Source organism: Nicotiana tomentosiformis, chromosome 3 (assembly GCF_000390325.3).
Source record: "Nicotiana tomentosiformis chromosome 3, ASM39032v3, whole genome shotgun sequence".
Classification (NCBI taxonomy): Eukaryota; Viridiplantae; Streptophyta; class Magnoliopsida; order Solanales; family Solanaceae; genus Nicotiana; species Nicotiana tomentosiformis.
The window spans coordinates 143,704,149-143,764,972 of NC_090814.1; the positions used below are offsets into that span (position 1 = coordinate 143,704,149).

A 60,824-nucleotide genomic window follows, 5' to 3' on the forward strand; every position below is an offset into this window, starting at 1 on the left:
TTAAAAATTAACATAGAAAGTATTGTAATCTACTAGATGCTCATACACTTGTGACACCAGGTCTTGGCACACACATCGGTAGAGTTTGGGTTTTATTATTTCTCTTGATTTTAAATTTTGTCAATGAATGCTTGATTTATTAAGTTGGCTTGCCTAGCCGTAGTATTGGGCGTCATCACGACCTATAGGTGAAATTGGGTCGTGACATTGGGCTTCGATCTTGGGCTCGATCACAGCCCAGAATTTCCAGCAGTAGAGAAAAATTGCAGCAGCTGTTTTAAGTCTAACTTTTGATCCGTTAACCATCCGAAACTCACCCGAGGCCCTCGGGACCTCAACCAATATACCAACAAGTCTTAAAACATCATACGAACTTATTTGAAATCTCAAATCATATAAAATGACGTTAAAACCACGAATTATGCTCCAATTCAAGCTTAATGAAACTTAAATTTTCCAACTTCTACATTTGATATCGAAACCTATCAAATCAAGTCCGATTGACCTCAAATTTTGCACACAAGTCATAAATGACATAACGGAGCTATGAAAATTTTCGGAACCGGATTCCAACCCCGATATCAAAAAGTCAACTCCCCGGTCAAACTTCCAAACTTTAAATTCCTATTTTAGTCATTTCAAGCCTAATTTCACTATGGACTTCCAAATAAAATTTCGATCATGCTCCTAAGTCCAAAATCACCATACGGAGCTGTTGGAATCATCAAAATTTTATTCCGGGATCATTTTCACATAATTTGACATCCAGTCACTATTTTAATTTTTCATCAAAATTTCATAACTCGGGCTAGGGATCTCGGAATTTGATTCCGGGCATACGCCCAAGTTCCATATCACGATACGGACCTACCGAAACTGTCAAAATACTGATCCGAGTCCGTTTGCTCAAAATATTGACCAAAGTCAACTCAGTTGAGTTTTAAAGCTCTAATTCACATTTTAATCCATTTTTCACATAAAGACTTTCCGAAAAATTTTACGGACTGTGTACGCAAGTCGAGGAATGATAAATAGTACTTTTCGAGATTTTAGAACACATAATTAATTATTAAATTTAAAGATGACATTTTGGGTCAACACATTCTCCACCTCTAAAACAAACATTCGTCCTCGAACGGAGTTAGAAAAAGTACCTGAGCTGGTGAATAAGTGTGGATAACGGCTGCGCATATCATGCTCGGTCTCCCAAGTCGCTTCCTCGACTGGATGACCCCTCCACTGAACCTTCACGGAAGCAATGTTCTTTGACCTCAGCTTTCGAACCTGCCTATCTAAAATAGCCATTGGTTCCTCAACATAAGATAGATACTTGTCCAACTGAACCGAACTGAAGTCTAACACATGAGACGGATCGCCGTGATATTTCTGAAGTATAGAAACATGGAATACCAGATGAACCGCAGAAAGACTAGGTGGTAGTGCAAGTCTGTAAGCTACCTCTCCAACTCTCTCAAGAATCTCAAAAGGCCCAATATACCTAGGGCTCAACTTGCCCTTCTTCTCGAACCTCATCACACCCTTCATAGGCGAAACCCGGAGCAATACCCGCTTACCAACCATGAATACAACATCACGAACCTTTCGATCCGCATAACTCTTCTGTCTAGATTGGGCTGTACGAAGTCAATCCTGAATCAACTTAACATTTTCCAAGGCGTCCTGAACCAAGTCTGTACCCAATAGTCTAGCCCCACCCGATTCGAACCAACCTACTGGAGACCGGCACCGCCTACCATACAAGGCCTCATACAGAGCCATCTGAATGCTCGACTGATAACTGTTGTTGTAAGAAAACTCCATAAGTGGTAAGAACTGATCCCAAGCACCCCCAAAATCTATCACACACGCACGAAGCATATCTTCCAGTATCTGAATAGTGCGTTCGGATTGCCCGTCCGTCTGAGGGTGAAATGTTGTACTCAACTCTACCCGAGTACCCAACTCATGTTGTACTGCAGTCCAGAACCATGACGTAAACTGCGTACCCCGGTCAGAGATGATAGATACCGGTACGCCATGGAGTCTGACAATCTCGCGAATATAGACCTGAGCCAGCTGCTCCGAAGAGTAAGTAGTAACCACATGAATGAAATGAGCTGACTTGGTCAATCTATCCACAATCACCCAAGCTGCATCGAACTTCCTCTGAGTCTGTGGGAACCCAACAACGAAATCCATAGTGATCCTTTCCCATTTCCATTCAGGAATCTCTAGCTTCTGAAGCAATCCACTCGGTCGTTGATGCTCATATTTAACCTGTTGACAAATTAGACACCGAGCTACATACTCCACTATGTCTTTCTTCATCCGCCTCTACCAATAGTGTTGTCTCAAGTCCTGATACATCTTTGCAGCACCCGGATGAATGGAGTACCGTGAACTATGAGCCTCCTAGAGAATCAACTCACGCAATCCATCTACATTAGGCACACATAGCCTGCCATGTATCTGTAATACATCGTCATCTCTAATAGTAACTTCCTTGGCATCACCATGCTGAACTGTATCCTTAAGGACAAGCAGATGGGGGTCATCATACTGACGTTCCCTGATACGATCATAAAGAGAAGACTAAGAAACCACGCAAGCCAAAACTTGGCTAGGCTCGAAAATATCCAACCCGACAAACTGGTTGGCTAAGGCCTGAACATCCAAGGCTAAAGGCCTCTCTGCTACCAGTAAAAATGCTAAGCTGCCCAAACTCTCCGCCTTACGACTCAAGGCATCGGCCACTATATTGGCCTTCCCGGGATAATAGAGAATGGTGATATCATAATCCTTAAGCAACTCCAACCATCTCCACTGCCGCAAATTAAGATCCTTCTGTTTAAACAGATGTTGTAGACTCCGGTGATCAGTGTAGACCTCACAATGGATACCGTACAAATAATGCTGCCAAATCTTCAAGGCATGAACAATAGCCGCTAACTCAAGGTCGTGTACAGGATAATTCTTCTCATGTACCTTTAACTGTCTGGACATGTAGGCAATCACCCTACCGTCTTGCATCAACACTGCGCCAAGACCAATATGCGATGCATCACAATACACAGTATAAGACCCTGAACCTGTAGGTAATACCAATATTGAGGCTGTAGTCAAAGCTATTTTGAGCTTTTGGAAGCTCTCCTCACATTCTTGGGTCCACCTGAACGGAGCACCCTTCTGGGTCAATTTGGTCATAGATGCAGCAATAGAAGAGAAACCATTTACAAATCGACGATAATACCCTGCCAAACCAAGGAAACTCCGGATTTTCGTAACTGCGGACAGTCTGGACCAACTCTGCACTGCTTCAATCGTCTTCAGATCTACCTTAATTCCCTCGCACGAAACTATATGACCCAAAAATCCCACTGAATCAAGCCAGAATTCACACTTTGAAAATTTTGCATATAACTTCTTTTCTCTAAAAATCTGAAGCACAGTCCTCAGGTGTTGTTCATGATCTTCCTGATGTTTGGCATATTTCGATATGTGTTAATGTTACTTTACCCATGCTTTAACCACTTTTTGATGTTATTTAATCTTTAAAACACCCAACATGGTGTAATTATTGGTTTGATGACTAATTAAGTTATGTGTGACGATTTAAGGTGTTCGGAGTGCAAAATATGAAGAAAAGGTGGTTTAGCTAGAGGAAGAAGGGTTGGATGCGTCGCATCCAACCTAGGAAAACATCATCCTGCATGCAACCTTAGCAGTGAAGTTGTGCCATCGCGTCCGCCATCGCGTGCGAAACTGGGAAGTAGAAGTGAAGCTGGATGCGTCGCGTCCACCATCGCATGCGAAGCTGAGAAATAGAGGACAAGGTGGATGCGTCGCATCCGCCTTAGCATCAATCCCTGAAGCCGAATTGGACTAGGAATGGGAGAGCTTTGGCCCACGACTTTTGTACGCAATATATAAGCTAAAAACGCCTCTTTTAGGTTATCGAACATATTGGGAAGAGAAAAAAACCAGGAAAAAGCTGTGAAGGCCGGAATTCATCAAGTTTCATCTTTCTCCCACCAAACTTAGTAATTTTTATGTTTCTTTGTATGATTTGTTGTTTGGCTACCATGTCTATGTGGAGCTAAACTTCACGTTCTAGGGTTGTGGTTCTTTCATGACTATTGTTATTCGGATATTGATTTTGACTTCTTGATTTATCATATTAGTTTATTTATTCAATCTTACACTTAATTATTTAATTGCTTGATCACCAATTGAATATTATCTACGAATCTAGAATTGAACTCGAAAGTGGGAATTCTATATTGCATATAGGATTGAGTAGGGCAAGTTCTTGAACTCGGGCATCGGGGAACGGATTCGTGGTTAGGATAGACATATACCTAATTACCTTGCTTGGTTGATTTACAGGAATTATAAATGCGTTCTTGTTGATTCTAACTCCATAGACATATAGGCGTTAGGTTAGCTTGAATAGGCGAGTAAGAACTCGACAGATTCTTATGAGCAATATTAACCCTGTCAACCAATAAGCTAGATAAATTAGTCGGTCAATTCAATTGAAGAATACAATAGGATTGTTAGATAGACCATAACCCTAGATCGTTTTCATTACATTGATATCATTAAAATCTGCTCTTCCTCTGTTCAAAGTTTATTATTTATATTTTTCTTATTTAATTAGTTAGAATAAAATATTTTTAGATTTAATTCTTATTTAGATAATTAAGATAGGCTAATTTAGTTAATAGCTAATCATAAGTCCTCGTGGGTTCGACATCCGACTTTGAGTCACTTTATTACTTGACGACCGCGTATACTTGCGTGAGTGTGTTTGGTCGCAACAAGTTTTTGGCGCCGTTGCCGGGGACTTAGAAATTTGCTATTTTTCTAGATTAGACATTTTTTTTTCTATTCATGTTTTTTTTATTATTTTATTTTAGTTAGTATTTTTTATTTATTTTAGCATGGCATCTTGGAATAAAAATTGTTCGAATGATGGTTATTCTTATTTTGATGATCCTTGTCCATATTGTGGAGGACCCCACTGGTGGAAAAATTGTCAGAATGTTCCCAGGAGCGAGTTGTGCGCACAATCTCAATCCTTTGAGTGGAATATTTGTAATATGTGTGGTGGTCAAGATGGTCATTGGGATGGTTGTCCTAATTTTGTTCATCCTTCTCTGAGCCTTTATTATGATCTTTCTAATGATATTTCTGAGTTTGATAGGGGCAATGAAGTGCAGGATATGGAGCCTGATGCATATATTAGGGATATTCTGAGGCAAGTAGCAGAGCAACATGATGAACTCAAAAAAGATATGAAAAGAATGAGGGCAGCAATCACAAGAATGAAGGCCAATATGGAAGAATTGAATGAAGAGAGCGAGTACCAGCAAGAGAAAATTTTTGAAAAAGAGGAGATTTTGAGCCAAACTTGGCTAGTGGAACAAGCTGAAAAGTTAGAAATATATGAGGCTCAACGTGAGAAAATTACTGATAGGACGAGACACTTTATAGAAGGAAGAGCTGAACTGGGACAGGAGATTAAAAATTTTGGCACTGATATTCACGACTTGGGAGCTAAATTAATTGCAAGGGTTGATGCGTCTAACGCCCAACAAAATAGTTCTGAGTTGTGTGAAGCTGAAAAGGAGCTTATACGCCAAATTGAGGAGCTAAAAGGGGAGAGTAAATCATTCGTCCATACTTGTATTGATGATGTCCATGTCGAGGAAAGCACTCTAGAGTCATGTGAGGAAGTAGATAATATTATATATGAAGACTCTAGTGTGTGTACATATGAGGATGTAAAGAGTAATACAATTCTAAAGTTAGGGTGTATTGGTCCTCATTCCATACATTTTTCAAAATTGTGCTTGGATGATGACATGGAAATCGAGTCATCTGAGCCTTTGGAGGAGCCAATGGATGAGGAACGGGGTGCTTACATTCTTGAATTCGTCGTGCCAGAGAGACAAAATTACATACCTCATCCGAAGGCCAAGAAGTGTAAAATGCGATATTGGTTGCTTGGCCCAATTAAATGTGTCTCACCGCCTCGGGAGCATAATAGAAAACTGGAAGCCATGTTAGGGGCTCAATTCATAAGTTCGAGGTGGAGGCAAAAAGTGGTTCACGTCGTGCCGCTACGTTAAATCAGGCGCTTGTTGGGAGGCAACCCAGCGTTACTGCTTTCTTTTATTTTTGTTCACTTTTTATTTTATTTTATTTTTATTATTTTGTAGTATTTATTTTTGTTTTGTAGGATTATGAGCATAGGAAGCAAAGCCATTAGAAGAGTGCAAAAGCGAGCTAGATGGTGAGGACTAAGTGTGGGGTGCCCACACAAAGGACGATGCCTGGGGGAAGTCTGAGTACCTCGTGAGCCGCTATTGCTTCGGCCTTTGGCCTACCAGGGAGTCTCGTTTACCCTCTTATTATTTATAATGTGCATTGAGGACATTGCAAAATTTTAAGTGTGGGGTGAGGAGATCGTTTGGATAAGTTTCTGTGCTATTTTAGCTTAGTTGTAGTACTCATTCTTAAGTGTAGTAGCTTTTGTGAAGAAAAAAAAAAAAAAACGAAAAAGTAGAAAAATTGGACTTTTCCCGACGATTGATCTCCTAGACAGTTTTCTTGAGGGATTAAAGTCTAAACAAAAATTCAAAATATATCTTTTAGCTTTCTTTAGGTAGTAATAATCCCCTGTGGTTTTTCTTTGTGCCTCGGTTCTTTTCCATGGGATGTAGTTTGAACCGGGTAATTTTGTTTTCTTTTTAGAGTAGAGTAGGAATGTAGGGAATAAAAGGAGGAAGAATGATGAACCTAGGTGACCTTGACTTGGTTGATACTGGCATATTTAAGCGTTTACATATGTAATATCTTCCCTTCTCACTCTGAAATTATTGATGATGCCTTGTTAAAACGGATAGCATGTTTTGTTGCAGCCTATTTCTCATTTTTCTTGACTTGTGTTCACTTTGCGTTTAATGCTTAATATCTCGTTGCTCCGTGAATACTTGCATTGTTTGAGAGTCGGAATGTGACCGTCCTTAGCGAGTCATGTGCCATGTGTGGTGAGGTTTTTGTGTAGTCCATGTAATGTACTTGTGTCTAGAACTTGCCCGGTATGTGAGTTGAAGCGAAATTTTAGGTGATGCTCGGTTTGAAAAATGATTTTAGGCTTTCTTTGATCTTTTTGAGCTTATTGCTTATCACAAATAAAATCTATCCCTAGTTAACCCTTTTGAGCCTGTAGACCTTTTATTTGGTACCCACATTACAAGCCTATACCCTCTTTATTCTTAATTGATATTATTTTGATCCTTTTACCTCTTAAAGCACTTTAATTGTTAGATGAGCGCTAAAAGAAGTAAGAAGGGACTAAGTGTGGGGTGACTTTTGAGTGGAACCAATAAAAGGAAGAAAGGTGTACTTGTTTTGTAAAATAATATACCACTAGCGAAAATTGAAAAAAAATAGTTGAAAAAAAAAAAAATTGGAAAAAATATAAATGAATAAATTGTTGTCTTATTCTTGCTAGTGGGTATGAATTAAAGTAGTGCTTAAAGAAAGAGGAAATATTGTTGGGGTGATATTATTTGTGAAATTGAAGTGGTGTTGAAGAATTTGCGCTTAAGTTATTTGATGATGTGTTAAAGTGCTTAGGAAGTTGAGTCACTATTCCTAAAATATATCCTACCCGTCCCTTAGCCCACATTACAACCATGAAAAAAGTCCTAATTGATTTTAGATCGAGCGAGCTTACATTAGTAGAGATTTACATTAAGGGCAAGCCTATGGTACCAACTGCATGCATGCGACTTCTTTTTGTGAGAGTGAGCGATTTTCTTTGTGAGCATGAGATTCGAATGTGTGGATTGATTCTACTCTCTTTGCTTTTGTTGTGAGGGCACATGGTTTCACGAGGGATAGGTAACGTTATTAGACTTCTCTATGATGTTGGTTGTTCAAGCCATGAGTGCATTGTGACATTGAGTCGGTTTTTGAGGTTAGGATTGTTGTGAGCATGTTGTCTTTGTTCGAATATGTTTAAAGAAGGGCATAAGAAAAGGGAAGTGTGTTGATGCATAGTCTAGAGCCTAATTGTAGCAAATAACCATGGTCATAGGTGCAGTGTGCTTTGAACGATAAGAGTTTAATTTTGTTTCGTCTACTATATGATGGTTTGTTCGAGGACGAACAAAGGTTTAAGTGTGGGGTAGTGATGTTTGGCATATTTCGATATGTGTTAATGTTACTTTACCCATGCTTTAACCACTTTTTGATGTTATTTAATCTTTAAAACACCCAACATGGTGTAATTATTGGTTTGATGACTAATTAAGTTATGTGTGACGATTTAAGGTGTTCGGAGTGCAAAATATGAAGAAAAGGTGGTTTAGCTAGAGGAAGAAGGGTTGGATGCGTCGCATCCAACCTAGGAAAACATCATCCTGCATGCAACCTTAGCAGTGAAGTTGTGCCATCGCGTCCGCCATCGCGTGCGAAACTGGGAAGTAGAAGTGAAGCTGGATGCGTCGCGTCCGCCATCGCATGCGAAGCTGAGAAATGGAGGACAAGCTGGATGCGTCGCATCCACCTTAGCATCAATCCCTGAAGCCGAATTGGACTAGGAATGGGAGAGCTTTGGCCCACGACTTTTGTACGCAATATATAAGCTAAAAACGCCTCTTTTAGGTTATCGAACATATTGGGAAGAGAAAAAAAACCAGGAAAAAGCTGTGAAGGCCGGAATTCATCAAGTTTCATCTTTCTCCCACCAAACTTAGTAATTTTTATGTTTCTTTGTATGATTTGTTGTTTGGCTACCATGTCTATGTGGAGCTAAACTTCACGTTCTAGGGTTGTGGTTCTTTCATGACTATTGTTATTCAGATATTGATTTTGACTTCTTGATTTATCATATTAGTTTATTTATTCAATCTTGCACTTAATTATTTAATTGCTTGATCACCAATTGAATATTATCTACGAATCTAGAATTGAACTCGAAAGTGGGAATTCTATATTGCATATAGGATTGAGTAGGGCAAGTTCTTGAACTCGGGCATCGGGGAACGGATTCGTGGTTAGGATAGACATATACCTAATTACCTTGCTTGGTTGATTTACAGGAATTATAAATGCGTTCTTGTTGATTCTAACTCCATAGACATATAGGCGTTAGGTTAGCTTGAATAGGCGAGTAAGAACTCGACAGATTCTTATGAGCAATATTAACCCTGTCAACCAATAAGCTAGATAAATTAGTCGGTCAATTCAATTGAAGAATACAATAGGATTGTTAGATAGACCATAACCCTAGATCGTTTTCATTACATTGATATCATTAAAATCTGCTCTTCCTCTGTTCAAAGTTTATTATTTATATTTTTCTTATTTAATTAGTTAGAATAAAATATTTTTAGATTTAATTCTTATTTAGATAATTAAGATAGGCTAATTTAGTTAATAGCTAATCATAAGTCCTCGTGGGTTCGACATCCGACTTTGAGTCACTTTATTACTTGACGACCGCGTATACTTGCGTGAGTGTGTTTGGTCGCAACACTTCCCGACTTTGGGAATATACCAGAATGTTGTCAATAAACACAATGATGAAAGAATCAAGATAGGGCTGAAATACACTATTTATTAAGTGCATAAATGCTGCTGGGGCATTGGTCATCCGAAAAGACATCACAAGGAACTCGTAATGACCGTATCGAGTCCTGAAAGCGGTCTTCGGGATATCTGGCTCCAGAATCTTCAACTGATGATAGCCTGAATGCAAGTCGATCTTAGAAAATACTCTGGCACCCTGAAGCTGATCAAATAGGTCATCAATACGTGGCAATAGATACTTGTTCTTCACTGTAACCTTGTTCAGCTGGCAGTAATCAATACACATCCGCATAGAATCATCTTTCTTCTTTACAAATAAGACAGGAACACCCCAAGGCGATACACTGGGCCGAATAAAACCCTTATCAAGCAACTCCTGTAACTATTCTTTTAATTCTTTCAACTCTGCTAGGGCCATACGATATGGTGGAATAGAAATGAGCTGAGTGCCCGGTAACAAATCAATGCCAAAGTCAATATCCCTGTCGGGTGGCATACTCGGAAGATCCACTGGAAATACATCAGGAAAGTCCCTTACTACAGGAACTGACTCCACAGTAGGAGTATCCATACTAACATCTCTCACATAGGCCAGATACGCATCACACCCCTTCTCAACCATTCGTTGAGCTTTAAGAAATGAAACAACCCTGCTAGGAACATGATCCGAGGTACCTCTCCACTCTAGCCATGGTAGACCTAGCATAGCCAGCGTCACCGTCTTAGCGTAACAATCAAGAATAGCGTGATAGGGTGACAACCAGTCCATGCCCAAAATAATATCGAAATCCACCATACTGAGTAATAATAAATCAGCTCTGGTCTCAAAACCACTGATAAAAATTAAACACGACCGATACACATGGTCCACAATAATAGATTCACCCACGGGTGTAGATACATAAACAGAAGAACTCAAGGAATCACGTGATACGCCCAAATACAGGGCAAAATAAGATGACACATAAGAATTAGTGGAGCCTGGATCAAATAAGACTGATGCATCCCTATGACAGACTGGAATAATACCTGTGATAACAGAATCGAATGCAATGGCCTCTGTCCTAGCAGGAAGGGCATAATATCTGGCATGGCCTCCCCCTCTAGGGCAATCTCTACCTGTCCGACCTCCACCTCTAGATGGCTGTGCAGGTGGAGTGGCAACTGGTGCATTAAACATGGCCTGAGAAGCCTGAGGACCCTGTGGAATAGGTGGGGCCTGAGAAATCCGTGGAGGTGCACCCCTCCTAAGTCTGGGCAATCCCTCATGATATGACGAGTGTCACCATACTCAAAATAAGCCCTCGGAGGACGTGGCTGCTGGGACTGGCTCGGGCCTGATCGACTAGACCGTCCGCTGAAAGAACCCCGTATAGGAGGTACAGAAGATACTGGCGGTGCATAATATGGAACCTGAGGTCAGGGAGTAGTCGGAATACCGCTGGAAGTGCTGAATGAATAGGACGGCTCACATAACCTCTACCATGACGGGCTGCAATTGAGGCACGAGAATTATTATATGTGCCAGAATCTCGGGGTCTCTTAGCTTCCCTCTCCCGAATCCGCATACCTTCCAATCTCCTAGCAATTGACACCACTTGTTGGTATGTGATGTCCATCTCTAGATCTCGGGCCATACTGTATCTGATATTAGGGTGGAGACCCTCAATAAATCTGCGAACCCGCTCTCGAATAGTAGCAACCAAGGATGGTGCATGCCTCGCCAAATCACTGAATCGGACTACATACTCTGACACGGTCATAGAACCCTAGCGCAGCTACTCAAACTCTGCGCGCCATGCATCTCTAAGACTCTGAGGAACATGCTCCCTTAAGAACATATCTGAAAATTGAGTCCAAGTGAGTGAAGATGCCTCAGCAGGACTATCCAACTCATATGCCGCCACCACTGGTAGGCTGCTCCTCTAAACTGGAATACCGTGAAAGAAACCCCACTGGTATCCACAATACCCATAGTACGAAGGATACAGTGACATTCCTCCAGAAAACCCCGAGCATCCTCTGAAGCTAAACCACTGAAAGTGGGAGGGTGATACTTCTTGTACCTCTCGAGCCTCAGCTGCTCCCCCTCTGAAACTGTTGTCCCAATCTCAGGCCGAACTGGAACAACTAGTTGCACTGGTATAACCTCTGGGGCATGGTCAACTTGGGCTCGTGGCTCTGGAGTACGGGCAGCGGGAGTCTGTGCTCCTCCCCCGGCCTGAGATGTGGGAGGAGCAAGTGGAATTAACCCTGCCTGAGCTAGAGTGCCAAGCATGCTCAAAAACTAGGCAGGAGTCTCCTGAAGTACAGGAGTAGTAACAGGCGTCTCAGGTACCTGCTCTCCAACTGGAGCTACTGGTGGCTCTGTTGCAGCAGCTCTGGCTGCACCACGTGGTCTTCCTCGGCCTCTGCCCCGACCCCGGCCTCTTGCGGCTCCAACATGAGGCACGGGTGTCTGATCATCAGATCCAGTTGTGCGTGTCCTCACCATTTGTGAGAGAATAGAAAGATAATGGTTTAAAACTTTGAAATCAACAAATGCGCACGATAAGGAATCAAAGAAGTGAATATTTCCTAACAGTTCCATAGCCTCGCGAAGATAAGTACAGACGTCTCTGTACCGATCCGCAAGACTCTACTAAACCTGCTTGTGACTCATGACACCTATGAACCTAGGGCTCTGATACCAACTTGTCACGACCCCAAATTCCCTCCGTAGGATGTCGTGATGGCACCTAGTCTCTAAAACTAGGTAAGCCTATCAATGCGGAAAAATAATAAATATCTTGAATAAATAAACTATAATTCAAACAATTTTAACTCCCAAAACCCGGTAGAAATAAGTCACAAGATTCTAAGAATTTTATCCTCAATGTCTCTATATATCAAGGTCTAAAGAAAAATAAGGAAGAAACATAAAAATGATAGAAGAGGACTCCAGAGTCTACGGACGCTGGCAGATATAACTCGAAGTCTCCGTGCACATGTAACTCACTGATGCCTGGTCTGATAAGATGTACCTAGATTTGCACAAAAAGATGTGCAGAAGCGTAGTATGAGTACACCACAGCGGTACCCGGTAAGTGCCAAGCCTAACTTCGGTAGAGTAGTGACGAGATCAGGTCAGGCCCTACTGGAAAATAATAATTTCATAGTAAAATGTTTAACAATATAGTAAAATAAAATGACAATGAAAATGAATCAAGTAGCATGTCACCATTTAATTACACAAAATAATGACAAATAATATCTCGTGGAATCAAAACAGAATTCCTTTCAACTTTATAAAAATCATAACAATTAATCGAAGGCAACTATGGCCATAAATCAATATCAACAAGGGCACTATCGAGGTACCGCCTAGTAGTCCCAAATCATAAATAAATTCACAATATCTCATTTCCTTATCTCACCGCGGGAGCCTTCACAATTTATTTTAAAGAAAATATTTTTTCCAAAATAGCATCCCGCATTTTAGCCATCCTTATCATACCGCGTGACTTCTAGTAGTTCCCCCTACTAGCCACGCGTATCAAGCCACCCTTATCTCACCGTATGCATTTTAATACCCAGACCTTATACCACCGCATGCGTATCAATATCACAATTTGCACCTCAAGTGCCCAAATATTTCAATTTGCCAAAATAAATCAACAACGATATTTTTCCACAATAAAGAGCTCACGACTTATGCCAACATAAATCATCAATAATATTTTTCCACAATAAAGAGCTCCGACTCCATCACAATGAGTACAAAAATCTTACAAAAATATTCAGGAATAAATAATTTAGCAAAATAATATTTCAAAATCTTTAATACGTTGCTTTAATACCAAATTTAAAATGTCAAATACTTAATATTAATAATATTTAATTTAAAGAAAATCAATTTCAAATAATGCACGGAATAAAAGAAACCAAGTTTCAACAAAACAGGTAAAACAATTAGCAGGAAAAGGTCAAGCAAATTTAAAGTATACAAATCAAATCAATGATGGAGAATATAACAAGATTTAATAATTTAATTAATATGCAACAGTGATCTTCATAATTTAAAAACATAATCCTTCACATTTAGTCCGTGTACACACTCGTCACCTCGTGTACACGACTTTCATCATATTACAATTAATACCAATCCTAGGGGAAATTTTTCCCACACAAGCTTAGACAAGTCACTTACATCGACTTGCTCTAATTTAACCAAGTAGTGTATTTTTTTCTCGATTTTTCAATTCCGGTCGACTCGTATCTAGTCATAATTAATTCGATACAGTCAACAAAAATTATAGAATTAATTCTATAAGAAAATACTATATTTTTTAATAAAAATCCGAAATTAACTCAAAAAGGGCCACATATCGGAATCCGGCGAAAGTTACGAAATATGAACGTCCATTCAAGCACGAGTCTAACCATACCAAAATGACTAAATTCTAATAATGATTTGACCCTCAAATCCTAAAATTTATCCAAGAGGGATTTCAAATTTTTCCAACTTAAATCACCAATTAAATGTTAAAAACAGTGATGGATTCGGGTAATCTAACCAAGATTGAGTTAAGAACACTTACCCCAATGTTTTTCCTTGAAAATATATCAAAAATCGCCTCTGCTCAAGCTCCAAGTTATTAAAAATGGCGAATGGGACGAAGCCCCCCTGTTTTTATAACTTACAGATCTGTCCAGGCTGACCTCGATCATGGAGTCCAATCCTGGACTCCATGATCATGGGAGTCCGATCATGGGGAGTCTGATCATGGGGAGTCCGATCATAGAGTCCGATCATGGGGAGTCCGATCATGGGGAGTCTGATCATGGGGGTCTGATCATTGGGAGTCCGATCATGGGGTCCGATCATGGAGTCCGATCATGGGAAGTCCGATCATGGGAAGTTCGATCATGGGGAGTCCGATCAAGGGGTCCGATCATGGAGTACCTCGATCTTGGGCTACCTCGATCTTGGGCTGCCTCGATCTTGGGCTACCTCAATCTTGGGCTGCCTCGATCTTGGGCTTCGATCTTGGGCTCGATCACAGCCCAGAATTTCCAGCAACAGAGAAAAATTGCAGTAGCTGTTTTAAGTCCAACTTTTGATCCGTTAACCATCTGAAACTCACTTGAGGCCCTCGGGACCTCAACCAAATATACCAACAAGTCCTAAAATATCATACGAACTTATTTGAAATCTCAAATCACATAAAACGACGCTAAAACCACGAATTATGCTCCAATTTAAGCTTAATGAAACTTAAAATTTCCAACTTCTACATTCGATGTCGAAACCTATCAAATCAAGTCCGATTGACCTCAAATTTTGCACACAAGTCATAAATGACATAACGGAGCTATAAAAATTTTCGAAACTGGATTCCGACCCCGATATCAAAAAGTCAACTCCCCGGTCAAACTTCCTAACTTTAAATTCTTATTTTAGCCATTTCAAACCTAATTTCACTATGGACTTCCAAATAAAATTTCGATCACGCTCCTACGTTCAAAATCATCATACGGAGCTTTTGGAATCATCAAAATTCTATTCCGGGGTCGTTTGCACATAATTCGACATCCGATCATTATTTGAACTTAAATTTTAATTTTTCATCAAAATTCCATATCTCAGGCTAGGGACCTCGGAATTTGATTCCGGGTATACGCCCAAGTTTCAAATCACGATACGGACCTACCGGAACTGTCAAAATACTGATCCGAGTCTGTTTGCTCAAAATGTTGACCAAAGTCAACTTAGTTGAGTTTTAAAGCTCTAATTCACATTTTAATCCATTTTGCACATAAAGACTTTCCGGAAAATTTTAGGATTGCGCACGCAAGTCGAGGAATGATAAATAGTACTTTTCGAGGTCTTAGAACATAGAATTAATTATTAAATTTAAAGATGACATTTTGGGTCATCACAAGTTGCAAGTTATTTAAATAAGTCTTAAATATGTTGTGTTCTATGTAAATTCCTCTTTTGATTCTTAATAATATACTAACCTTTTTACTTTATGTTCTAACGCTCTTTTTTATGGAATAAATTTATGTACCCTAAGATTTTTTTTTTAACGTGAATAATAATTTTACTCATGTGATGAATTTAAAAAATAATTGAATTGCATTCTCTTGCTAAATAATTAATTAAAAGATTTAATTATTTGGTTTTAACATAAAAATTAATTTATTCTATATTGATTCAGACCTTAATATTAGTTCATCTCTTGTTTTGAATATTTAATCATAATTATAATTTTATCCACCATAAAGTTTATTTTCAAAGAGTAAAAGATTGATATGACATTTTACTTTTAGATCTTTATGTTTGTAGAATCATTAGTGGTATTGACTCTTACCGACCATTTTTTTTTTCTCTTTCTCACACATTTATATTCTTAAATATTTTCCTAGTTATTGTTTAATAATTGGATGTTTTTCAATATTACACAAAAAATTGATAAAATAATATTATTTGAGTAGGAAAATAGTTCAAATGTAATATAAAAATATATTATCGTTGGGGTATTTTTTTTCTCTCAATTTCAACTATTTATGCAGTCCATTTAATATTACTTTTATTTTTTCTTCGTATTGGACATTATGGAGTGGTAATGTATTGCCAATACGGAGAATTCTTATAAAATTGAATTTATTAACCCTTCCTACATATTTTTAATAAGAATTTAATAGATAAAATTATATTAATTTTAAAATCTTATATATTAAAAATTAACATAGAAAGTATTGTAGTCCAAAAAATAGGTTATTGCAGTTATGTCCTTTCCCTATGAGTTATTTCGTTTAATATTTTAGGGCTATTTTGATATATTAATATTGTATTTATTCTATTATAAAAATAGAGGCTCTCATTTTTTTGAATGAGTTTGGAAAATATAATATATTTTCAAATTATATTAGTAATAGGACATTATAATTCGTTGTCAAATTAAATTAGTAATAGGAATTTTTAAGAAGTGTATCATAAAAGTAATAGGATTACATGACTAAGATATTTACTTGTTCAATTTTATATGAATTAAACAACTCGAAAGTAATTATACTAATAGGATTCCTAAGGTAATCATGTAGGATTCCTAACGTGTAGTATTATGTCCTAAAACTGATAGGATTATAAGGCTAATATTTAGAATTCCGGTTATATCTTTTTATTATGAGTTATTATGCTTAATATTATAAGGTTATTTTTGTAAACCGACATTATATTCATACTTTTATAATAATATAGATAGATAGATAGATAGATAGATAGATAGATAGATATAGATATAGATATAGATAGATATAGATATAGATGTTTCATGATCCAATTAAATGTAAATACTTTTAGCTATAATGTGTTCCATATGATAATAATTGTTATAGTAACTTTTCAAGCAAATATATGTAAATATATTAGTTAGAACAAGCATGTCAAAATCTAGTTGTAATTTTGGGATTACCTTGCAATCCAGAATCTAATTAGAAGTAATAGCGAAAATCCTATTCACAAAGTTCATTATTCATTGCTCTTTTGGTTTCAAAAGGAATATCTTTATTTGTTTATGTGATTAAAAATAAATCAAATGATAAGTTACTCGTTGCCTGCTATTTAGTGAAAGGCATGCGTATTTACATATTGACTTTTCACTTTAATTGAATAGACTGAATCACTTCATAGTTGCAGGAGTTAAATTGGTCTTATTATAATCTTTATGCTACATATAGGATTATATTATTAATATTTTCTCATTAACATAGAATTACATTTTAGTTTGATTTTATATGCTTCCGCAAGTAAAGGTAACGGCTGGAGTAGCTCAGTTGGTTAGAGCGTGTGGCTGTTAACCACAAGGTCGAAGGTTCAAACCCCTTTCTGAATTATCATTATGTTTTTCTTTTTTAATGGTCTTGTCATCTAATCCTTAAAACGTGGGGGTTCTGGTGGGCTCGGCGGCTGAAACCTACTAGTGGGCTCCAAGCCAACATTAGTGTTGGGCTGAAATGCGAAGATTCAGCAATGATAAAAGAGGAATTTTCGGCTGTATTTATGAATACAATGCATGTATTCGCGTTGCTGTATTCATGAATACAGTAGTAAAAAGCGCCTAAAATCAGGGCAGTCTAGCTGTACGCGCATGTATTCATATGTATTCGCGCCATGTATTCATGAATACAACAGCAAAAAGCGTCTTAAATAAGGGCAGTCCAACTGTACGCGCATGTATTCACATGTATTCGCGCTGTTGTATTCATGAATACATCAGTAAAAATGCCTAAAATCAGGGCAGTCCAACTGTATGCGCATGTATTCACATGTATTCGCGCCATGTATTCATGAATACAGTAACGACAATCACCTTAAAAATAGGTATGTCCAGTTGTCTAAGAGAGAAGAAAACATAAATAGCGTATTTCATGTCTTATTTTATGCCTCAATGGTAGTATATACCATAAATACTTATTTTGTTATAAAATATAAAAGGTAGCTATAGAAAATAATATTTTAAAATGATTTTGATTTATAATAAATAGGGTGTATACCTTTGATATAAGAGGTAAAATTTCCATGATAAAAGGGAAACCTATACCGTATCTCTCAAAAATAATAGTCGGCAAAAATATGTTTTTATATTAATAAATAATATTTAATATATATTTGACTAGTGAGTGTAATTATTTTTTGACGACCGGCCAAATGTGTAACTTTGTCCATGATTCAACCTACTGTGCCCAGAGTACTGATTAGCCGGATAATCAAATGAATATGACTTGTCCGGCCCACAATCACTCGGGGATGGTTTAGCAAACTTTCTCAGCTCTATCAATACGTCGAGAACAAAGTCATTTTTGAAACAAAAAATCATTAGCAAAAAAAGGTTTATTTTAATAAAAAGCTTTGATGAACAGTAAAAGGTCAGTTAGCAAAAAATTTAATTTGATATTTGTACTAGTGTTGCATGATAAAAAGCTATGAGATTTTAAAAGGCTTAAGTTGTTTGTCGGCTTAATTTAATCATTGTTTTTGTTTTTAAGCCGAGTGTCTTTCAGAAATAAACTCCCTACCTTCGCAAGGTAGGAGTGGAGTAAGGTCTACGTACACTTTATCCTATCATACCCTACGATGTGAGATTACACCGAATATGTTATTGTTATTGTATCGCCACAAGCTAAAAGAGGAGTTCTTTTTCTCTTTTTTCGTGGGGTGTGAGCTAAAGATGACCACAATCCCCAAAAGCTAATAGAGAGAACAATAGAATGACAAAAAGATAAAACTAGATAACAATGAATGGTTGTGATTTCACCAAATTCGAGCATCATCACGTAGACAACAACATTGGACCAAAGATGAATGTACCGCGGCAAACCCAAAAGCTATAAAGGGAAAGCAAACAACAAAGGATAAAGTGGAAAACAAACAAACAAAAAGAAAGAAAGAGCAAAATTAATGTTGCTTTTTTTCTTCCTTTTTATTGTACAAAATCAAACTCAAAACAATTTTTACTTAGAAATCGCTGGAGAGAGGAGCGTGCTCGTTTTGCATGAAAACGTTGCTGTAAATAAGACCAGCTAATCCACCACCAACGAGAGGCCCGGCCCAGTAAATCCAGTTGTTAGTGAAGTCACCACTGGCCACAGCGGGCCCGAATGAACGGGCCGGGTTCATTGAACCACCGGAGAATGGGCCGGCGGCTAAAATATTGGCACCAACAATGAAACCAATGGCAATGGGGGCAATGGTACCCAATGAACCCTTCTTTGGGTCAGCTGCTGTTGCATATACTGTGTATACCAAAGCAAAAGTGATAATAATTTCCATAACAACTCCTTCTAGCGCTCCCACTCCAGCTGCCACATTGTGTGTTGGAACAGCCTGAATAATAAAAGATAAAAAGAATTAACCTAAATAGCCGTCCACTGTATCGTTTAAATTTAAAATAATCGGTAGATGTATAATATATGTAAACCTCTCTTTAATCAATGTATAATCTATGTATATCGACTATAAAAAATAAATGATGAATCGACCGGCTATTTGTGTAAAGAAAGTATTCAGATTTACGACCTAAAAATGAAATATCAGTTGCACATAACATATCCAACTTTTATAAACTAATACTGTAAAATAATTTTTAGAACATCAATAATAACAGGTGTAGTCCCTCAAAAGTGATATTAAGTAACAAGACTAATAATTAAGCTAAATTACATGAATTTAATCTAATAGAGTAGAAAATATCTATTTTTATCAATTTATATAAGTTAAATACAAAACTAAACTTTATAACACAATTGAGTCGTAGAACGAACGATAGTTTTTTTTTTTTCTTTCAAAAATTTATATTTAAGAATGATCTAAGTTAATCAATTGTAGCAGATAATCTGTTATATTTTTAAGCATTTTTTAAAATGATCTGATACTATAAATACTTTTTATATCGTTAGTGTTGGAAGATAAGCTTAAAATACTACTATTAGAACTTACCAATCCACCGGTGACAACTTTGAGAAGCAAGCAAGCTACAATGGAGCCCAAAAGCTGAGCAATGGTGTAAAAGAGGCCAGTAAGAAGTGTAATTTGGCCGCCGAGAGCCAATCCGAAGGTGACAGCTGGGTTAACATGTCCACCAGAAATGTTAGCGCCAATGGCAACGGCCACAAATAGAGCAAATCCATGGCAAACTGCAACAGCTACTAGCCCAGCCGGATCAAGAGCTGCATCTGCTGTCAACTTATCTGCAATTTATACCAAAAGATTACTAATTTTAAAATCTTATTACATTTCCATTGTGAAAAAACAAATTAAATACCATGTAAAGATTGTTGCATGGGCACGAACATTTTCCATGTTTATCAAACGCATTATTAAAGTTAGTGGATTTAGAACGAGTATAGTTGTATTATGTGTATAATACATTTTGAATAGTTCGAGTTGAAAGTAATAAAATTTGTTGAAATTATAGAACTCGCCCTAATTTGTCTCTGGCGGTAACACCAGCCAGTGTATTTAACTACGAAAATGTAAGTGAAAAGTTAAAATGTAGAAAAGGATTGGAGGAGTTATTAACTGTAAGCAATGGCAGAACCAACTCCGGCGAAGACAAAGAGTAAGGTTGAGATGAATTCAGCAAGATAGGCCTTAAGAGACCCAACGCTAAATGAATCATCTATACGTCCAAAAGCTATGCAAGGCATTTTCACAATTAAAATAATTTAATTACTTCTAATTAGAAGCTAAAGGAAAAGGGACGACAAGAATAAACTAGAGAGAAAATTGCTTTTTGATGAGACTAAGAGGCCTTTATGTGTCACATATATATAGTAGGAGTATAGACATATTTTAATATGAAGTTAATTAATGAAGTTCATGAGATTTTCACTGTAGTATACATTAAGAGCCTTTTCCCTTGTTATTACTTATAAAGGGGAACGTTGGAGCAACGATAAAGTTTTTTTTTCATGTGATCTATAGTGTACGGGTTCTAACCGTGAAATTACAATATGGTATGCCGTTTATATCACAGTGTGATCTTTCCTCCAACCCTGCATAAATGCGAAATACGTCGTACACTGAACTACCCTTTTATTTTTTTTCTTCCCGTTGTTACATATAGAACAAGATAAGGCCATAAGGTGGGAATATGCGAATGTACATATGTGTCCATGCATATCCATTCATGTTTTTTTCTTTCTAGCAAATCCAAGCTGTCATTGATGTGCTTTTTGTGGAATGTCTCAAACCTCATAAATAATCCTCATCCATGTGAACCATAACTAATGGGTATGATTGGGATCTGAGGTGGAATCAAAATTTTAAATATATGTATATTCAATTTTAAAGTTTTTAATACGCATCTAAGTCATTATTATTATGTGTTATTTTCTGTGTTGATTTTTCGATTGCCATGTTATTGTGTTGTTAATTATATTCTTGTCTTCATTATTTTCAACATGGCTTTTTCACTGTTATTTTTCTTTTTCATCCTGCCGAGTATCGTATTTCTTGAGCTAAGGGTCTACGCAGAACAATCTCTCTACCTCCATAAGGTAGGGGTAGGGATAAGCCGGTAAGGTCTGTATGCACATTACTCTTTCCAGAGCTTGTGATAATATACTAGGTATGTTGTTATTGTTATATCGAAATCAATATTCAATTTGGAAACATTGAATTTCACATGAACGCATTGTCATTACATTTTGTTCATTTTTTATTAGGATTCTTTCCCCTCTATTAAAGGTCGCGGGTTTTAAATTTTCTGAGGAAAACCTTGATAAGAACGGTGGAGGGGTCCCTCTAAGGGGTACCTCCTGTGTAAGGTAAATAATGATTAAAAAAGTGAAGTAATGGTGGCATGACAGAGACAAATAGGGTTTGGTCCACAAAATGCACCGACCAACTATGAACTTAGAGAATGAGGGGGGCCTCTGTATGTTTGATTTTTTATGAAATATATGGATATAAATTGAAGTGGACTAAACTAGGTTTATTGTGAGCTAATTAATATATTGGATAATTAGGGTTTAATAATACAAATTACTTGCTGGGTGGATTAGGAATCCTTCAAAAGTTCTTGTCATGCTTGGTAGTTGCCTGCACTTTTGAATTAAATTATTCTCCATTGAGGAATATTAGGTTTTGTTCTGTAAATTTTTAATTGATCATGAGTCTGTCCAACAACTTCTGTACTATTTAATTTCATTATCTTTCTCTTTTTGTGAATTAAAAGATCGGATATACGATTAATGTTCTTTCGAAAATTTGGAGCTATTCTGATCATAAAATGACTTATTATATATAACCTCTTTTAATGATAGATAATAATGTGTTTGATAGCTACCCCTTTATTGTCTCGCTCTCCATTCTTAGCCATTTTGCTTTTGTGTTTTAAAATGGAAATATTCTTGTACAAATTAATTTTTTTTAAAAGGATGTTGAGAAATACATACAAGTCCATTGACATAATATGCGTAATAATACATATACACGGCAAGATGAGGATGCTTTGCAACGAATAAATTTGGAACACCAAAAAACTTTAGTTGATTTTTAATCATTAAAACCAAATTAAACCAAATATTATAGTACTATAAATTTATCGATTCAATTTGTCAATTTATTGATTTTGACAAGTACGATAGAAGCAAGTTCAAATAGCCATCTTTCAACATCATCAAGAAATGATGTGTTAATATATGATTAATCACAAAAGATTTGTGTATTATAATTTATCGGTTGGCTCAGACTTTTTTAAATAAAATAAAATAAAATCATATATTATCCTTCTTTTTAAACCAAACAAAACCAAAAATAAAATAAAATATCGCTTATTTAGTTTTTTTAGTTCGATTGTTGTATACCCCTTGCATCTGAATATGTACAAGCTAATGAAAAATCATGTACAAATTCTAAAAAGGAGACAAGAAGAAATTATTGCGATTACAAAAGCACAATAATGCCTTATAATTGATCACAAGTTAGTTCGGTTTTGTCGTTACATCACTATGCTTCGTCCTTGAACTTGACTAACAGCCATCTTCATCTACAATTTACCACAAGCATACATGACCTATATAAATGAATTATTGCCTCTTGAAAGGTCAAACCTAATTTGTGCGGCGGTTTCGTAACCGACCATATCCCATATTGATTCTTGGTCTGCCGAAATCATTTGGATTACTATTGACAAGTGACTCATGACAAATATGTGGTAATTGCTACATCCTTAACTTTTGAATTTCTCTTGAACCTTAATGTTAGACTCCAAAGCTTTTTACTTGCTACGTTTAAAATTACCAATTTAGTAAGAAAGGACGGTGTGGGAGGTGGACAATTAAGAACATGTGAAGGAAATAGAAATGCTTCCTACCAAGAAATTCTCAATCTAAGGCTACTAAAGACGACTTCAATACTCTTAGATCGAAAGATCGGATCATTGTGAGGAGGATTGAAAGACAAACGATTGTGAGCAAGATTTAAAACAAACTTCTATATGGTGCCTGCTTCATTTATGCCCTGGTCCTGCTTGTAACCAAAGAAACGTCACTTAAAGGCCTCCAATTAAACTTTTGATTTTACATACACCAAGGATTAACAGTTTAACAAGATGGCAGCATAGTAAATCTTGCCAAAAAAGTGAAGTTGCAAAAATTGGCAGCAGTCAATTGGCACTCAGAAGTTAAAAAATGGTGGAATATGTCCTATTTCATCGCTTCGGGGTAGAAAAAGAAGATTGATAGCTTTCATTTTAAGGTTACGAGATAGTAGCAGAAGTTAAACATGAAGTGTTCACTTATTTGTTTGTTTTATTTATCTGGTGCTACCCCATTGCAAAAGTTAAAGTAAGAGGCATTTCTTACTTGATAGCTGAGAATTCCATGAAAAAACAACTTTTCATCGAATAAATATCAAGTTTCTGGGTCCAGGTTCTTCTATAGAGCTTCACTAACTCTAAAGAAGCTATGGCAAAGGCAATGAAGAATACTACACATCTCTAACTAGCCTTCAAACACGTCAGCATAACTCTAAAAACTACCCATTAAGTCAAATTAGAAACGGCCTAATCACTAGAGCCATCCAGAATTTCCAGCAGCAGGGTGCTCAAATAACTAGCTAAATGTACCCAATGTTTAAAAATTAATGCAGGACAAAGATTTCTGGAATTCTACACATGATATTGAGAGTTAAAAAGAACTCGTCTGTGTCTTTCAGGGTACATTGGTCGCACACAGAATAATAACTCTCAGCTTCAACCAAACAGCCTAGAGTATAATGGATGATCCAAACACAATTAACTAGGAGAGTATACTACCAGTAACAGGAAAAAACAAACTATTAAACCCGGCTTCTAAAACTCAATCTAGCTGCATCTCTTCAGGAAATGGGATGGAAGCACAGCAATGGTAATAGCCATTGTCATCGAACACAAACCTTTGTGAAAGATGAGCTTCACGGATAAGATACTCTCCCCATTCTTCCGAGCCATATTGACCAAAAATTGTTCGTGCATCAAAGGAATCAGCTTTTCTTGATCTTGTTTTGCTATCAATTAGAGAACGGTAAGTCAGTGGCACCAGTAACAACAAAAAGAGTTATGCAGCCACTAGAATCATGATAGAGAATTTAAGCTGACAAATAAACAAGAGTATGCAACAAAAGAATAAAATATGGCACCTTTTTCTGTGTCGCGCATTCATTATAGTGGCATGCAACTGTATTAGAAGGGGCAGAAAAGGCTTATCAGGAACTTTTCAAATCAAGAAAACAGCAAAAATATAAAAGAATGCAAATTTAGCAATTTCCACCACGACAGTTTCATGGATCAGCTATATGTATTCAGGTAGTAAATTTGTAAAAGGAAAAGGACCACCAAGACAATAGAATATGTGAGAAGGCACGGGAGAAAATATGTTATTGATATTGAATGAACAATACAATACAAGAGGTCCTTATTTATAGCTATACTATACAAGGACATACTACTCTTCTACCAATGTGGGACAATACTACACTATATACATGCTGTAAACTAACACTCCCCCTCAAGCAGGTGCATACAAATCATATGTACCGAGCTTGTTACATATATAACCAATACGAGGACCAGTGAGGGACTTGGTGAAAATATCTGCAAGTTGATCATTCGACCTCACAAACTTTGTAACAATCTCTCCTGAAAGTATCTTTTCTCTGACGAAGTGACAATCAATCTCAATGTGTTTAGTTCTCTCATGGAACACCGGAGATGTCTGCTTACTTGCTCGATACTGAAAGAGCTCATTATATTCTTCTTTAGATAAAGAAAATCCTTGGTTACCTGGAGTCTCGGTCTGAGCAATGTAAGCATTTTTGGGTGGACGACCATGTAAGGAATAGCACATTTCACGAGTGTGTCCAAGTTTGTGACAATAAGAACACTTGGGTCTAGATTTTCCAAAACGACCTCCTCCTCGTCTATGCTCCATAGTTTGAGATGCCCGAACATCCATTGTCTGGGATGCAAGAACAGAGGAATCAAGTATCTGTGATGAGATCACTGATGGACTTGGTGCAGCAGCAAGGCGGAGTAATCTAGAGAATAATTCATCAACTGTCGGGACAGACGGACTAGCCAAAATCTGGTCGCGTACTGAATCAAGATCATTAGGAAGTCCAGCGAGGGTAAGAACAAGAAACATCTTCTGTCGCTGCTCTTGTTGTTTTTCCACACTAGCAGAAACTGGCATCAACTTCTCAAATTCCTCCATGACTGCCTGTACTTGACCCAAGTAAGTAGACATATCCAATTCCTGCTTCTTTAAGTTTGTCATCCGTGATATCACATCATAGAAGCGAGATATGTCATTAGTGTATAAGGTGCGTGCCTTTGCCCAAACCAAATAACATGTCTGGAATGGACGAAACAAGGGCATCAACTTGGAATCAATAGATCGCCACAAGATGCTACATAACTGAGCATCGATTTTTGCCCAAAGTGCTATTGCCTTTTCATCTCCATCGCTAGACTGTTTGATTATATGATCTTGAACACCTTGACCTCTACACCATAACTCGACAGATGAAGCCCAAGCTAAGTAGTTTGAACCTCCCATTAAAGGTTCCGAGGTAATAATAGCACTAGAGCTTCCAGAACTCATGTTTCTAGACCCAAAAGCATCAAATCCCAAAGACATTGTTGCAAATTATTACCAAATAGGAGAAAGAATCAACTGTAATCCACTGAAACAGTGTACGGAAACACAGAAACAGAATACTGAAAAACTGTAGCTGCCGGAATCTACTGTAGCTGTCGGAATAGTACTATAGCTGCCGGAAAAAACTCAAAGTTGTCGGAATGAAATAAAAACAGTAGGGGTAGGATCGGAATTACCAGGCGACCCAACTGTTATGAAGGAAGATTTTCAAAAAATGGCCGGAAGTGGTCGTACGCGCCGGCGCGTGAGCTTCTGGTGGCGCGTGGAGGCGCGTGAGGAGGCTGCTGCCGGAGTTTTTCACTGGGGTTTGGTCGCCGGACAGTGACGACTCTTGTGGTAGTGTTGGATTTTGCACAACACTGACAGAAATGAAGCAGATAGAAAACAGCCTTAAAAAATACTGATTTCTCTTTCCCGGAATCGCTGGAATTTATGCACAGCGATAAGTCTCTCACAATTGCTCCGATACCATGTGAGAAGGCACGGGAGAAAATATGTTATTGATATTGAATGAACAATACAATACAAGAGATCCTTATTTATAGCTATACTATACAAGGACATGCTACTCTTCTACCAATGTGGGACAATACTACACTATATACATGCTGTAAACTAACAGAATACATCTAGAAAAGTAACTTGTATCAAGTGCAAGTCTAAACAATTTTAGAGGCCCAAGCTTTTCTTGAAAGTAACCGTAAAAAAGAAAACATACTTGAATGAGCTCAAGCAGTGTTCTAGTATTTAATACTTGATACCAGAAAAAACAAACGAACACCACAAGACAACACCAGCAAGCAAAATACAACTGAAGAAACAAGTTCCACACAGATAAAGTTGGAATGCAGGAGGTGAAAATGAGTTAGGGTTCGAGAATGCTAAATTCAAAAAGGTGTCATAATTAAAATGGACGCAGCAATATTGACTCTTGGTGGCGAGTGAAACTGTTTTACTTTTGATGTATTAACAGAGTGTAACGATTCGACCGGTCGTTTTGAGAGTATTAGCCCCGATCCCCTATTTATTGCTTCCCCCGTATCTTTTTTCGGCTTATGTGACTTGTCGGGAGGTTTTGTTGTGGTTTCGGAGTGATTTGGGACACTAATCCCTAAAACGGAAACTTAAGTCTTAGGATTTTGACCGTAGCTGGAACTGTGTGAAGACGACTCCGGAATGGAGTTTCGTCGGTTCCGTTAGCTCCGTTGGGTGATTTTGGACTTAGAACGTGTCCGGATTGTGTTTTGAAGATCTGTAGCTAAATTAGGCTAGAAATGGCGAAAGTTGAATTTTTGGGAAGTTTGACCGGTAATGGACTTTTTGATATCGGGGTCGGATTCTGATTCCGGAAGTTGGAGTAGGTCTGAAATATCAAATATGACTTGTGTGCAAAATTTGAGGTCAATCGGACGTGGTTTGATAGGATTCGGCATCGGTTGTGGAAGTTTGAAACTTTGAAGTTCATTAGGCTTGAATCGATGTGTAATTCGTGTTTTTAGCGTTGTTTGATCTGATTTAAAGGCTCGACTAAGTTCGTGTGATGTTTTAGGACTGGTTGGTATATTTGGTTGAGGTCCCGGGGGTCTCGGGTGAGTTTCGGATGGTTAACGGATCATTTTTGGACTTAGAAGATTTTCTGGTGCTGGGCTGGTTCTGGTGTAATCGCACCTGCGCAAGGCTGACCGCAGGTGCGATGCCCGCAGGTGCGAGCAATATGGAGCAGGTGAGGGCTGGGGGAAATGGCCGGTGGTCGCAGGTGCGGTGTTAAGGCCGCAGAAGTGGAGTCGCTTCTGCGGGGGATCGATCGCAGAAGCGGACCAGTGCTTTGGCGCAGATGCGCACCCGCAGAAGCGAGATTTAGACCGCAGAAGTGGGGGAGGCGCAGGTGCGGGAGAGTCGATCGCAGGAGCGAAGGAACTGCATATGCGGGAATGTCGTCTCTTCTGCGACGCCGCAGATGCGGCTAAGTGACAGCATAAGCAGAAATGCTGGACAAAACACTTAAAAGCAAGGGTTCGCGATTTTTGCTCATTGTGAGCTCGGGTTTGGCGATTTCTTGAGAGCATTTTCGAGGGATTTCTTGAGGTAAGTCCCTTGTGTTTATTTTTGATCAATAATCTTGCTTTCCCATTTATTTTTCCACCTAGTTAGTGTGTATTTAAGGTGGAATTTGGGAGTTTGAGGCTAGGGATTTAGAGAGTTTGATTTGAGGATTTGAGGGTCGAGTTGATGTCGGATATTGGTAATTATGGTATGGTTGGACTCGTGAGTGAATGGGAGTTCATATTTTGTGACTTTTACCCGATTTCGAAACGTGGGCCCGGGTCGACTTTTTAGGGCGATTTTCGAAATTCTTGTTAAAGTCTTGATTTCCTTAATTAGATTAGTCTATTATAGTTGTATTTATGATATGTAATTGTTTTTTGCTAGATTTGAGCCATTCGTAGTCGGATAATCGAGGAAAAGACATTCTTACTGATTGATTGAGCTTGGTTCGAGGTAAGTGGCTTGCCTAACCTTATGTGGGGGAAATCCCCTTAGGATTTGGTACTGTTGTGATATGTGAGCCCCGTGTACGCGAGGTGACGAGTGCGTACACGGGCTATTTGTTGTAAAACCCGATTTTTACTGAGTAGTAACCTGTTTTCATTCTTAATTGAGTTATACCAATATGTGTAGTAATCTTGTTTAGTCTAATATCGCATGTCTACGTGCTTTAACTACTTATTTGAACTCTGTGCAGCATGCCTAGTTGATTTCCTGCTTTTCCTTGTTCTTTATCAGTCTTAACTGTAGAATTCCTGCGGTTAACTGTGGTATTTATCGGTTTGAGCTGTGTGTTTACTTTTGAGACTACGAGGCGGTTCCTCGGGAGTTCTCTCTGCACATTTACTTTTGAGACTACGAGGCGGTTCCTCGGGAGTTCTCCCTGCACATTTACTTTTGAGACTACGAGGCGGTTCCTCGGGAGTTCTCCTTGCACATTTACTTTTGAGACTACGAGGCGGTACCTCGGGAATTCTCCCTGTATTTACTTTTGAGACTACGAGGCGATACTTCGGGAGTTCTCCCTGCCTATTTATTTTGGGACTACGAGACGGTATCTCGGGAGATCCCCTGTTGTTTATACCTGTGTGTTGTACTGTTATTTCGCTATGTTTTCCTTTTGTTAAATTCCAGTCTCTTATTATACTGTCATATTCTCCTGCTTTATTTATTATATACCTGTGGGTCTGACCTGACCTCGTCACTACTCTACCGAGGTTAGGCTTGGCACTTACTGGGTATCGTTGTGGTGTACTCATGCTACTCTTCTGCACATGTTTTGTGTGCAGATCCAGGTGCTTCTTTTCAGCCACGTCATCAGTGAGCAGTGACAGTTTGGAGGCTTCAAGGTATATCTGCCGCGTCCGCAGACCTCGGAACCCCCCTCTATTCTCCCCTATGTCAATTACCTTATGTACTTCTTTTATTAGACTCTGGTGGTATAGAGATACTAGTTGTTCTTCTGTAGCTTGTGACTTACGATGTTTCGGGTTTTGGGAATACATTGTATACTCGAGTGTCGGTTATTGAATATGCCGGACGGCATTTTTATCAGTTGTTTAATTATCTGCTGCAGTTGGCTGTTAAAGTTTTCCTTTCATTTTCTTTATTCCGCAAGTATTAGGCTTACCTAGTAGTAGAGACTAGGAGAGAGAATTGGGTCGTGACCCAGAGTCACTACCAGGTGCTGCTTTTAGGCCTTTGCTTGCGATGAATAAATTGCTTTTCTGAGAAAAGAAAGTGGAGAGATCGGTGGGGGAAGGAAAAGCAAGGAAGAAGAAGGAGCAGTGCAGCACTAGATTGAATGGTCAAAGTATTTGAACGCAGCATCAAGAGAAATAGAGAGTCCTATCGGACAAACAATAGAGAAATTGCCAACATTAACTAGAAGAAAGAATTAACACCTTGAAAGCTATACCTTTAACTTCTGGTTTGCATCTTTTTCAAGAACAAGACCAGCTTCAGTGAACGCATTAGTGATCACCTCTAGAAAGGCTTAGGATAACAAATGCAGGTACTAAATACCCTTATAAATAGCAGAGAAAATAAAAAAGTACGTAGGGCAAGGGAAGAAGATGCCAGAAACTATGGATACGACAGGCACGTAAAAGTCGGTCTTCACCACCAATTACTTCCACAGGAGCATATACAACACGAGCTTTTGCTGGAGAACCTCTCATGCTTTCCTGCAGGATAAGAACAAATTTGAGTTCCAGCCAAGAAAAGTTGTGACCTTGTGAAATCTCATTAAAGCAACAGTCCAGAAGTATCCAGCATCTAAAAATCTACATGGTATGTAGTCTCTCTCTCTCCCCCTCCCTCCCTCTCCTTCTCCTTCTCCTTCTCCTCCCTCTCTCTCACACACACACTCACATACATACATACATACATACAAAGACCAACCAATTGAAGACGCATCCACCAAAAGAGATTGGTGTCACATGAAACAGAACTTATCATTTTGTTCATTTGCTTTCGCCTAATTCCAAGTGGGTCAACATTGCTATCAGTGGCATATTTGAAAACTTTAATACAAATTTACCCGTTCCTTGTTTCTGAGTTAAAAAATATAGAAGTCTATTTGCTATTTAATGTTTCCACTTTCTTTCACGTGTTGACAAGAGTGGGTTGCTCTAGTGGTGAGTACCCTCCACTTCCAACCAAGAGGTTGTGAGTTCGAGTCACCCCAAGAGCAAGGTGGGGAGTTCTTGGAGGGAGGGAGCCGAGGGTCTATCGGAAACAGCCTCTCTACCTTAGGGTAGGGGTAAGGTTTGCGTACAAACTACCCTCCACATACCCCAATAGTGGGATTATACTGGGTTGTTGTTGTTGTTGTACTTTCTTTCACGTGTTGTCATTTTTGTTTGTAATTCTTCCTTTTAAGCATAAAAAGTCGAGGCAGACCTGATCTATGTTTCTTCTTCAATTGCGCTACAGTTTCGTTACAAAATATTAACAATAATATACTACTTCCCTGTATCCTGTTTGGAAGATATGTTCTTTCCCTTTTTAGTGTTTTTCCAAAGCCATTAACTTATCAATATTTCCTTAGTCACTGCCATTGATAGAAAATCATGAAACCACAAGAAATATTTGAAACTAGCAAATTATTATAACACAATAAATATACATCAGAATCCGTACAATAAAATTTGAGTGGAAAATATACATATCTAAGCAAGTAAACACATACTGCGTCCTAAGCCTGGCAATAACTCTCCAGAAAAGGAAAAAGGCAAAAACTTACTAGAGAAGTACAACTAAATTGATTAAAGTTAACTCGTATTATTTCACTTTGCACATCAAGCTATTGAAATTTTGTAGTGCACGGCAATGTTACATAGAATATCACGTTCAAAACATGTTTACTTATAAAAACAAAAAAGGAACAAGCACGTTAGGTGATAACTTAAATTCCAACCTTATAGTTGGACATTTTTCAGATATCTTTAGTATGAGATCTATCATTTTTCTTTTGAAGTAAAAGATTAAAGTGCAAGTTAAATTTTTAGAGAATGTTTAGACAAGAGTGGGTTGATCTAGTGGTGAGCAACCCTCCACTTCCAACCAAGAGGTTGTGAGTTCGAGTCACCCCAAGAGTAAGGTGGGGAGTTCTTGGAGGGAGGGAGCCGAGGGTCTATCAGAAACAGCCTCTTTACCCCAGGGTAGGGGTAAGGTCTGCGTACACACTAACCTCCCCAGACCCCACTAGTGGGATTATACTGGGTTGTTGTTGTTGTTGTTGTTTAATGCAGTCTCTAGCAGAAATGCAGGATAAGGCTGCGTACAATAGACCCTTGTGGTCCGTCCCTTCCCTGGACCCCGCGCATAGCGGGAGCTTAGTGCACCGGACTGCCCCTTTTTTTTCTGTTTAATACTGAAAACAAAAAAATATAAATGATCTTCGTCCAAATGAACTTAAATAATATAAAACGTTAGTTTCTATAATAGCATATGAAACACTTCCTATATGACTGTTGCAATAATCTTAGGCTCAAGGTGCTAAAAAGTGTGAGCACCGAAAGGCTACTTGCTCCTAGATGTCTTCCATCAATGTTCGTTCAAGAACTTTCTACCATCTCAGCAAGAGATGATAGAGCCCGCTCCCTTCCCCTACATAGGAGCCCATCAGTGATCCTTTCCCACTAATCTTATGGTAGGTGGAGAATCCTTATCACTACTTTCCCTCGTCTTTTACTTTGATCAACAAATCCTAGATCCAAATTATATTTGCTGCATCAAGATAACCATTAATATTGAAATACATTTGCTACAGCAAGAGAACCAATAAACCTTCTGCTCAATCTAAAGCATCCTTCCATTTTCTTGGTTTTTGGCCTCTACTGGCATGAGCTGGTATGAGTGGTGGCAGATAATTTTTCTTATAAGTCTTTTGAGGTTTCAAAATATATATATATATATATATATATATATATATATTTGAATTTTGTAATAGGATTACATGAAACTTCAGTAGAAGCTTAATGGTTTCTATAGATTTTAGTCAACTTTTCATGCCCGTGAATACAACAACAACAACCCATTATGATCCCGCAAGTGGGCCCTGGGGAGGGTAGAGAGTACGCAGACCTTACCCCTACCCCCAGAGGGGTAGAGAGGCTGTTTCCGAAAGACCCTCGACTCGAAAAGAAGAAAAATAAACAATAGACAATAGGTCAGTGACAGCAATAGAAGATAAAAAATATTAACAACATCGTAAGAAATAGAAAAATAGATGTAAAAGCAATAACTATAAACAACAATACTACCATAGAAAATAGTGAGGAAACTACACAAACCACTACCAACCCACGGCGAAACAACAACAGGCCAGCCCCGCCCCCGGAACAACCCTAACCTACAACCCTAATGCTCGACCTCCACCCCTTCATATCCAGAGCCATGTCCTCGGAGATCTGAAGTCGCGCTATGTCTTGCCTGATCACCTCACCCCAATACTTCTTAGGTCGTCCTCTACCTCTCCTCGTACCTGCCAATGCTAACGTCTCACACCTCCTAACCGGGGCATCTATGCTTCTCCTCCGCACGTGCCCGAACCATCTAAGCCTCACTTCCCGCATCTTGTCGTCCATGGGAGCCACGCCCACCTTCTCCCGCATATCTACATCCTAATCTTATCCAGCCTAGTGTGCCCACACATCCATCTCAACATCCTCATTTCTGCCACTTGCATCTTCTGGGTATAGGAATTCTTGGCTACCTAACACTCAGCCCCATACAACATGGCCGGTCTAACCACCGCTCTATAGAACTTGCCTTTGAGTTTCGGTGGCACTTTCTTGTCACACAGGACTCCAGATGCTAACCTCCATTTCATCCACCCCACTCATATACGGTGCGTGACATCCTCGTCTATCTCCCCATCCCCCTGAATAATTGATCCAAGGTACTTGAAACTCCCTCTCTTAGGGATGACTCGAGAGTCAAGCCTCACATCCATGTCCCCTTCTCCCGACTCATCGCTGAACTTACACTCCAGATATTCTGTCTTAGTCCTACTCAACTTGAAACCTTTAACCTCAAGGGTCTGTCTCCAAATCTCCAGCCTCTCATTAACGTCGCTTCGCGTCTCATCAATCAGTACTATATCATCAGCGAACAACATACACCATGGCACCTCCCCTTGAATATGGTGTGTTAGCGCATCCATCACCAGGGCAAATAAGAACGGGCTGAGCGCAAACCCTTGGTGCAACCCCATAACAACCGAAAAGTGCTCCGAGTCACCTTCCACAGTCCTAACCCGAGTCTTAACTCCCTCATACATGTCTTTTAATACCCTAATGTAAACTACCGGCACATCTTTCCCCTCCAGGCATCTCCAAAGAATCTCCCTAGGAACCTTGTTATACGCTTTCTCTAGGTCAATAAACACCATGTGCAAATCTTTTTTCCTATCCTTGTACTGTGCCACCAACCTCCTTATAAGGTGGACAGCTTCCGTAGTAGACCGACCCGGCATGAATCCGAATTGGTTGTCGGATATAGACATTGCCCTCCTTACGCTTCCTTCCACCACCCTCTCCCAAACTTTCATGGTATGACTTAGTAACTTGATGCCTCTATAGTTGTTATAATTCTGGATGTCACATTTGTTCTTGAACAGCGGTATCATCGTACTCCACCTCTATTCATCTGGCATCCTTTTCGTCCTGAAGATAACATTAAATAGCGCAGTCAACCATTCCAAGCCTGCTCTACCCACACACCTCCACAATTCCACCGGAATTTCGTCCGGCCCGGTCGCTTGGCCTCTACTCATCTTGCGCATAGCTCCCACGACCTCCTCAACCTTAATACGCCTACAATACCTAAAGTCTTGGTGACTCCCGGAGTGACCCAATTCCCCTAGCACAATGTTTCTGTCCTCTTCTTCATTCATAAGCCGATAGAAGTAATCCTGCCATCTCCGCTTAATCTGGGCATCTTTCGTCAATACTCTGCCTTCCTCGTCCTTGATGCACCTCACTTGATCCAAGTCACGAGCCTTCCTCTCTCTAGCCTTGGCCAGCCGAAATAGCTTCTTCTCCCCTCCTTTGTCCCCCAACTCATTGTACAGACGACCAAACGCTGCATCCTTAGCCTCCGTGACCGCTAACTTCGCCTCCTTCCTGGCTTTCTTATATCTTCCTCTATTCACTCTCCTCTCTTCCTCGTTTGTGCTCTTCACTAACCTAAGATATGCTGCTTTCTTTGCTTCCACTTTACCTTGGACCACATCATTCCACCACCAGTCGCCTTGGTGCCCGCCATTAGTAACCCTTCGAGACCCCTAGCACCTCTCTCGCCGCCTTTCTTATCATGCCGTGAATGATATTTTTAAACAGGACTTACTTGAAACTTCAGTAAAGGTTTAAGGGTTTCTACAGACGCTAGTCTAAACTTTTTATGCCAATCAATAATAGGTTACCCACTTCTTGGTGTTAACCTATATTTCTTATGCCAATTAGTAACAGAAGATTCACCCAGAGATTGATAGCAAGCAGATAAAGCAAATTCCACAGTCAAAGTTCAAGGAAAGGGTTACCATGCCAGTTAAACTGTCATGCTAACCAGCTCAGTGTACAAATAAAATTAGCTCCGCTTAAGAGATGATATAACCTAGCCACCTAGGACAATAAAATATTCCAGTAACACCTTTTATGTTCACAGACAAGTGAAAGATTATAATGAGTAAACTTGAAAAAGAAGGATCATAAAGATTAAGTGCAATGGTTGTCACCTATAGCAGCCTGAAGTCCATAATTGTATAACTTGGATAAAGACTTACCAAACCCTTCAGTCTTATAGACACGGGTTGGCTCTCCAAAGCATCAATTACTTTTGGTGAGACAGTCTGGAAACACAATAGGAAGCGCAATTTTTTATTTTGAAGAGTTAGACAGAGAAAAAGATATTACAAAGGAAGAAAATGGCCATCTAATTGGAAATTTACCCGCAAAACCTCAGAAGCAGCTTCAATTCGGTCCTTATTCCAAAGCTTCAGCATGAGCACAGTCAAGTGGAATGTTTTTGGATTAATAAAGATGGACTTCTCAATTTCCAAACCTGTTGAGTGGAAAACATTCATTAATTTTGTTAGGGATTAAGACATAAAGAAGGAAGCAATGAGCTCCTGATCTAGGTTGAAAGATAGGGATAGATTTTATCATAAACATACGAAGGAAATGCAGAGATAAGAATTTTCACCACAGAAATCTTTTACAACATAGTACATGAATCCTTTTTCTCTCTTCATCTTTTGATAAAAGTAACATAATACATAGATCTTATACCTAACAGTTTAGAAGCCTTTGATTCTGAAATAGAGGACTTGGACACTTTAGGCGAGTAACTCACGAGTGGCATGTTGGTTATATCCACTTTAACATGATCATTAGAATCTTCAGTCTTGACTTCCACTGCAACCCGTGGTTTACTCAAGTCCTGCTCCTCACCTTCCGAATCAGAAGTGTTACCACTTGAATCACATTCCAAATTTTCATCTTGATTAACTTCGGTAATTCCAAGAATCGAGTTCTGAAAGTTGATGAGCTTCTTGACCAGTTCAGGGTGTATGGCCAATGGAAGTGATACAAAGTGAGAGTAGTCAAGATTCCGGCTTTTAACTGCCTACAGAAAAAGACGCGCAAATAACACTTATGAGCACAATGCAATCAAAATTGAGATGAAGAAAATAGTAAGATTCCTCATGACACAAGCAAGAATGACGAATCACTCTTGAGCAAGATTCCTCATAACACAAGCAAGTATAATGAATCACACTTGAGCATTTTATAAAAATCTGCTTAACAGATAAAATAAAATTAGACAAGAATGTTATTTCAAAGTTCTGAATTATTAATCATTTTGAAAGTGCCAGGAAAGCTAAGAGTTCCAGTAGACAGTTAATACGTTAGTTTCAGTTGAGAGAGAGAGAGAGAGAGAGGTAATCAAAAAAGCAACTTCAAATGTGAAGGTTCAAGGTCAAAACCAAGTGATAACTGGACAAACTTTAAACAGGAAAAGGCTCTTAAGAGTTGCAAGAAATGACACTGGATGACATACGGTAAGATATCTTATGTGTATTTTGCGTTCGTGCCATAATGCATCAGCTAAACTTCATCAAAAATCATCATAGCATGAACATTTAGAAGTAAAAGTAAGAGAATCAAAATTAAAATCTTTGAGCAAAAACAGATACAAACATGTTACCAGAGTTTATAGGTACAAGCTCAAGAGAAGTTGACAAATATGCAATGCTATTTCTTTTTTCCTTATTTGACTGCTAGCACGGACAAAATTAAATGTTGGTGCTAACCTCATCAATTATGGCTTGGACTCTATCTGATGCTCTTGCCACACTTTCAGCAGAATTTCCTTCTATGACTGCAATATGTAACACTATATTAAAAAATAGGGGAAAAAATCAAACATAGACATTTTGGATTTCAATACTGACGTACTGACCCCATATTCAGTATAGATCAATACAAAAACAATTTAAAAAGGTCCAATCACTCTGAAAGAAACAAGTTATGGTGGAAGTTACAAGTACCAAAAACATTAAGAAAAGTGGACACCAACTCCATTTAGGAGATTTACTGAGAATAATACATCACAAAGGAGAGACCAAAAGCCAATCACCACAACCAATGACAAGAAAAGAGCAAAGCACATTATCACAGCATGCTTCCAAAATTTTGGGTCAAACAAACTGTGGTAGCAGATACGAATGGACTTGAGCTTGGAATTTTCGGAAAAGAAAAAACTGTAGTATCACCAAATATTAGGATTAAAAATAACTGCATCAGACAGAAGATACAAGCAATCCACGTAAAGAATAAATGAGAGAAGGGTAACTAAGGCCTCATTTGTTTGCACTCAATGGAGGTTTGAATCTTAATTATTCAGATCTCAGACATTAAGTGCGTTTGTTTTTAAAGTCTGAATCTTAATTATTCAGATCTTAATTATTAAGTGTATTTATTTTTTTAACTTCACAACCATTTTAATGGGTCTGAATAGGTCTGTATGATTAAGATCTATAACAGAGACTTAATTTCATTAGGATGCTACCATCCACATTCATTATGGACTGCCGCCACCGCCAACCATTATCAACTACCACCATGCCACCCACCACCACCACCATCATCATCCCCAATCATAGCCGCCATTATCGACTCTCACCACCCACCATCCCCACCACTCCCACCACTATCATTTTCAACCACAACCAACACTCATCATCCACCTCAACTACCACAACTAACCACCCCATCACCATCAACAATCATAGCCGGCAGTGCCCATTATAAACTACCACCACCCACCACCGCCTTCCTCAATCACAACTACCTCCACCGCCCGCCATTACTAGCTATCACCACCCACCACCACCATCCTCACTAGTAATAGCCATCACTACCATTTACCACCAGCTACTACCTTGAACCACCACCATCAACCAAAACTATCACCAACCGTTGCATCTAGTCGGCATTCACAAGCACCACCGTTAGCCATCACCATCAGCAACTACCATAGAATATTAGATTAATTAGTATTTTATTTGAATTTTATGTTTATTAATTTTCAAATAAAGATAAATTTTAACATTCAGATGTTAAAAATCAAACAATCTTAATCATTTAGTATTCAGATCTTAATGCACATCTTGATATTCAGATGTGTATTCAGATTCAGATGTCTTAATCTTAATACACATCTTGATATTCAGACACATCTTGATATTCAGATGTGTATTCAGATTTAGACGTCTTAATCATAAAAAAACAAATGAGGCCTAAGATGGTTTTGCTTCAGTACATAGACATCCGAATGCACTACTTCGTAGGTGCAACACTATGGCGATTGAAAGTGCTTATAGATCTAAAATCACATCAAGGAAGGTTATCTCAAAAGATCTATGATCTCTAAAAATCAATGCAGTAGCTAAGAATAGAACACAAAACATAGGATCTATACAGCCGATACGAACTAGCGTATATACGCATTAATCATTGTTGCTACCCCTACATTAGGTCGCATTAGGATAAGTCTGATATTTAGAGAGTTTTCAGTTATAAAGAATCTCTAAGGTGTGTTAAAAGACAGCCTAGAATGAAATTGCCCAAATAGAGCAGAATATATAGTTCATCTAAGATAGTTGAATGATCAACTAATATACCCAGGTCCAGGAACAACATAAGTAGGTCATAGAAATCATACAGTACATTTCAGAAGCGAAATTCAGGTTAAACCATATCATTAGATTGAATTGAACGACTAAATCAAATGCAAAAAAGCTGAATCAATCAAAATAAGCCAGAAATAAAAAAGCAACCCACTTAGACAATCCTCTTTCCGCGATAATGGAAGTATGATTTGAACTCCCATTTCCTTTTCAATTGTCCTCTGTGTTGCACCTCTATATGCAAAATATCAAAGCAACATATCAGCCCCTCGTTTTTTGGTAAGCAAGAATACACACAAAGTCATACCCTTTCCCTCTGATGAAACGCATCAAGGAAGCCCCTGCCTGCAGGTATGTTTGGAAATTAGATGAGAGTGGTAGGAAAAAATCGGATGCAATTTTATTGGGAGACCTCTAAATTTTATGATGAAAATCGTCCATAACAAGTGCCATGAGCTCAAAGTGAAGATCATGTAAAGACAATAGCCAAAACTCATAAAAAGCTAGTCGAATTATCAAGGGCAGCAGTACCTAAAAGCAGAGGCCGATCTAGCCTTCTAACACCGAGTTCAACTGAACCCATAGCTTCCGATGCGAAGCATAATTTATGTGTAAAAATCCACTAATATTACAACAAAAAGTAGATATGAACCCATAATTTTAAAGACACAACTGGTTCAATGATAAGAATCTTAATGGCTGAACCCATAGAGTTTAAATCCTGGATCCGCCTCTGCCTACAAGCAACCAAAAAAAATTACCTCGAATGTAACTGAATGCTTCTGAGCTGCTGAAAGTGGTTCATCATCATTTACTACTTCAGCTCCACTGTCCTCTGCCAAAACTGTTGACTCATAGGAAGAGACGGTGCATTTAACTTCTTGCACTTGACCTCCAATGTTATGCTTCTCATCACCTAGAACTTTCAACATTAATCTTTTACAGTGTATTCTACAGAATATCAGATACCTAAAAATCTACAACTGCTTTATAACTATATATCCTGATTTAACACTATCATCTTTGAATTATTTGGATAACATGAAAGTACAGAAAGCTTAACAACCTAGAACCACTGATCCAATTCAATCAAATATTAAGAAGTGAGAAACACTCACCTTCATTAGACCTTGATTGAGTAGAAACATGTCTCCATGTTTTGGCAACCATTTTCTGCTTTTTCCGGTCCATGGCAACACGCAAAACTCCTTCAATATGCTTCCCCAAGTTATATTTAAAACCGCAAGAAGAAAAACATCTCTGCAACAGTTAGATTACCCCAGTGAAATATGTAAATAATATTATTTGACACGTGTTCATACATCTTCGGATTTTGACTATAGGCACAAAACACATGTTCGAGTTACAATTTTGATTTCTTTTCAAAACTTTTTATAATATTTTGATTTTTGACTAAACGATTCTGAGAAAAATAGAGACCGTTGTACCTGTAAATGTTGGTAATTGGTAAGTGGCCACCTTAAAAAGGACCTGCAGCTGCAAGCTGTCATTCGTCTATCGTCCGACGGCGGTGACGCTGTTAATAAATCTCCGGCTGAAGGAATTTATCTATTTTTTGGGGGTCTGGTACACGTGGATATAAATGAGAATTTTCGTAGTATAGCAGTTTCTACTTTGGTTCGGTAACTTTTCTCTAATTGTCCCTTAAGTCCCAAAATAGATGAAAATCAAATGGCGATCTTTCCAATTTCCATCCCGTAGAGTCCGTTTGGGTTCAGTAGACAATTGCTTGGCTATGTCCATTTTATTTCAGTTACAATTCATTGAAGCAGTACAATGATTTAAGTTATATACCTTGATAATATAAAATTTTAACTTGTAATAATACATTAGTTGATTATGATGGGTTTTTATGTAATTATTTTTTAAATATAATTTTGTGGTCTCTACGTTATTAATGTATAAAACTTATATTCTATCATAAATGATATCAATGTTGATAGTTAAATATAAGTGTGATTATTTATCTCCGTATTCTGTCCCAAAAGAATAATAGTTAATAGCTTATTAACAAGATCCATGTGTTTCACCGATATATAGTGAGATGAGAAAAAAAGAAGAAAAAAAAATAAAATAAATAATAAAGGGTACCATACAATTATACTCTAGGCACATTATTAATATCTTTTCGATAAAAGAATATGATATTTTTTGTATATCCAAAACATTATTTATTTTTTCTTTTCTCGTTAACTTATGGTAAAGTCAATTTAATACATCTTTTACATTAAAAGTCCTAAATTAATCATGTCGTGATCATTAATTTTCGGCAGAGTATACATATTCATGCTTGGCTAGATGGACCAATGTAGCATTATGAAAAGACTTAGAAAGTGAAAAATACTACTAAACATAATATAGGGGCATTGTGAATTACATGTAAAGTTGAGTGGTCAAAGTATAATTTTCCAACTAAAGCTCTCTCCATCCGCCACTCTCAACTGAATCGGAGTACTAATCCAAAGTCCGTCTCCAGCAAATTAAAAACTTTTCTTTACACAACAGAGAAGAAGCATAGAGTGAGAGTAGAGTAGGAGGCGAAAGCACAAACGAGGACGATGCTAGAAAGGGTGCTCTCTTCTCGGAGGGCGGCGCCGTTCAGTGACGACGGCGATGACGACGGCGACGAATCCAAAACACGAAAGCACATTTCCGTACCGACGAGGATCACGAATTACTTGATTCGAACCGGCCACCTCTGGCCATGCCTTCTCATAGGGCTCGTAATCATTGTGCTCACTTCTTTCGTTTATCACACTCGTGATTTAGTGTGTATCTCAGCTTCCTCTTCCGATCACATTTCTCGTTTGCGATTCTTCGGCTTTGATGGCCTTGAAACCGACTTCGGATCTCTCGGCGTTCCCTGGTGTAAGCTCCCTTTCCCATTTTAGTGTCTATCCAGATCTGGTTTATTTTTTAAATTGAGAATTGCGTTTGAATGTATTATTTTTTTTCGGCTGATCAGTTAATGAATTCAATTGTACATCTAATTTCAAGGCATTTTAATAATTGAAAATGCTATCCACATTTACTTTGTATATATCCTCATTCACTTAGTATTCATTGATTGATGATCATTTAAAAGATTCAGAGTGTGGCATAAAATGGATTAATTATAGCCTCCTAACTTTAGTGTTCTTTTATAGTTGATAATAGTGAGCTTCATAGTGTGTGGCATAAACTGAACGAATTGGCTTTCTAGTAGTTTCAGGCTAATATATTTAATCCCAAGCGGAGCTAAAATGGTTTATCATCATGAAGTTATTTTACCAAATAATGTCTTAAGCTGCACTTTAGACCTATGGTCAACAAATGAAACAACTGTTTACACGAGTGCCTGTGTGTGTGCATTTTATATTTCATCTACACTGATGTCATTTTCCTTTTCTGGATAAGGGAGATGTTGAGTGAAAACCAGTTATATCTATTTGAATATTCAATTCAGTTGTTGAGCAATGAAATTCACATGATCCAATGCACCTTTAATTAATTTTAACTCTTGTCAAAAGGCAGATCGAAACATGGAAAAACTGTTGAATGGACCACAAAGGATTTAATCAAAGGTCTGGAGGAGTTTGTGCCCATATATGAGACACGACCTATTAAGAATAACATGTATGGGATGGGTTTTGACCACAGCTTTGGGCTCTGGTTTATGACTCGGTGGTTAAAACCAGAATTGATGATTGAGAGTGGTGCATTCAAAGGACACTCAACTTGGGTTTTGAGACAAGCAATGCCAGATACACCAATCATCTCACTTACACCCCGTCATCCTGAGAAGTATCTCAAGAAAGGACCTGCTTATGTTGATGGCAACTGCACATACTATGCTGGAAAAGACTTTGTTGATTTTGGAAGCGTAGATTGGAGAAAAGTTATGAAGAAACACGGAGTCAAGGATCTTAGCCATGTTCTTGTCTTTTTTGATGACCATCAAAATGAATTGAAAAGGTAATATAAACTTTTGTAACATGGAAGTTCTCTATTGTGGGTTTCTTAAAATAGTAATTCCTTCCGTCGCTGTTCTGTCTAATTATTATCTATTCCATTGCTGCATCCACTGATTCTATGGCTTTGCCAGTTGCCACTTGTTTTTGCAAATTTTTGACTCATTCTCTCTTTTGTTTGGATTTGAACTTTGATCGACAGACTGAAGCAAGCACTTAAAGCTGGGTTCAGGCATCTTTTGTTTGAGGACAATTATGATACTGGTACTGGAGATCACTATTCCTTCAGGCAGATGTGTGATCAATTTTATATAAGAGGTATATTTTCATTTAAACTTTAAATAATTATCTTTCCTCTGTCAAGGCCAAAGCAGCCATTCTTTATTCTGACTCTCTTTTTCCCCTTTTGGAGCTGATTCAACCTTGTATTTGGAAATCTTCTTCACATTTGTTGACCTTGTATGTGAAAGAACAAATACATTGAAATTATCTGTTACCTTGTTCAAAAAAAAAAAAAAAAGGAAAAAATACATTGAAATCATGTGCAGAAGTAGTTTTCGCCCATGAAAACCTGAATGGAGTATTATAACTGATGTTTCTCTCAAAAGGAATTTGCAATGCAAAACTTAAGGATGTTGATAAATTTTAGAGGATATGAAATTTGTCAATAACTAAGTGATTCCTACCAGAAAATCCAAAAATATTAGAAGGTCAATTAACTCAGTGATACTAACAAGAGAATTCAAAAGTTGGATTGAATCATGATTATATAGGACATTGAAGTCAAATCAAGATTTGTCAAGCGTAACAGAGTCAGAGAAGGGAATAGCCATGCTCTTTCCTTTATCTATACTGGAGAAAAGATTGGTAGGGCAAGCAAGATTATGTAGAGTTAGCAGAGTACAGTGCAGCTAGCTCTAGGAAGGAATGAGACAGACAGTTGATTTTTAGTCAAGCGCGGAGAAAATAAAAGAATAGAAGGTATGCTATATATTATCATTTTGGGATAATTCTGCAGCCAAATGGAACTATCTTTGTCCTCTTTTTGTTTTAACTATTTTTGCTGCTTTGTTGGCAATGAAACTTGTCCCACTAAGGAAGATATGAAAACTGTGTTGGTAGTTGATAAAGAACTACCCAAGTAACATATGGTGTCTGCGCTCGCAACATGATCGGACAACATGATCCTTCTAACTTTGGTGAATCTTCTATTTGGAACAGAGAGTTACATGCTTTGTCTTCAAATATGTTTTATCCTGTATCATGAAGTCTTTTGTTTGCTTAGCTGTCTAACCAAGTAAAGACAATTGTTTAGCCGCCTTTATCACATGCAGTTATAAAGAATCAGTTTATGTTGATTATGAGATTGGACAACCAGGGTAAACAAAAGAGAAATATGTAAAAATGAAAGGAAGAAAACGATGAATACAATTCACTTTAGACATATTTTTCCGTTTGTGAAATATTCACTGACTTTTATGGTTAGTTCACTTCTTAATACGTGATACATTTTCCATTTCATTTACAGGTGGAGGCCATAGCTGCTTTAAGGACAGTGATGAAGCAAGGATCAGAGCAAGAAGGAAGAAGTTCTGGGAGAAGTCCGTTGATATTGAGGAACTTTGTGGTCCTGGTGAAGCTTGGTGGGGAGTGAAAGGGAAGATGCGGGATGATTTTAACCACAGCAATAAAGCCATTTCTTATTCAGAACATTTTAAAAATAGCAGGTTTGTAGAGTCAGTGTTAGATGTTTATTGGGAGCTTCCTCCTGTGGCTGGTCCTTCATTAACTCATCAGACGAGATATGATCCGGCTCGTGCATCAAGTCCTATTGTTGAAGACGGCAGATATGGCTTGTTTCGGAGGCTTGGCTTATCTAGACTGGAGGCATCTGTATTCAACGGTTACACTCAAATGGTCTATCTTCAGGTGTCACAAGAATGAGATTTTGGTTGCTACTGCATATAGGTTGTAGTTTTGTATTTACATGTGATCTCTCCATTTCTTTTTCTGTTCTTTTAGTTCTTTATGGTGTAACTCTTGAGACACTGTTTCTGTGCTGCCAATACATACTACAATCTTTCAGATGTCAGCTTATGCCCTCTGGTCACTCTGATATTTGCTCAGAATCATGAAAGTCCGGTGAGTGAATCTGTATGCGATGCCTGTAGATTATGTGCTAAAATAGCTTCATGTTCAAATTGCTCTCCTTATTCTGGTTATCTAACCTATTGCAATTGTGTTAAAATGATTTACATGCACATAGCATTCAGTTATGTTGTGATCTTACTGCGACCCCAGAGCTATTGCTACTCTGGCCTTTTATTCTCAGTTGTACATACACTCAACTTCACTGAGGCTGAGAAGTAACTGGCACTTGGGCATTTCAGAAGGTTCTAACTGACGATTCCAGTTTGAATAGTTAGGATTTCCTTGACAGATAAGCAACGGGTGCCAAGCCTCAGACAGTTTTCATATATAACTAATTCAATCCATGAAAGAAGAATTCCTGGCACAGTATCCTTACCGAGCTTCTGCAGGTCAGCAGAACTAAGCACTAGCGGGTTTTCTTTTCTTTTTTCATTATAAGAGCAGTAGTGGATTTTCTTTGGCGTCTTAGGATTGAGTGGGAAAAGGCAGATCAAAGGCGAGGCATCCAGATTTACTTGCGTTCATGGTTGTTGAACCAACAAATAGAAGGTTCAAGCTGAAGTCATATTATTTCAAGCCTAAGCGCTGTCCTTTTCTTTTTCTTTGATAAGGCACTCATTCTAACACGAGGAAAACACGAATTCTTGCATGAATTCTTGAAGCTGACTCTGATTTTTTTAGAAGAAGAATTACTCTAGTTGGTTAGAAGTTATTATTTTTCATCATATCAATAGTGGGTAGGAGTATTTGCTAAACTATGAATTTTCTTTTGCAAATAAACTTGCTGGTAGCATGTGCAAGCACAAATTGCCACTGAAAAGAGACAGCCACAGTTGTGAGTATCCTCCACCCAGAAAAACTCCCAATAACTCCGCCACTTCTGTAGGCATTGTGTACTTCAGGCCTCATAATTGTAGTGTCTCTCCTGATCTACTACGGTCTAGGAGCTTCTTTCTTATGGTAAACAGAAAGTTGAAGGTTCAGTTTAGGGGTGAGATACGAGACAGTGTTGCAAGTAACAAGCACTAACAATTTCCGTAGGGAATACAGAACAAAAATCTTGGATATCACCGGTTATATCTTCTTAAACCAGTGCTTCCTTTCAGGGAATGCTACACATCTATTCTAATTCCAGATACAAAAGAGAGCAGAAAAAGGATAGCCGTCAAAGTAGAAACCATTGGATAGTTAATCTTTCAGTCACTAACTTTGGTTCTTGCACTTGTTTTTGGCCCTTGGAGCTGCAAAGCAAGAGAAAGAAAGTCATTTTAAAGCATATCTTAGACAGAAGGGAAAAAGAAGTACTACATAAGCATGGACACGATCACAGTGATAGGACATACCTAGCCCAATTGCCTCAGAGCTTTTCATAATCCGCAATCTCTTGCATGAGTCTATGAACATCCTATCATAACATCCAAAAACAATGAGCGGATGCAGCTATAGGATCATACTAAGGGATTCCTAGATCTGGATATTGAATTGAGGATCTAAGACATGGAGGAAAAGAAAAATAGACAACTGCAAGCTATTTAAGAAAAAGAATGAGGAAAACAGCGGAAACAGCATCTTCTATCTTCCTTCATAAAGTCTGCATACACACGTGTGGGATTGCACTGAATTTGTTGTTGTAACGAGGAAAACAGCCAAATCAACAACACAGTAATAAGAATATAAACCGGTCTTGAGACTTAAATAATAGTAAGATGGAAAAGAACTTACTCCCAAGGAACATCTCCTACAAGCATCCAATCGCCATCTTTATCTTCATAGGTCAGCACATACTCAGAACCATTGACTAGATCCATCAAGTGACTTTCACTAAGTTCCTCCTGCCCTGGAAGTCTATCACTGGTGCACTGCCCTGAATAATATTCACAATTACATGACTTAAGACACATCCGCAATCTCAAAACTCAAGCCAAAATAGTAGAAAACGAACCCCCACAAACAGCAATAATTCCCAAAGTGCTGGTTATCAGAAGAACAAGGGGCTACAGTGTTTGGATAATGAGAAAGATCTTCAATTTACACCCCGTTGTTTGGTGCCTAAACAAAAACTTTTGAGTTTAACTTTTATACACGGACAAGTGTAAGACTTCTTTCGCCTATCAGACGATTGAAATGACTTACACCAACAAGTACCTATCTATGATAAGCATAATTTGATAGCATAGAAAATAAAGTAAATAATAGGTTAAAAATACATTGATAGTGTAAAAAATCTTTATTCATCGGTGAATATGAATTAAAACCAAAACTTTATGGATGAAAAGGTAAAGGAAGAAACTATGATTCAATTGTTCTTGTTCTTGTCTAAATGTAAATTGTATTTGTAACTTCTCTTTCTTAGAGATTAAGCTGTCCTCCTAAAAGCTTATAAATGTATTGTTTGCATGTTGCAAAGGGAGAATTATACCAATACTAAAGCAGCTGAACATCTTTTCAAGTGCTGATGAGAGCTCCCCATAGTTGCTGTAAGTTTTGATATCAACCTTTCTCAAATATGGAGCACCATCCATTCTAACTTTCACATAAAGGCAACTCGAACCCGATTTTCCTTCAGCATCATTCTTTTTGGTGGCCAGTGTATTTTTGCGGAATGATCTAATTGGTGGCCATCCAACTACTTGTGCCCTAATTCACAACATAAAAAAAAAAAAACTCCACTTTAACCATAATTGCAGGAATTTATACCCATATTAACAAAAAACGCCAAAAAAGTTTAAGTGACCAAAGTAAAATTAACTCTACAGAATTCAAGAACAGAGAAAGTTACTAACTTTGAAGTCTGAGGAGCACTATTTTCATTTGATGGAGTTGGCTTTGAGCTTCCATTTCTTCCTTTAGGGGAAAATAACACTTCTTCTTTTCTCCAATCAGTTTCTGATCTGCAATTAATGGACAAATCCCATTTTCCAGAAGCATCAATGGCATCAGAAAACCCCCTTTTTGTTCTTGATATGAAATTGTTTGAAGGGTTAAGACCCGTATTCTTTTCCTCAGTACCCGGTAACCCAAGTCTTAGCTCAGTCTCCTTAAGGTTGAGAACATCACTATTTTTATCAGAACTTCTTTCCATTAAAGAAGCTTCTGTTAAACCTATATAATCATGTTCTAATGGTATAGACATTGAAGTTGAAATTCCAAAAAACAAGAATTCAAGAAACTATGGAAGAGATGAAAAAGAAGGCAACTTTAAGTTAAGAGAAGAGATTTTGGTTGAGGTGTTTTTGTTGATGCAGAAAAGAAATTTGTTTGGTGCTTTTGTAGCCTTTACTTTTGGAATAAATGAACTGTAAGAGTAATAGTGGAAAAACTATTGCAGATGCTTATCTAAAGATGTTTGTGAAATAGCTGAGAAATAGTAGTAGCTTTGTTTTAGTACAATTGTTTAAAGCAAATAGTGATTAGCTAGTGCTAATTTGTTTTTATATGGAAATTTGGTATCTTTGGTCGGAAAAAGTAATAATGATGATTTCAACTTGTCCACTTATAACCAACTCTGTTACACAAATTCCGTTCACAGCTACTGTTTTATGACAACACAGTATGCTAGTAGGCTATAGCATTGTTTAATGAAATGCTACTGCTTCCTTCAATTATTCTTTAGATGTAAACACCAATTTTAAAACACATTAAAGTTTTTTGTCCTTAAACTATAATAACAGCCGAGACTCGCCATAAGTTAGTCTCGCCGTAAGTTTAATAATGTCATGAAATATAACTAAAATTAACAATATAGAATAAAAAAAAATAAACTAAGAGATATAGAGAAAAAGAGAGGAGATTCGTATTTCTTCTTTAATTGTTTGTATTTTCCTATCTATTACAAGACATTTATGCAGGCATAAAAAGTGAAGAAAAATATGTCATTGAATATGTCATTAAGCATTTGAGATCTCTTTATCTAATTATTTTCAGGTACCTGAGCTTCTCTCATGAAGTCTTATTAAATGTTATGTCGTGGTGCTCTTCTAGAGCACTTGCCTCCTTATTATGACCATCTTGAACATTTGTTCGTCTCCTTCTTCAAGGAGTTTTATATTTGGAACTGATTAGTATATTATGCTTCACGCATGCATGCCATAGACTCTATCCATTATGAACTTTATTTTATTTCGAGCATTAGCAGTTGGAATATGACATTTAGCTGTGGCTCAGCAAATACGCCTGCCAATATTTTGCAAATGAATTATCACTTGAACTTCAAGTTCACATTTTCTCGTACGAGGATCTAGATGTACTCATAATAATTCATTACATGCATTACTTTTTCAACTGCCTATTTTCTCCCCTATTGTTGGGATCACCAACACATATCCCTAGTCTTATTTGGGAATCCATCTTTGTGCATTGTGATGGAACAATTAAATCATATAGCACATTCATATTTTTAGATGAAAATTATTTGGTTCCTGACCCTGAACCGATTGTGATAGAGGGAACTTATCATAACTTGGCCAGATGTGTACAAGTGCTGCTGTATATTAAATAATACATCATATACCAAATTTTATTTTGACAATTTTGTTCTCATAACTAATGGTTTTGCTATAATTATAGGCATACAATTTCTGCTAAACCAACTTGGATTTAAACCAGCATTATCAAGATAAATCATCATAATTTATATTCTGAAATTGTGCTCTAATAATTTGGGCAATCAATCTTGCAAAAGCCAAACTGCAAGTTGATAACAAATGCACATGTGACCATAGAATAGATGCATCAATAAAAATCATATAATAGTAAACGGTCCACATGGCAGGTGATTGGGCCCATATATTTATCACCTTTTATTCGTTCTAGGGATTCAATCCCAACCTTGACTGGTATATCATGGGAATAAGTAGCACAAGAGAATTCTTGAAGAATCTTCTATTTCTTCAATATATGTCACTGTAATTCTCAATTAATTTTTCGCATCATAATTGAACAGGGATGGTCAACCGGTCATGCCAACTAATATTTATTTCAGTAAACCTCTAGTTTACTTGTGACATATGATTCCATCATTATGCTTATATTTGTGTAGTACAAATAGAAAGAAAATCGTGTAACCTTTCATATTTACCCGTTATGATTATAGAAATATGAAGATATTCAACATTCTTTTCATTTATAGTCTCAATATGCCAACCACTTTGACTTATACATTTGAAACTCAAAAGGTTCTTTTAAGACTTTATAATATTAATGTCGTGAATAATTTTATTCATCCGGGTAGTAACAAATTAATTTTTTCAGAGCTCTTAACAACTTTTGTACTTTAAGATCTTTTGTTACACCATTCATATGGTAAATATCTCCTTCACGAAGAAAATTATATCATAATAAATTGTCATGGTCAAAATCATCATAAGCAAAATCATTTCTTGCTTTAATTTTGCCTTTAATAACCTTTTATAAGGCACAACAAAATATTTTTTGGCGTATCACATGTACGCGACCAATGACATATTCATGTAACTACACAATAATATTTATTCTCTTTATTTCACTCAAACCTCCCTTAGAGGTGAGTTATGTGGTATTCATCTAATCATGCATTGCATGTCTTTATTCATTATTTTTATCACATATTGCCACATTCACCTTTAGGAATGGGTCTGCATTCTCAATGCTTATCACAAGTCACATTCTCTTCAAGGAATGGATCATAATCAGCGGCGTGCTTTATTATTTTTCATACCAATTTGATGGTAACTATTGCCTTCACATTTTGAAGGACTATTTTGAGAACCTTATTGTTCTCCTTTTATAATCATAGTGATGATTATTATTATTTTGATATTTGAAACGCCCACGTTCATTGTTCAACCACTTGTCTTCATTTAGACTTATTGTAATGACCCGACCAGTCGTTTCGAGAGTTATAGCCATGTTTACCCATTCCTACTTCTTTATATGTTGTTCAGCGGTATTGAGTTGTATCGAGTTGGTAGGTTTGGGTTCGGAGTAGTTTTGGAGTGAAATGAACATTTAGTCTCTTAGTTAGAAAGTTAAGTTAGAAAAGTTAACCGGATATTGACCTATGTATAAACGATCTCGGATTTGAATTCTGATGGTTCCGTTAGCTCCGTTAGGTAATTTTAGACTTAGGAGTGCGTCCAGAATGTGATTTAGAGGTCCGTGGTAGAATTAGGCTTGAAATGGCAAAATTGGAAATTTGGCGATTTTGGTCGGCAGTGAAAAATTTTAATATCGGGGTCGGAATAGAATTCCGGAAGTTGGAGTAGGTTTGTAGTGTCATTTGTGACGTGTGCGCAAAATCTGAGGTCATTCGGACGTGGTTTGATAGGTTTCGGCATCGTTGGCGAATTTTGAAGTTTAGAAGTTCTTAGGCTTGAATCCGAGGTTGAATTGGTGTTTTGGTGTTGTTTTGGTTGTTCAGAAGGTTCGTCTAAGTTCGGGTAGTGATATATGACTTGTGAAAAATATTGGTTGAGGTCCCGAGGGGATCGGAATAATTTCGGATGGTTAACGAGAAGTTTGAAAGTTGGAAATTTCATAAGACTAAAGTTTCAAGTGAGTTTGCACAAGACCTAACTTCAAATGAGTATAACTCTCATGATAAGAAGTGTTATATAGTGTATTACCTATCAAAAGAAAGGTCTATGTGTCTAGTTTCCAACGCTTCAAATCGTTTGTCATTTGGACATTCCTACGAGAAGTTATGACCAAATTACCAAAGTCTAGAAAAATGCAATTCTGCGACCAATTCTGCGATCGCAGAAGTAGTTATGCGACTGCAAAATGGTCGCAAACCTGTCCATTGAAGCCCATTTCTGGACATCAATTTTGCGGTGCATTTTGCGACCCGCATACCCATTCTGCGGTCCATTATGCGACCGCATACCTGCTTTCGGAGGGTTAATTTTTCTATTTTCATAACCCGAACTCATTTTGATAAAGAGGATTTGGGACTCATTTTGGAGCAAAAATCTGACATTTTTTAGAGAGAAGGGAGAGTGTTCTAGAGAGAGGAAGAAGCTTAAGTGCTTTGTTCATCAAGATCTTGTTCAAGCTTTGAAATCCAACAAGAAAATATCACAAGATCTTCACCCAAGAGGTAAGGTTCTAATCCCTAGTCTTCAATTTCGACTTGGGGTAAAGATGGGTGATTAAGAGTAGGATTCTTGGGTGTAATAGTATCATTTATACATATCAATAAGGTTTATGGAAAGATTATGGAGTTGAAAATGGTAGAAATCTTCAAGACTTTAATTGAAGATTTGAGGGTCGAGTTGATATCGGAATTTGATGAATTTTATATGGTTAGACTCGGGAGAGGACGAGGATTATTATTCTGCCATTATTTTTTGGTTTTGAGACGTGGGCCCGGGGGCGGGTTTTGGCCGATTTCGGATTTTTGGCCTATTTATGTAGTTTTTTCGTTGGAATTTGATTCTTTAGCCTATGTTGATAGTATTATTCTGATTATGGATAGATTCAGAGCTTTTGGAGACCGAGTCCAGAGACGAGGGCATCTCGGAGTAGGATTTTTACGCTGTTAAGGTAAGTAACAGTTTTAACTCTAGCTTTGAGGGTATAAACTCGGAGATTTGACATCACGCGATGGTTTGGAAGTGATACCCATGCTAGGTAACGAGCGCGTGGGTGTGCACCACGAGGGATTGAGACTCGATCCGTCCCGTGAGGCTGTGAGGCCTAATGGCTATTATCTGTGGTTATGTGTTTATTTGTTGTTGAACTTGTTTGCCTTTATGTTAGAGATCATGCTTAGGCTTTATTCATGCTCACATTATTTGTACTCAGTCATAGAAATTATTGTACCCGTTTACCTCAGTCTCTATTATTTGCTAATATGCGGTGATACTTGATGTGAGTTGTGTTCCCTTATTTGTTGGTGATGATGAGGCTAGTGAGGTATATGATTGAGTGAGGCCGAGGGCCTGGTTGTGAGGATATTAATACCATAGCGCGTGAGTTGTCCGCGTAGCACGTGAGTTGACCGTGCAGGTCCAGGTATTGATACCATAGCGCGTGAGTTATCCGCGTAGCACGTGAGTTGACCGTGCGGATCCAGGTATTGATATGATGGCACGTGAGTTGTCCGTGCTTAGCGCTTGGGCTTTGGGAGCCCCTCCGGAGTCTGTACACATCCCTAGTGAGTGCAGAGTGTTGAGTGTTTTGAGTGTTGAGTGCTGAGTGCGAGTGATGAGTGATGGAGTGACACTACTGTGAGGTTGTATTTATTTGTGTTGTTGCTGCATTTATCCGCTAAACTTCTTTGTAACATTTACTGAGTTATGGAATTTACCTGTTTATTTTTAAATTGTAAAAATAAATAATTGGATGGTTTTACTTAGCTCGTCACTACTGCTCAGTTCCTTAGTTTTTTCTGTTAATTGCTGAGGTGGTTGTACTCATACTACACCCTGCACTTTATGTGCAGATCCAGGTGAGTTAGAGCGCGGCGATCGTTGAGTTCAGGTCGGCTATCTGTGGAGATTGCAAGGTAGCTGCTAGTGTCCGCAGGACCTTGTTACTCTTTTTGTCATTTCTTCTTTTGGACAGTTAAACAGTTTATATATCTTAGTTTATAGTTTTAGACACTCATGACTTAGTGACACCCCGATGTTTGGGGCTCGTTTCCATATTTTTCTATATTATATTTAGAGTTGATTTAGTTTATAAAAAATTTAAATGTTGAAATATTTTATTAAATTCTTATAATCGGTTTAGTAGTAATATTTTGGGAAGTAGGCTTGCCTTGTAACACGATAGGCGCCATTACGACCATGGTTAGATTTTGGGTCGTGACACTTATTATGTGTCGCTACCACATTCACTTGAAAAATGAAGCAAATCAAGTGGGACAATATTCATGCCTTCTCATGAAAAATATATTATTTTTATTTAATCATCATTATTTCATCAATATAATATAGTGGGACTCAAACCCAATGTCTTACCAATATAAAGGCATGTTAGGCCATAATGAATTGGGACTCAAATCCAACTCTTATCATCATGGAGCATTAGGACTTGATCCTGATGTCTTACCCTCATGGTGCATTACGACTTGAACTTATTGAAGTTGATATCATCAATAGCAAAGGACAAAAACAATTTCAAATACGAAGGAAATGCTTACCTATTGAGTTAAACTCTTCATAATGTCATTTGAATATAATTCTCAACAATAGACTTTCGTTTACTCAAATCAGCTAAGTAATTAGTGTCAAACAGATATATAAAAATATAAAATAATATTGAAAATTCACTTGTGGTCTTTGCTACAACAAGCTTACTTCAAGATGAAAGTAATATGACCAGAACATTAAGGAAAAATGATGTATCAAATAGAATAATAGTACTACTAGTTACCATACACTTTTGTGGAAACTAAGTATTATGCTTTCTAGAAAAACAAAAAGATATAGCAGAACCTTTAAGTCAATCAGGGAATCAAAAAAATTAATAGTGGACAAATCTCTGTCTACTATCTACTACTATATGCTTTTCATATAGAAATGATTCAACATGTTAATTTGATAAGAACTATCATCAATAAAAAATTTGGTGTAGTACATACTTCTTATACTAATATTTTATCTTATCAAAATAAAATAGTTACGATTATTATTATTATTATTATTATTATTATTAGTATCATCATCATCATCATCATCATCATTATTATTATTATTATTATTATTATTATTATTATTATTATTATTATTATTATTATTATTATTATTATTATTATTATTATTATTATTATTATTATGATTATTTATTATATTTGACAGTAAACTAATGTATAATCATTATACTAGGCATAATAAAATCATATTATAAGGTAAAACCATAAGCATACATAATAAAATATAATTTTAATTTTGTAGATTTTTTAGTATACCGCATGCCACTTATTATTTAGTTCATGAAAATTTAACAAGGTGACATCCTTAGCAGCTACATAAATACTAATTTTCTAATAACCAGACCATTGCTTATTCCAAATAGTGGTATAAACTTATCTGGTTTAAAGCTCGAACTTGTTGCTGTAGCAGAAAGACGTGCCTGTAACACTACATACCTTTCTGAATAAAATCTGGATTTAATTTGCGAATATGACTCAATAACATATGGACTATAATGGTAGTATTAATGTCCCAATCCATGTGTTAATACATATAGATATATGTTAAGTTAGAGTGTTAAGACTATCAGATATAGGATCACTTTAATCTATTTAACCTGTAGTTGTTTAATCCATCGATTCAAGAAACAAAAATTATCCGATATGTTATTATAGAAAATCTTGTCTTATTGACATGATCAATGTAATAGAAAACTATGCAGTTTGATAGGGTACTCCACATTACCAATACATCTATTTGATCTAAGGAATTAGCCAACATATTTTTAGATACAGTGATGTAACTTGATAGGTATATCTGATATCAAAATCTAAAAGAATTGTTAGGCTTGATAATTTTGATAATAGATCATCGAGATATACCTTACCAGAGGTGGAATTCAACCTTGAGGTTAGAGACTTCGTGCTGATAACGTGTTATGAAATATAGCTCAAAATAACAATATAGAACAAGAAAAAATAAGCTAAGAGATATAGAGAGAAAGAGAGGAGAGATTCTTATTTCTTCTTCAATTGTGTGTATTTTCCTATCTATTACAAGGCCTTTATATAGGCATAAAAAGTGGAAAAAATTATGTTATTGAATATGTCATTAAGCATTTGAGATGAAGATCATGGAGGAAGATCATGGAGGAAGAGTAGACATCCACCATAATTTGATTTTTCTTATAACAAATACGTCCTTTGTTTTTTTATGGCGTATAAAATGGTATCATTATTCCAATATTATTTAAATAGTCAAACAAATTCTATTCTGTTACTCTTTCAAATATTTTTAAAATCTTTAAGTAAAACATTTATTTTTCAATTTCTAGTATGAAATTTTATTTCTAGAAATTTAAATAATTCATCTTCCAATACGTTTTTTTCATCTTCCAAAACACACAAAAAATCATTTTTTGTCGGTAAAATTGACATAAAAAAGATCTTAGATTAAAAAAAAATACTATCATATTATGAAAATAATTATAATGTGGATGCCCATTTATTACTCCACTATAGATAATCTTCTTGAAGAAGATTATCCATTTGGTACTCTATTGAAGTTTATCTACAAGTAGCTGATGCAGGCAGGTTGCAAGCAACTCAATGAAATGATTTGCAGCATCTTCTTATTAAACAGATAGGTTGCAAGCAGCTCATACAGACAGCTTACAAGCAACTCAAGAAAACCTCGCAGTTGCTTCCTGAAAAGCCTCGTAGTTGCTTCCTGAAAAGCCTCGCAGCTGCTTCCTTTCTTCTATAAATAGAGGAGTTTTTAATTCATTATGTACAATAGTTTGAAGTTGAATAAAAATATCAATCTCCCTCTATACTTATCTTCGATTTATTTACTTTACAGTTTTTATTTTATAACACATTATCAGCACGAGACTCTGCCATTTTGAGCACTTACTTCGAATTTAATTTCTATTTTAGTGTTCATCTCCGATGTAAGGAGACATTCTTATATCCGTGGTTAGATTTTGTTCATTCCGAGCATCATAGGCAGATTATATCCTTGAGGTGTATTCATCTCCGATGTAAGGTGACGCTCTTACCTCCGTGGTTAGATCTTATTCATTCCAAGTATCATAAAGCATATTATATCCTTGAGGGGGTGAGTTTTTCTTCTTGGCATTAGTGATGCAGATATCACTTACATCTGGAGTAGTCAAATTTGCGTAAATTAATTTGAGCCTTTTGCTTATATTTTTATATCTTTATCATCGCTTGCTTGGTTATATGTTACGTATACAATACCTATTTTGGTATTTGTTTTCTTCATAATTATCTTAATAAAGGACTACAAAGTAAATAACATTGTTAGATCCACTTAAACTCCAGCAGAGTTTGCAAGAAATATACAATCACTAGAAGTGGTTATATTTCGTATATCTCATTATAACTAAATTTTGTTAACCACCAGAAGTAGTATATGCCTATGACCACCAGAAGTGATAATTTAGGATTTCTATGGTTACAATTAAAAATAAGCTAGAGAAATATTCTCTATATTACATGCACGTCTCGATTTGCTCCTGAAGTAGTAAATATTTTAAAAGAGGTTGAAGCATCACAATTTGATGTGATTAATGCGCGTTCAGATAATTATGTTCGATTTCCTGAAGGATGAGAATTTTTGATAAATATTAATCAATTCCCTGAAGTGAATGTGATAATATTAATAAAGCCGTAAATATGAACGCGCTCTTGATGTAAATATATTACAATTCACCTCCAGAAGAGTTAATATGATTGAGGGAATATATACTCAATATTTCGTATTTTAAATTTGCTCCTGAAGAAATAACACAATTGAAATTTCCTCTTGAAGTAGGAAAATATTATGAAGAGGCGTTTTCTTGTGCTTAAACAATTGTCTTTATATTTTTTATTTGATTATAATTTTCTCTCATAATACCAGAAGTGTCTGAGCAATATTTGATAGTACAAAATGTATCAACTCCTCTTGAAGAGCTAGTTGTTTGTCTAAAAGACACATGAACCAGTAGTGTCCGATAAATATTAGATTGTGGATAATAAACGAAGGCTCTCGAAGAGCTTATATACAAATATGTCATTCATATTATATGATTATGGTCAAAACATATGTTGTAGTAAACCCAAAATTTACTGATACAAATGGATATCATATTGAGACTACAAATGATCGGAAGATTGAAAATCTTCATGTTTCCACAATCATATGGGGTAAAATAATATGTATGTGAGAAGGTACCCGCCTTATTCTTCAATTTGTACTACATCATGTATCACAGTAAACTAGAAGTTTACTAATGCAAAAGCAGTCACAGTAAACCAGAAGTTTTACTGAAGCAAAAGTAGCTACTGTAAACCAAAAATATACTAATACAAATTTAGCCACAATAAATCCGAAGTTTACTGATGCAAAAGTTTATGCCATAGTAAACCAAAAGTTTACTTAGAGATAGCGCATGTCATGATAAACTTGAAGTTTTCATTTGCCATTTTTAAATGAGCTATTTGAGAATTCGGATAAGCATATACTGAAGAACTAGAAGATTCTTCAAGAATTCTTTTGTGTTGCTTGTTCTCATAATAAATTGATTATATCCGCTAAAGTTGGGACTAAAATTCCTGAATTATGGAATATATAAAAGGTGAATATGGGCTCATTCACCTATCATACGAACCACTTATAGATGCATATATGATATGGTTACACGTGTGTTTATTGTCAACCTGCAGTTTGGCATTTTAAATTGTCTTTCTCAAGTAAGAGCATAATTTTCAGATTATGAAATCAAGATAGTTCATCTTGATGATGCTGGTTTATATCCAAGCTAGTTTAACATTGAATACCTCCTATTAATGGCTAAACTATTGCTTATGAGAACAAAGCCTCATGTGTTGGTCTAAGATTTTCTAAATTGCATATTGTAGCACTTGTATACATCAGACAAACAAACTATGATAAGTCCTCCCCTCACAATTGGTTTAGGATCAGAAACCAAATATTTTTACTATCTAATAACTTTTGATGTATGGTATATGATTAATTTCTCTACCATAATGCACAAAGATAGGTTTTTCAAAGAAGATTGGGGATATGAGTTAGTTTTTCTAATATTTGGGGGATAGAAAAAACAACTGAAAATATGCTATAAGAATCGAATTATCATTAATATGATCCTCACTTAGAACATAATTTAAGTCAAATGCCAGAAGTATTTGCTGATCCAAAATTAAATATCATATTTCAGCTGCAAATGCTCCTATTAAAATTAAAGCCCCTGAAGTATAAAGTTTACTGCACGCATGAAGCGTAGTAAACCGATCGGTTCCAAAGGTAACAATCCTTGAAAGTGATAGGAGCAAATGATCAAAATAATCATAATGAGGAGTAAATGAGATCTAGAAGAGCCCACGATATAACATTTCATGAAACTCCAGAAGAAGTTCAGGTACCTGAAAATAAAGAAAGTGATGAGATCTCAACAAGTTATGCCACTTGCGAACCGATACAAAATGATCGTCGACGATATATTTGATACAATATAGTGTATAATATTATAAAAGATTGTGAGGATCAGACCTGTAGTCCAGACACCTGAAGATGTCATGCCATCTAGATACAAGTCATAACCTATATGACTCATTTGATCAAATTTATATAAAGATCCCTGAAGGATTGTCACGACCCAAATTCCGACTAGTCGTGATGGTACCTAACTCAACCCGCTAGGTAAGCCAATTATCAACTATCCAATTCCAATGAATTTTCACAAGAACTGGTAGTACAAATCATGAGCTTCTAAGAATAGAGTTTACAAAGCTGGTATGAAGTAAATACATCATATGTTTGAAAATTTCATAAACAGAGCTTTATGAATCTAAGGCTACCATGAACAAGAGGCAGCTACAACTGGAACGCAGGTACATCTTCAGATCCAGCTCCCAACGAACACAGCAACATCAGCAACCAACATCTGCACGCAAGGTGCAGAAGTGTAGTATGAGTACAATCGACCTCATGTACTCAATAAGTAACAAACCTAACCTTAGGTTGAAAGTAGTGACGAGCTTGTACCAAGGTCAAAGTCCAACTCCCATATCCAACAATAGTTCATAACAATATAAAATAAGTAAAACCCGAAGTAACTCAGAGATAAAATGCTCAATAAAATCGTAATTTCTGAAAATAGTTCTGCCTTTCAAGTACATCAGTGAAAACCCAAATCAAGTTTCCAAAAATATGAGTAAGTTTGAAAACAGTAATTTTCCCAGAAATCCTTTCAATAATAAATAAGATGTCTCATTTTCTTTCCAGATAGCCAGTGTAAAACAAATACATCACTATGCCCATATATCAATATATGTGAGAAGTCATGAATGACGTGATACCATACAACATGAGGAAAATATATCTCTATACATGTATGCCATATGTGCATGTCAATGGAATGTATCTCAGAGATGAACTCATGTACTCACACTCTTAGAATACTCAATCTCACGTTCTCACACATTTCACTTATCATACTCAATCACTCGGTACTGTATATGGCAAAGTATATTCCGGGAAGATCCATCCCGGAATATACACATCAATTGATCATCAGTCACTCAGTACCGAGTAGGGCCAATCCAGTCCGTGGAGAAGATCCATCTCCAGGTATATAATGCTTCGGACAAGATCCATGTCCAGGGAATATCCATCCCTTAATAATATCAACCGCGCTCACTGGGGGTGTGCAGACTCCGGAGGGGCTCCTTCAGCCCAAGCGCTATAAATCGCACGGATAACTCATGTGCTGCATGGACAACTCACGTGCTATAGTATCAATATCTGGATCCACACGGACAACTCATGTGTTGCACGGACAACTCGCGTGCTATATAAAGCCTATAAGGCCTGCTGCAGGCGGGCAGCCCCGATCCACATAATAATAATAATAATAATAATAATAATAATAATAATAATAATAATAATAATAATAATAATAATAATAATAATAATAATAATAATATATAAAGCCAATATGGCTTGCTACGGCGTGCA

At 37.1% G+C, this 60,824-nt stretch overlaps 4 protein-coding genes and 1 non-coding gene across 13 annotated transcripts; 2 read left to right on the forward strand and 3 right to left on the reverse strand.

Moving 5' to 3' along the window:
* Positions 1-17,415: 17,415 nt before the first annotated feature.
* Positions 17,416-17,487, forward strand: TRNAN-GUU (transfer RNA asparagine (anticodon GUU)). The gene has a single exon. It is a non-coding gene; the product is annotated as a tRNA-Asn (tRNA).
* Positions 17,488-18,862: 1,375 nt separating this feature from the next.
* LOC104107262 (aquaporin TIP2-1-like) lies at positions 18,863-20,922 on the reverse strand. The gene is made up of 3 exons (XM_009616011.4): positions 20,673-20,922; positions 20,090-20,340; positions 18,863-19,477 (listed from the first exon to the last, which is right to left on the reverse strand). Exons 1-3 carry the CDS (start codon positions 20,797-20,799, stop codon positions 19,109-19,111), a joined length of 747 nt encoding a protein of 248 aa, XP_009614306.1. The 5' UTR covers positions 20,800-20,922; the 3' UTR covers positions 18,863-19,108.
* Positions 20,923-24,211: 3,289 nt separating this feature from the next.
* Positions 24,212-40,648, reverse strand: LOC104107261 (uncharacterized). Of its 7 annotated transcripts, none has more exons than XM_009616007.4 (13): positions 40,489-40,648; positions 40,159-40,300; positions 39,802-39,956; positions 39,348-39,385; positions 39,195-39,274; positions 37,163-37,230; positions 36,138-36,474; positions 35,798-35,910; positions 35,633-35,698; positions 30,437-30,527; positions 30,260-30,327; positions 24,776-24,813; positions 24,212-24,643 (listed from the first exon to the last, which is right to left on the reverse strand). In XM_009616007.4, exons 1-13 carry the CDS (start codon positions 40,549-40,551, stop codon positions 24,457-24,459), a joined length of 1,446 nt encoding a protein of 481 aa, XP_009614302.1. In that variant the 5' UTR covers positions 40,552-40,648; the 3' UTR covers positions 24,212-24,456. The 7 variants fall into 7 exon arrangements, with proteins under 7 accessions (XP_009614302.1, XP_009614301.1, XP_018630031.1 ...); XM_009616006.4 differs by having other exon boundaries at positions 39,802-39,962; XM_018774515.3 differs by having other exon boundaries at positions 40,159-40,248; positions 40,489-40,596.
* An 875-nt stretch (positions 40,649-41,523) lies between these two features.
* LOC104107260 (uncharacterized) lies at positions 41,524-45,103 on the forward strand. 2 transcript variants are annotated; one of them, XM_009616004.4, is made up of 4 exons: positions 41,524-41,929; positions 42,571-43,015; positions 43,214-43,329; positions 44,540-45,103. In XM_009616004.4, the coding sequence occupies exons 1-4, from the start codon at positions 41,620-41,622 to the stop codon at positions 44,953-44,955; spliced, it is 1,287 nt and encodes a 428-aa protein (XP_009614299.1). In that variant the 5' UTR covers positions 41,524-41,619; the 3' UTR covers positions 44,956-45,103. The 2 variants fall into 2 exon arrangements, with proteins under 2 accessions (XP_009614299.1, XP_009614300.1); XM_009616005.4 differs by having other exon boundaries at positions 41,545-41,929; positions 42,575-43,015.
* A 1,068-nt stretch (positions 45,104-46,171) lies between these two features.
* LOC104107259 (auxin-responsive protein IAA27-like) lies at positions 46,172-48,424 on the reverse strand. Of its 2 annotated transcripts, XM_009616003.4 has the most exons (5): positions 47,946-48,423; positions 47,582-47,799; positions 46,885-47,026; positions 46,506-46,567; positions 46,172-46,403 (listed from the first exon to the last, which is right to left on the reverse strand). In XM_009616003.4, the coding sequence occupies exons 1-5, from the start codon at positions 48,293-48,295 to the stop codon at positions 46,366-46,368; spliced, it is 810 nt and encodes a 269-aa protein (XP_009614298.1). In that variant the 5' UTR covers positions 48,296-48,423; the 3' UTR covers positions 46,172-46,365. The 2 variants fall into 2 exon arrangements, with proteins under 2 accessions (XP_009614298.1, XP_018630029.1); XM_018774513.3 differs by lacking the exons at positions 46,172-46,403; positions 46,506-46,567 and adding an exon at positions 46,591-46,753 and having other exon boundaries at positions 47,946-48,424.
* Between the last annotated feature and the right edge of the window lie 12,400 nt (positions 48,425-60,824).

Coding starts and splice junctions, on each gene's coding strand:
- LOC104107262 (XM_009616011.4), bottom strand. CDS start 20,799: ATGCCTTGCATAGCTTTTGGACGTATAGATGATTCATTTAGCGTTGGG. Junction 20,341..20,672: donor TGGTTCTGCCATTGCTTACA/GTTAATAACTCC, acceptor TATAAATTGCAG/ATAAGTTGACAGCAGATGCA. Junction 19,478..20,089: donor AAGTTGTCACCGGTGGATTG/GTAAGTTCTAAT, acceptor TTTATTATTCAG/GCTGTTCCAACACACAATGT.
- LOC104107261 (XM_009616006.4), bottom strand. CDS start 40,551: ATGACAGCTTGCAGCTGCAGGTCCTTTTTAAGGTGGCCACTTACCAAT. Junction 39,275..39,347: donor CGTTTCATCAGAGGGAAAGG/GTATGACTTTGT, acceptor TTTTGCATATAG/AGGTGCAACACAGAGGACAA. Junction 36,475..37,162: donor TCCAAGCCATAATTGATGAG/GTTAGCACCAAC, acceptor CTTTTTCTGTAG/GCAGTTAAAAGCCGGAATCT.
- LOC104107260 (XM_009616004.4), top strand. CDS start 41,620: ATGCTAGAAAGGGTGCTCTCTTCTCGGAGGGCGGCGCCGTTCAGTGAC. Junction 43,016..43,213: donor CATCAAAATGAATTGAAAAG/GTAATATAAACT, acceptor TTTGATCGACAG/ACTGAAGCAAGCACTTAAAG. Junction 43,330..44,539: donor TGATCAATTTTATATAAGAG/GTATATTTTCAT, acceptor TTTCATTTACAG/GTGGAGGCCATAGCTGCTTT.
- LOC104107259 (XM_009616003.4), bottom strand. CDS start 48,295: ATGTCTATACCATTAGAACATGATTATATAGGTTTAACAGAAGCTTCT. Junction 47,800..47,945: donor AGTGCTCCTCAGACTTCAAA/GTTAGTAACTTT, acceptor GTTGTGAATTAG/GGCACAAGTAGTTGGATGGC. Junction 47,027..47,581: donor GTTCAGCTGCTTTAGTATTG/GTATAATTCTCC, acceptor AATATTATTCAG/GGCAGTGCACCAGTGATAGA.